General features: G+C 36.1%; 11 protein-coding genes across 14 annotated transcripts in view; 3 read left to right on the forward strand and 8 right to left on the reverse strand.

Moving 5' to 3' along the window:
• Positions 1 to 781: 781 nt before the first annotated feature.
• LOC147534942 (disease resistance protein RGA2-like) lies at positions 782 to 9,524 on the reverse strand. Its single transcript, XM_086650154.1, has 4 exons — positions 7,890 to 9,524; positions 7,684 to 7,781; positions 925 to 4,093; positions 782 to 829 (listed from the first exon to the last, which is right to left on the reverse strand). Exons 1-4 carry the CDS (start codon positions 9,432 to 9,434, stop codon positions 782 to 784), a joined length of 4,860 nt encoding a protein of 1,619 aa, XP_086506280.1. The 5' UTR covers positions 9,435 to 9,524.
• Positions 5,930 to 7,892, reverse strand: LOC147534943 (uncharacterized). Its single transcript, XM_086645774.1, has 2 exons — positions 6,195 to 7,892; positions 5,930 to 6,113 (listed from the first exon to the last, which is right to left on the reverse strand). Exons 1-2 carry the CDS (start codon positions 7,476 to 7,478, stop codon positions 6,069 to 6,071), a joined length of 1,329 nt encoding a protein of 442 aa, XP_086501900.1. The 5' UTR covers positions 7,479 to 7,892; the 3' UTR covers positions 5,930 to 6,068.
• Positions 9,525 to 10,982: 1,458 nt separating the features above from the next.
• LOC147534944 (putative disease resistance protein At3g14460) lies at positions 10,983 to 14,155 on the reverse strand. The gene has a single exon (XM_086650156.1). It carries the CDS (start codon positions 12,825 to 12,827, stop codon positions 10,983 to 10,985), a length of 1,845 nt encoding a protein of 614 aa, XP_086506282.1. The 5' UTR covers positions 12,828 to 14,155.
• Positions 12,905 to 13,485, reverse strand: LOC147534945 (putative disease resistance protein RGA1). The gene is made up of 2 exons (XM_086650157.1): positions 13,075 to 13,485; positions 12,905 to 12,967 (listed from the first exon to the last, which is right to left on the reverse strand). Exons 1-2 carry the CDS (start codon positions 13,483 to 13,485, stop codon positions 12,905 to 12,907), a joined length of 474 nt encoding a protein of 157 aa, XP_086506283.1.
• On the reverse strand, positions 13,496 to 14,206 carry LOC147534946 (disease resistance protein RGA2-like). The gene has a single exon (XM_086650158.1). It carries the CDS (start codon positions 14,204 to 14,206, stop codon positions 13,496 to 13,498), a length of 711 nt encoding a protein of 236 aa, XP_086506284.1.
• Positions 14,207 to 15,701: 1,495 nt separating this feature from the next.
• LOC147534947 (uncharacterized) lies at positions 15,702 to 26,298 on the reverse strand. Its single transcript, XM_086650159.1, has 5 exons — positions 22,958 to 26,298; positions 22,818 to 22,871; positions 19,904 to 19,914; positions 15,952 to 19,348; positions 15,702 to 15,870 (listed from the first exon to the last, which is right to left on the reverse strand). The coding sequence occupies exons 1-5, from the start codon at positions 26,255 to 26,257 to the stop codon at positions 15,766 to 15,768; spliced, it is 6,867 nt and encodes a 2,288-aa protein (XP_086506285.1). The 5' UTR covers positions 26,258 to 26,298; the 3' UTR covers positions 15,702 to 15,765.
• A 3,937-nt stretch (positions 26,299 to 30,235) lies between these two features.
• Positions 30,236 to 37,095, forward strand: LOC147534948 (YbaK/aminoacyl-tRNA synthetase-associated domain-containing protein). Of its 3 annotated transcripts, none has more exons than XM_086645775.1 (13): positions 30,236 to 30,393; positions 30,803 to 30,885; positions 31,001 to 31,060; positions 31,138 to 31,191; positions 31,662 to 31,722; positions 31,887 to 31,963; positions 32,318 to 32,367; positions 34,929 to 35,011; positions 35,240 to 35,310; positions 35,397 to 35,553; positions 36,358 to 36,500; positions 36,582 to 36,680; positions 36,771 to 37,095. In XM_086645775.1, exons 2-13 carry the CDS (start codon positions 30,847 to 30,849, stop codon positions 36,849 to 36,851), a joined length of 975 nt encoding a protein of 324 aa, XP_086501901.1. In that variant the 5' UTR covers positions 30,236 to 30,393; positions 30,803 to 30,846; the 3' UTR covers positions 36,852 to 37,095. The 3 variants fall into 3 exon arrangements, with proteins under 3 accessions (XP_086501901.1, XP_086501903.1, XP_086501902.1); XM_086645777.1 differs by having other exon boundaries at positions 30,242 to 30,393; positions 30,809 to 30,885; XM_086645776.1 differs by having other exon boundaries at positions 30,271 to 30,392; positions 30,778 to 30,885.
• Positions 37,096 to 43,498: 6,403 nt separating this feature from the next.
• On the reverse strand, positions 43,499 to 46,076 carry LOC147534949 (uncharacterized). The gene is made up of 3 exons (XM_086646164.1): positions 44,754 to 46,076; positions 44,123 to 44,351; positions 43,499 to 43,828 (listed from the first exon to the last, which is right to left on the reverse strand). Exons 1-3 carry the CDS (start codon positions 45,674 to 45,676, stop codon positions 43,661 to 43,663), a joined length of 1,320 nt encoding a protein of 439 aa, XP_086502290.1. The 5' UTR covers positions 45,677 to 46,076; the 3' UTR covers positions 43,499 to 43,660.
• A 6,412-nt stretch (positions 46,077 to 52,488) lies between these two features.
• Positions 52,489 to 59,107, forward strand: LOC147534950 (plant/protein, putative (DUF3411)). Its single transcript, XM_086649034.1, has 8 exons — positions 52,489 to 53,237; positions 55,639 to 55,803; positions 55,936 to 56,028; positions 56,101 to 56,216; positions 57,492 to 57,590; positions 57,681 to 57,986; positions 58,095 to 58,259; positions 58,521 to 59,107. The coding sequence occupies exons 1-8, from the start codon at positions 52,842 to 52,844 to the stop codon at positions 58,795 to 58,797; spliced, it is 1,617 nt and encodes a 538-aa protein (XP_086505160.1). The 5' UTR covers positions 52,489 to 52,841; the 3' UTR covers positions 58,798 to 59,107.
• Positions 59,108 to 59,890: 783 nt separating this feature from the next.
• On the forward strand, positions 59,891 to 64,207 carry LOC147534951 (eukaryotic translation initiation factor 3 subunit I-like). Of its 2 annotated transcripts, none has more exons than XM_086649035.1 (9): positions 59,891 to 60,237; positions 60,710 to 60,899; positions 61,557 to 61,772; positions 62,300 to 62,427; positions 62,989 to 63,108; positions 63,198 to 63,287; positions 63,395 to 63,481; positions 63,594 to 63,673; positions 63,940 to 64,207. In XM_086649035.1, the coding sequence occupies exons 2-9, from the start codon at positions 60,716 to 60,718 to the stop codon at positions 64,013 to 64,015; spliced, it is 981 nt and encodes a 326-aa protein (XP_086505161.1). In that variant the 5' UTR covers positions 59,891 to 60,237; positions 60,710 to 60,715; the 3' UTR covers positions 64,016 to 64,207. The 2 variants fall into 2 exon arrangements, with proteins under 2 accessions (XP_086505161.1, XP_086505162.1); XM_086649036.1 differs by having other exon boundaries at positions 60,130 to 60,232; positions 60,706 to 60,899.
• A 3,499-nt stretch (positions 64,208 to 67,706) lies between these two features.
• The window catches only part of LOC147534952 (light-harvesting complex-like protein OHP2, chloroplastic), a 2,046-nt gene continuing 1,202 nt past the window's right edge, over positions 67,707 to 68,550 (reverse strand). The window contains exon 2 of the mRNA XM_086648346.1: positions 67,707 to 68,012. Coding sequence (XP_086504472.1) covers positions 67,898 to 68,012 — 115 coding nt within the window. The 3' untranslated portion in view covers positions 67,707 to 67,897. The remainder of the gene's footprint in view (positions 68,013 to 68,550) is intronic.

Here is a 68,550-nt window from a genome sequence, read left to right on the forward strand (position 1 = left end):
TTATTCTTAGGGTTATTTTTCTAATAGCCCACAACTTTGTGACTGGTTTCCTGCCTAGCCCCCAACTTTATCAAAAATACTCAGATGATCCCTTTTTCCGTTATAACACCATTAACTAGTCATCACCTCTCTCTCATCCAACTCATCGCCTCTCTCTGCCACCTCATCTTCTCGCCACTTCATCATCTTCACCGGTGAAGGTCGCCGGCCGACCAATTTTCCGGCCGGCGACCTTCAAACATAAATTTTTTTTTTCCTCTCTCCTCAACCTCTCTTTATAAATTTTTATGTTTGAAGGTCGCCGGTCGGAAAATTAGCCGAAGGGCGACCTTCACCGGTGAAAATGATGAAGTGGCGAGAATATGAGGTGGCAGAGAGAGACGGTGAGTTGGATGAGAGAGAGGTGATGACTAGTTAACAGTGTTATAACGGAATTTGAAAAAGGGGTCATTTGAGTATTTTTGATAAAGTAGGAGGCTAGGCAGGAAACCGGTCACAAAGTTGGGGGCTATTTGGAAATAACCCTTATTTTTAACTTTTTTTTTTTTCGTCATCTAATTTTATTTACTTTTTCGGTTTATTTTTCGTCTGAAATTGAGGTAATCCTAATGGTCCTCTCTAGGATTTTTGGTTTATTTTCTTTGAAGTTGCTGGTGACAATTAAAGAAAAAGAACACAAAATTTTTATAAGTAATTGTAGTGAAATTAGTTAGCATGAACTTTGAGAAATATAAATACAAAAGAAAATTAGGGAGGCTCAATCCTGCATTTTACTAGCGAGTTAGAAAGGTCCACCTCTCGCATGATCTCGATATTGCAACTCTGAAGGCTGCAAAGTATAAGTAAACAATTAGAATGAGAACTATATATATATATATATATATGACTAGCAAGAATAAGAATTAGGAGCGGTAAGGTACTTACATCACAACTAATGACAACGTTCGTGATGTGAGATATGACGTTCCAATCCTCCCCTTGATCCTTTCTACAACGTTCTTGCAAAGAGATTAGCCACTCAGTAGAGATATCCAATTCTTTAAGATTCGTCATATGTCCGATGTACTCAGGTATGCACGTCAACAAATCGTACCATTTGATTTTCAAAATTTTAAGTTGATTTAATTGTGAGATACCTTTGGGAAGTGATAGATCCTTGCATTTATATGACAAGCAGATCAAGGTTGTAAGCTTGGGTAAGATTGGTAACTGAGATATTGATGGACAATCGCGAAGTTGCAAACTTGTAAGATTAATTAATACGGGTAACTCTGATATTGACGGACATTCAGAAATCTTCAAGGATGTGAGTTTGGGTAACATTGATAATTTCGATATCAATGGACATTCAAATATATGCAACTCTAGGAGGTGTTGGTGATAAGTTGATGACTTCAACCTTTTGCAATTATGAAGATATAATTTTTCGAGACATGGCATTATAACACACTCTTCTCTTCCTCTCCCTCCCTCCGTTTGAATTTCTTCTTCTTCCACTGCACTTAGGTCCAATTCCTCCAATTTTTCCAAGTATGCCATCTTTAGAAATTTCAACTTGGGAAATTTCTTTACCATCTGGTTAACTTTACATCCACCCATCCTAAAATGGGTCAAGTTGTATATGCTCCATGAGGAGAGGTTTTCAAGAGATGGTAGAAGTCCCAATGCCGATAATTCTGTATTGATATTGCAACCCATTAACTCTAATTTACGTAACGAGAGTAACACTGAACTGCTTCTCATCCAACTCGGAAACTTCAAATTACCAGGATGGTAATTTCTTATCACCAACTCTGTCAAGTTGGAATGTGGTTGAAGTTTCTCGAGTATTTTTTCCACCTTCAGGTTTTGTTTGTATCCTTTTTGAGCATAAAAGTCTAAAGTCAGACAACTAAGATATTTTTTTTCAATCAAAGTACCCTCTGGAACTTCATCTATAGTTTTGAACTTATCAAATCCTCTGATTTCTAGCTTCCCTTGCAATAAGTTGAGGTTTTTAAGTTCCCCCAATCTAGATTCTCCGCTTGCAGAACCAATAACAAACTTAGAAAGAGATCGAAGAGACAATCTCCCAACTCCTTCTGGTATGCTTTTTAATCCAGAATTGGCAATCTCGAGATACCTCAAGTTAACCATTCTTCCTATCCCTCGTGGAAGTTGGTGGAGCCTATGACACTCATCAAGTTTCAAGGTCTGTAAATTGTATAAACTAGAGACCGAATCAGGTAAATATTTCAATTTCCAATTGTTAGATAAGTCAAGATATCGTAGGTGTACTAATTTCTTAATCGTATCTGGGATATTCTTAATATTTCCATTTTCTAAACTTAGTACCCTGAGATACCTTAGATGATTGGAAAAACGAGGAAAAGGTAGTTCAAAGAACTTAATATTGAGAGTTCGTAACTTGTCAACCCTATATACGAAGGACATATCATTGAACTTTGGCAGAGGATTGGTTAAAGTTACATGGTGAGCCTTGGGATCAATGTTTAAGGATAGGTTGTTATTACTGACTTCATCGATACAAAATTTATTATTCAACAAGAAATGTGCAAGATCATGAAGAATATCATGCATCTCGCAATACTCTATGCTCTCACCATACTTACGATATTTATGGAACAACGAACGCATTGCTAAAGCATTAAAATAGCCCTCTCCAACGACTTCTAAATCTTCTGATCCACCACATGAGTTCAAAAGTCCATACGCCATCCACAACTTAATTAGTGTGTCCTTTTCTATCTCATAACCTTTTCGGAGAGTGCTGCAGTACTGAAAACAACTTTGTAATGGCGATGACAAGTCATTATAACTCAATAATAGGGCCGGCATTAGATATTCATTTTCAGCGTCGACTAATTCCCAAACATTGCTATCCGACACACTTACCCATTCTCTTTTCGTCTTTTTAAAACGTAACAGGCTTCCCAAAGTCTTAGCAGCAAGCGGTAAGCCCTTGCACCTTTTTCCAAATAAAATGCTAAGTTCTCTCAACTGCTCACACTCTTCTTCTTCCCTCCCTTGAAAAGCTATGCGACTCAACAATGAACAACAATCATCGTCAGATAAAAGTCCCAACTTATATTGGTGAGTCGTACCCATTATAAGTGCCACTCTTTCACTCCGAGTGGTGACTAAAATTCGACTTCCTGGTGCCCCATGCTTGAGTGAAAGTTTTAGAGGATTCCACTTGTTTTCATCCTCATTCCACACATCATCGAGCACAAGGAGAAATCGTTTTCCTTCAAGAGACTTACATAATTTGTTCTGCAGTTCGCTACTCCATACTGAAGAATCTATGCAAATATTTTCATTACCCTCTTTGATAATCGATTTGGCAGTACTCGTAATATCAAAAGGATTTGAGACAGAAACCCACATAGTCTTTTCAAAAGACTCTTTCACTTTGTCATGGTTGAAAACCGTTTGGGCAAGGGTTGTCTTGCCGAGTCCCCCCATCCCAACTATAGAGATGATCTCAGGGTGATTATTAGTACTACTATCGAGGCCTAATACTTTATTCAAGATGATGTTTTTATCTTGATCACGGCCACATATCTCTGAATCATCAATTAAAGAAGCATTGGTCCTTAGTTGGTTACAAGTACTCTCATTAAAATTACCCGAATTTGGAATAAACTGAAATTTGAGTCTCTCGGCGGCAATAAAATCTAATCTCTTTCTTATCTGTACGATCCTAGAAGCAATATCATGCTTAAAAGGAACGTAAACAAAAGGAGTTGAGAGTGAGTAAGTTACCTTCCTTGCGAATCCGGCCCCCTCTAGTTTATGTGATCTTATTTGAGTTTTAGTAATCCATTCGTCTAGAATGTCTTCAATGTCGTAAGCTACTTCTTTGAAACCCTCTAGCCAAACCTTCACAAACTCATCTCGGGTTTGTCTTCGCTCAGCATCATTGATTACAGCCTTGATAACCCGGAACGAAATAGTGAGCTTATGAATCTCTTCTCTAACTCCTTTCACCAGCCTCACTTGTTGGTTGGCCTCTTTTATAGTAATGCTGCTCAATTGACTGATCAGGGAAGCAACTAGTTCTTCAGCCATGTTCAACAAGACTGCAAATTCCCTTCACAGACAGACAGACTTAACGGGTTGAACAGAGTATTGAACTCTAAACAGTTAAATAATGTGTTTTTGTGTCACGAATATTTATTCGTCAACGAACTTGGGACCACTAAACGCGTAGATCTTGTGGTTGTGAGAATTCTTCATTTATGAGTTGTAGGGAAAGACTTACGTCACCACAAACAGAGGGCAGACTATCTTACTGGCAATAGAAGTCTTTAAATTGACTTCCATCTTTTAGTCTTCTTTGGAATCGGATCAGATTTTGGATCGGTTAAAGTCGTCAAACTAAGAAACAAAGCACGCCATTGCGTTCGTCTCGTCGAGCTCTTAAGTTTAGACTCAAGAATCACTCAAATCCGATTCCGGATGAATGAGATATTCAAGTCTGAAGTTTGGACGGAAAATGGTTAAGTTAGGGACCAAAAGGCAATACGGAAAAGTTTGTCTGGAGGCCATTCTCACAAAGGGAACACGTCCAGATCTGACGTTTGGCGTTCTCTCCGCGCTAAAGGCCAGATCCAATGGATGGCGTTAGGTCCGTGTCGGGCACGGAGTGGGATAACCCGAAACTTCATCCAACGGCTGATCTTCTTAGATTTCGGGCTACTTTCGGGATAAGTCCATCAGATCTAACGGAGGGCGTTTCTTCCGCGCTTTTGAGCGACATCTGAGGGTCCAAATCTCAACCGACACGAACTGTAGGGAATGAAGTGATGCGTCACTTTATTTCTCAACAGATGCGTCCCTAAAACCCAACAGAAGTGTCCCTTATGAATGCATCTATTCGAAACCTATTTATAGGACCCAAATCAACTCCAAATTTCAATCCGTTTTTTCCAGAGTGTCAAGCATTGTTAGAAGATCATATTAGAGTGTCTAAGAGAAAGATTTACCAGAGTTTTCAAGGAGTTTCATAAGCAAGAAGTTTGGTCCATTTGCATAAGTCAGAGGTTAGTATACTTTCAAGTTCGACTGCTTTCTGATTCGAAGTACCATTGAATCGAAAGGTTAATCGTTGTATCATGGGAGACAAACGCCGGTAACTGTTTGGTACTATACAGGGCGTCAATTGTCTTAAGGAAAGAGGAATACCTCGCCTCGATTAAAAAAAATTATTCTTCTTTTAATCCTCCGATTTTCTTTTTCTTTTTAGTCTATCTGATTTCTTAATCAAAGACATTCTGATTTTCCAAATCAGAAGTGTGTTGATTTTTAAAGTAATAAATCACTAAACACAGAAGGATACAATTCCTCTTTCCGATCTTAAATCGATAGTGAGATTCGACTACGAATCATCTGTTCTGGATAACAGACATTATCGGTTAGAAATACGAAAGATATTGAGTTGTTTTATTCCTTAGTTTTTCTCCATTAATTTGGAAACAAAGTGTGTTTGATTGATTTACAATTAAAATCAAAGTAGTAACCAGTTTCACCAGTGATCCGGTTAGAGACTCGTTGAGTCAACTCGTTGAATCGGTACACCGAAACCAACACTCTAAACCGTTAAATAATGTGTTTTTGTGCCACGAATATTTATTCGTCAACGAACTTGGGACCACTAAACGCGTAGATCTTGTGGTTGTGAGAATTCTTCATTTATGAGTTGTAGGGAAAGACTTACGTCACCACAAACAGAGGGCAGACTATCTTACTGGCAATAGAAGTCTTTAAATTGACTTCCATCTTTTAGTCATCTTTGAAAATTACTTCAATGCTTATAGAATTTTATTCTCATATCCAATTGACCATGATAAAAAGGCCTCTTTTAACAATAATAATGGAAGGCATCTATAAACCTGAGTGTAAGTAATTGTAGTGAACTAGCATAAACTTTAAGAAATAGGAATATAAAGTGAAATTAAAACACATTAGATTTGTACACTTCAAATCATTTTTGTACTTTCACACTACAATTTTATACAAAAATAAATTTCGTGAGGCTCAGTGCCTGCATTTTAGGGGCGAGTTGGCTAATGTAAGCCCCTCTTAACATCTCTGCGTATCTTCTTGGTAAACTGCAAAGGATAAGTAAAAAATATGTATAAGAACTATATATGACTGCCAAGAATAAGAATTACGAAAAGTAAGGTACTTACCGGGCAACTAATGACGACGTTAGGGATGTGAGATATGACGTTCCAATCCTCCCCTTGATCCTTTCTACAACGTTCTTGCAAGACTTCTAGCGACTCGGTGTAAATATGTAATTCTTTAAGATTCGTGAGATGTCGGATGTACTCAGGGATGGATGTCAACAAATCGTACCATTCAATTTTCAAAATTTGAAGTTGTTTTAGTTGTGAGATACCTTTTGGAAGTAATAGGTCGTTGCATTTATATGAGAAGCACATCAAGGTTGAAAGCTTGGGTAAGATTGGTAACTGAGATATTGATGGACAATCGTGAAGTCGCAATGTTGTAAGATTAAGTAATACGGGTAAATGAGATATTATACCTCCACGAACCTTCAAGAATGTGAGGTTGGGCAAGATTGGTAACTCAGATATTGATTGACAGTTGGATATGGTCAAGAATGTCAAATAGGGTAAGATTGGTAACTCAGATATTAATGGACATCCAGATATAGCCAACTCTATGAGATGTTGGTGATAAGGGGATGACTTCAACTTCTTGCAATTATAAAGATGTAATTCATCAAGACATGGCATTATAACACACTCTCCTCTTCCTCTTCCTCCCTTGGTTGGAACTTCTTCATCATCTTTCCCTACTGCACCTAGGTCCAATTCCTCCAATTTATCCATATCGTGGATGTTTAGAAATTTCAACTTGGGAAAAAATTTCATGATCCCTTGGTTAACTTTAGATCCACTCATACTTATATGGGTCAAGTTGGCTATGCCGCAAACGAAGAGTTCTTCAAGAGACGGTAGAAATCCTAATGCCGATATTTCTGTACAGTTATCGCAGTACTTTAACTGTAATACACGTAACGAGAGTAACGCTGAATTGCTTCGCATCCAACTTGGAAACGTCAAATTACCACATGTGTAATATTTTACCTCCATCTCTGCCAAGTTGGAATGTGGTTGAAGTTTCTCAAATAATTCTTCTACCTTCAAGTCTTGTTTGTACATCTTTTGAGGGTAGAAGTTTAAAGTCAGACAAGTAAGATTTCTTTTTTCAATCAAAATACCGTCTGGAACTTCATCTATATTTTTCAAATTATCAAATCCATGGATTTCTAGCTTTCCTTGTAATAAGTTGAGGTTCTTAAGTTCTCCAATTCCAGATTCTCCACTTGCACAACCAATAATAAACTTACGAAGAGTTCGGAGTAGAGATAACCTCCCAACTCCTTCTGGTATGCTTTTTAATCCAAAAGTGCGTTCAATCTCGAGATGCCTCAAGCTAACCATTCTTCCTATCCCTCTTGGAAGTTGGTGGAGACTACAATCATTAAGTTTCAAGGTCTGTAAATTGTATAAACTACAGATGGAATCGGGTAAATACTTCAAATTACTATTGTGAGATAAGTCAAGATATCGTAGGTGTACTAGTTCCTTAATCGTATCCGGGATACTCTCAAAAATTCCATTTTGCAAACTTAGAACCCTAAGATACCTTAGATGATTGAGTGAATGAGGAAAAGGTAATTTGAACCTCTCAATGTTGAGTGTTCGTAACTTGTGAACCTTATATACGAAGGATATATCATCCAACTGTGGACAAGGATCAATTAAAGTTACATGGTGAGCCTTCGGATCAATATTTAAGGATAGGTTGCTATTGTTTACTTCATCATTACAGAATTAATTATTCAAGAGGAAATGTGCAAGATCATGAAGAATATCATGCATCTTGCAATACTCTGTGCTCTCACCAAAGAAATCATCCTTAATAAAGTTATGGAACAACGAACGCATTGCTAAAGCATTAAAGTAACCCTCCCCAACGGATTCTAAATCTTCTGTTCCACCACATGAGTTCAAAAGACCATACGCCATCCACAACTTAATTAATTTATCCTTTTTTATAACGTAACCTTTTCGGAGAGTGCTGCAGTACTGAAAACAACTTTTTAATGGCGATGACAATTCATTATAACTCAATAATAGAGCGGGCATTAGGTATTCATTTTCAGCGTCGACTAATTCCCAAACATTGCTATCCGACACACTTACCCATTCTCTTTTCGTCTTTTTAAAACGTAACAGGCTTCCTAAAGTCTTAGCAGCAAGCGGTAAGCCCTTGCACCTTTTTCCAAATAGAACGCTAAGTTCTCGCAACTGGTCACACTCTTCTTCTTCCCTCTCTTGAAAAGCTATGCGACTCAACAATAAACAACAATCATCGTCTGATAAAAGTCCCAACCTATATCGGTGAGTCGTACCCATTATACGTGCCACTCTTTCACTTCGGGTGGTGACTAAAATTCGACTTCCAGGTGCCCCATGCTTGAGTGAAAGTTTTAGAGGATTCCACTTGTTTTCATCCTCATTCCACACATCATCAAGCACGAGGAGAAATCGTTTTCCTGCAAGAGACTCGCATAATATCTTCTGCAAATTGTTATCCCATACTGCAGAATCTGTCGGAATATTTTTACCTGCCTCTTTGATAATGGATTTGGCAGTACTTGTAATATCAAAAGGATTGGAAACAGAAACCCACATAGTCTTTTCAAAAAAATCTTTCACTTTGTCATGGTTGAAAACTGTTTGGGCAAGGGTTGTCTTGCCAAGTCCCCCCATCCCAACTATAGAGACGATCTCAGGGTTATTATTAGTACTACTATCGAGGCCTAATAGTTTGTTCAAGACGTTATTTTTATCTTGATCACGACCACAAATCTCTGAATCATCAATTAAAGAAGCATTGGTTCTTAATAAATGGCTACAAGTACTACTAGTACTCTCATTAAAATTACCCGGATTTGAAACAAACTGAAGTTTGAGTCTCTCCGCGGCAATAAAATCTAATCTCTTTCTTACCTCTACGATCCTAGAAGCGATTTCATGCTTAAAAGGAACGCAAACGAAAGGAGTTGAGAGTAAGGAAGTTACCTTCCTTATGAATCCGACCCTCTCCAGCTTCTTTTGTGATCTTACTTGAGCTCTAGTAATCCATTCGTCTAGAACGGCTTCTATGTCGTAAGCTACTTCTTTGAAACCCTCTAACCAAACCTTCACAAACTCATCTTGGGTTTGTTTTCGTTCAGCATCATTGATGACAGCCTTGATAGCCCGAAACGATGTTGTGAGCTTATCGATCTCTTCTCTAACGTCTCTCACCAGCCTCACTTGTTGGATGGCCTCATTAAGAGCAATGGTGCTCAATTGGTTGATCAGAGTGGTAACAAGTTCTTCAGCCATATTGTTTAACAAGATTGCAAATTTCCTTCACTGACTTGACCAGTGGTAGAACTGAGTAGATTATAAGTAGGAGTATTTGTTTCTGGAAATGGGAATCTTTAAGTTGGCTTCTTCCATCATGTAAAATTACTTTAAGCTATAATTGTTGGTGGGGTAATAAGCCTAATAATAATTCATGGAAAAGACAGAAAGTAAGAGGATTGATGCTTTTAACAATAATGGAAGGCGCCTATTAAATTTTCCTTTGCTAGATCACTTTAGGCGATTTGAGGCGTGGTTCATGTGGATGAATTCTTTAGAAAAGGAATTACAAATCCAACTCTCCCCATAAGATTCCAAAATCCACTGTTCTCTCTTTTATTTTGACCGACATAATAAGGCTTTGAATTTGCCAACAACGGGTAGTCCAGTTGCTAGATTAGATCATTTTAGTAGGCTATTTGAGGCGTGGTTCGCGTGGATGAATTCTGTAGGAAAGGAATTACAAATCCATTGTTTTCTCTTCCATTTTTTTGGTATGCAGATATATTAGTAAAAAAATAAATTATTGAACTCCCCTTAAATTCTGATATCTCCTTTTTTTTTTACTTCTTTTCAGTTTGTTAGTTCTCATCAAACACTAAAACTTGGAAGTACTATCTCTACAGAGATGAATCAATATATTATAGTAACAAAACCGTTTGGCTAATACTATTTTGTAAGTTGTAAGTCTGTACATCTTAACCAAAAGAACCCAAATATGAGTAATTGTAGTGAAACTAGTCGGCTAAAACTTTAAGAAAACATAATCTTGTGCAAATAAAACAGACTAGATATCTTTCTAGCTTCCCCCAAGCCTGGCAATAAATTTTTCTGCCTTCTCCCAAGCCTGCGTAAGTATAATAAAAGAATAAGAAGAACTATAACTATGGCTAACTAGAATAATAAACATAAAAAAGGTAAGGTTTTTACCGGACATCTAATGATGACGTTCGGGATGTGAGAAATGAAGTCCCAGTCTTCCCCTTGATCTTTTCTACAACGTTCTTGCAAAACGTTTGGCGGCTCACTATAGATATGCAATTCTTTAAGATTCGTGAGATGTCGGATGTACTCAGGTATGCACGTCAACAAATCGTGTTGAGATACGTATGTAAACACGTGATATAAGAGACGAATCGAGATGAGAAGATCCGACAATCCAGACTATTCCAAGATATTTGAAGATATGTGAAGATCAAGAATATTCAGTTTCATATATTTAGAATATTTCTTGTAATATATCTAATACTATTATTAGATATATTTTATATTGTTTCTTAGTTTAGTTAGGATAAACTAGGAACCCTGATCCTAATTTCTCTATAAATAAGAAAGGGTTCTGAGGATTAAATCATTCGATTACTAATCAATCATTGTAACGAATCACCACAATTGTGGTTAATAAAGTATGTAGTCATTCTGGCTTTCTCTGAGGATGTAGGTCGTGAATGTTCGACTGAACCTCGTTAAATATGGTGTTCTTTATTTATGTTCATCTATCTCCAATCATCACATTACTGTGAATTTCTACAAATCGTACCATTCGATTTTCAAAATTTGAAGTTGTTGTAGTTGTGAAATCCATTTTGGAATTGATAGATCTTTGTATTTATGTGACGAGCACCACAAAGTTGTAAGCTTGGGTAAGAGTGATACATGAGATATTGATGGACAATCGCGAAGTTTCAAAATTTTCAGATTAAGTAATACGGGTAAGTGAGATAGTATACCTCCATGAATCTCCAAGGATGCAAGATTCGGTAAGATTGGTAACTCTGATATTGCTTGACATCTTAATATTTTCAAGAATGTGAGGTTGGGTAAGATTGGCAACTCAGATATTAATGGACAGTCAGAAATCTCCAAAGATGTGAGGTTGAGCAAGATTGGTAAATCTAATAGCGATTGACATATTTTAATGATCAAGGATGTGAGGTTGGGTAAGATTGGCAACTCAGATATTAATGGACAGTTAGAAATCTCCAAAGATGTGAGGTTGGGCATGATTGATAACTCAGATATTAATGGACATCCAGATATAGTCAACTCTAGGAGGTGTTGGGGATAAGTGGATGACTTCAACCTCTTGCAATCATCTATATATAATTTTTCAAGACATGGCATTATTATTATTATAACACACTCTCCTATTTCTCTTCCTCCCTTGGTTTGAATTTCTTCTTCTTCTTCTTCTTCTTCTTCTTCTTCAACTTTCGCTACTGCACGTAGATCCAATTCCTCCAATTTATTCATAACATTGATGTTTAGAAGTTTCAACTTGGGAAATAACTTCACTATGTGGTTAACTTTACATCCAACCACACTAAAATTGGTCAAGTTGGGTACATTCCGTAAAAAGAGTTCTTCAAGAGATGGTAGAAGGATCAATGCCCATAACTCATCACCGTTATTGCAATCTATTAAATATAATTTCCGTAGCGAGAGTAACACTGAACTGCTTCGCATCCAACTCGCTAACTTCAAATTACCAGGATGGTAATTTCTTATCACCAACTCTACCAAGTTGGAATGTGGTTGCAGTTTCTCAAGTATTTCTTCCACCTTCAGGTTTTCTTTGTATCCTTTTTCAGAATTGAAGTCTAAAATCAGACAACTAAGATTTTTTTTTTCAATCAAAGTACCCTCTGGAACTTCATCTATAGTTTTCAACTTATCAAATCCATAGATTTCTAGCTTCCCTTGCAATAAGTTGAGGCTTTTAAGTTCCACCAATCTAGATTCTCCAATTTCAGAACCAATAATAAACTTATGAAGAGTTCGGAGTTGAGATAATCCCCCAACTCCTTTTGGTATGCTTTTTAATTTTCTAGTGTTTTCGATCTCCAGATGCCTCAATTTAACCATTCTCCATATCCCTCTTGGAAGTTGGTGGAGATTAGCACACCAATTAAGTTTCAAGGTCTGTAAATTGTATAAACTACATACGGAATCGGGTAGATTCAATAAAACAAGATTGGAAGATAAGTCAAGATATCGTAGGTGTACTAATTTCTTAATCGTATCTGGGATATTCTTAAAATTTCCACTTGTCAAAGTTAGTACCCTAAGATACCTTACATGATTGGATAAGCGAGGAAAAGGTAATTCAAAACACTCAATATCGAGCGTTCGTAACTTGTCAACCTTATATACGAAGGATATATCAGTCGACTTTGAACAATGACCGATTAAAGTTACATGGTGAGCCTTCGGGTCAATGTTTAAGGATAGGTTGTTATTATTTACTTCGGCAGTACAAAATTTATTATTCAAGAGGAAATTTGCAAGATCATGAAGAATATCATGCATCTTGCAGTACTCTATGTTCTCACCTTCGACACTCTTAGAGAAGCTATTGAACATCAAACGCATTGTGATAACCCTCCCCAACGAATTCTAAATCTTCCGATCCGCCACATGAGTTCAAAAGTCCATATGCCATCCACAACTTAATTAATGTGTCCTTTTCTATCATACAACCCTTTTGGAGAGTGCTGCAGTACTGAAAACAACTTTTTAATGGCGATGACAAGTCATTATAACTCAATAATAGAGCAGGTCTTAGATATTCATTTTCAGTGTCGACTAATTCCCAAACACTGCTACTCGACACACTTACCCATTCTCTTTTCGTTTTTTTTAAACGTAAGAGGCTTCCTAAAGTATTAGCAGCAAGAGGTAAACCCTTGCACCTTTTCCCAAATAGAATGCTAAGTTCTCTCAACTGGTCACACTCTTCTTCTTCCCTCCCTTGAAAGGCTATGCGACTCAACAATGAACAACAATCATCATCCGATAAAATTCCCAACTTATACTGGTAAGTCGTACCCATTATAAGTGCCACTCTTTCACTCCGGGTGGTGACTAAAATTCGACTTCCAGGTGCCCCTTGCTTGAGTGATAGTTTTAAAGGATTCCACTTGTTTTCATCCTCATTCCACACATCATCAAGCACAATGAGAAATCGTTTTCCTTCAAGAGACTCGTGTAATGTCTTCTGAAAATTGTTATCCCATACTGAAGAATCCATTGGAATATTTCTACCTGCAGCCTCTTTGATAATGGATTTGGCAGTACTGGTTGAAAACTGTTTGGGCAAGGGTTGTCTTGCCAAGTCCCCCCATCCCAACTATAGAGATGATCTCCGGGTGATTATTATTAGTAGTACTATAACTATCGACGCCTAGTAGTTTATTCAATAGGTTATTTTTATCTTGACCACGCCCACATATCTCTGAATCATCAATTAAAGAAGCATTGGCCCTTAATAATAAATGGCTACAAGTAGTACTCTCATTAAAATTAATTGGATTTGGAATTAACTGAAGTTTGACTCTCTCGGCCCCAATAAAATCTAATCTCTTTCTTATCTCTACGATCTTAGAAGCGATTTCATGCTTAAAAGGAATGCAAACCAAAGGAGTTGAGAGTAAGGAAGTTACCTTCCTTATGAACCCGACCCTCTCTAGCTTCTTTTGTGATCTTACTTGAGCTTTAGTTATCCATTCGTCTAGAACGTCTTCGATGTCGTAAGCTACTTCTTTAGAACCCTCTAACCAAACCTTCACAAACTCATCTTGGGTTTGTCTTCGCTCGGCGTCATTGATTACAACTTTGATAGCCCGAAACGATGTAGTTAGCTTATCAATCTCTTCCCTAACGTCTCTCACCAGCCTCACTTGTTGGATGGCCTCATTTAGAGCAATGGTGCTTAATTGGTTGATCAGTGAGGTAACAAGTTCTTCAGCCATATTGTTTAACAAGATGACAAATTCTCTTCTCAGATGTCCAACTGGAGTGAACTCTAAACCCCTTAAATTTTTATGGAGTAGTAACAATTTTCACCACCACTTGCAGATTATACCTTATACCGAGTATTTGTTAATAAACTTTGGAAGGCTAAACATGTGACCTGGGAAGCTCATATTAAATTTGTTAATAAACAATGTCAAACGGGATCCCAAATTCAAGATCTATCAATTGATTGGGTAAAACAACAATGGAAAGCTCCTACTAAATTTCCTTTAGTTATTTTCTTTTTGGCCCCTACTTTTTGACCAGCTTCCTCTAGAGCAATCTATTTTTCGTAAATTCAATTTTGACTCCCTTTTGTTAACATCGTTAGTTAACTTTAATTGTTAACTTTTTTGTTTTCATAATTACTCTTGGTATTATAGAGGTCATTTGAACAAAACACTTACAAAATTGTGTCATTTCACCCATTTTCCATTTTATAACAACGGTAATTATGAAAACAAAAAAGTTAGCCATTAAAGTTAACTAAAGGTGGTAACAAAAAGATAGCAAATGTGAATTTGCGAAAAATATGGGGCCATAAAAGAAGCTGGTCAAAAAGTAGGGGGCCAAAAAAGAAATGACTCAATTTGAAGAACCCGAGAGTCCGAGACATAAGATACAGTGACAATCCAGGATTCACATCCAGAAAATCAAAGAGATGAAGAAAGGGTTAGACAACGTCAAATTCACGCATACCAAAAGAATATCAAATGTCCCAGCAGATAAACTAGTCAAATGGGTGCGCAAGAAAAATAGATCTAAGTCCTGGAATAATGTTCTTTGTTTCTTAGTTAATCTATATTGTAATAATACTCTTATGTATTAATGAAAGTTTTAGTTCAACAAAGAAAAAAGTTCAATTAACCACCATGGAAGAAGGTAAAGTTGGTAATTGGAGACGAAGAAATAAGATGTTTTGTTTGAACTTGTGATTCATTAAAATCAAATACACCAAGATCCTTACACAATAATATTAGATGGTTTTTAGTGATAATTAACAACAAAATCGTTAATTTAGGGGTGCCTACTACGTCTCTAAGGTACTAAAGTTGCAGCTGCCAATAAGTAATTACAAATTCATGGTGAAATTTAGTTTATGTTTTCTAATCTATCAACACACATAAACTTTCACACTTATCAAGGAGATATTTGCGTATAATTTTGTACAATTATCAGTTGATGATGAGTGTATTTCCATTTTTTTTTTTATGAGCATTTCCATATTTTAATTAGTGATACATTCTTCATCTCACATTAGATAATCAATAGTCAGAATTTTGTGAAGAATTACCGACAAAATAAAGATCATCTTTGTAGGGGTTATTTCTTCTAAAGTTGTTTATAAAGAAACACCAAAGTTTCATGGCATTCGTCACATCTCATACGGACACAAATGTTTCGCTGCATTCATCAAAAATTAAAAAAATAGGTAAGCTAGAAGAATACATCTTGCGAAAATAAAACACACTAGATTTTGTACATTGACTTAAAATAATTTTTGTACTTAAAATAATTATACAAAAATAGGAGAGCTGAAAGAAAGCTCAGAGTCTGCATTTTCGTAGCAAGTTGGATAAAATAATCCCCTCGCCATATCTCTATGTAGCTTCTCCACGCGCTGCAAAGTATAAATAAACAACATGAACAATAACTCTATATGACTAACAAAAATAAGAATTAGGAAAGGCAAGGTACTTACAGGACAACTAATGACGACGTTCGGGATTCGAGATATGACATTCCAATCCTCTCCTTCATCCTTTCTACAACGTTCTTGCAAAGCGTCTGGCAACTCAGTAGAGATATGCAATTCTTCAAGATTCGTGAGATGTCGGATGTACTCAGGGATGCACGTCAACAAGTCGTACCATTCGATTTTCAAAATTTGAAGTTGTTTTAGTTGTGAGATACCTTTTGGAAGTAATAGATCGTTGCATTTATATGAGAAGCACATCAAGGTTGAAAGCTTGGGTAAGATTGGTAACTGAGATATTGATGGACAATCCTGAAGTTGCAAATTTGTAAGATTAAGTAATTCTGGTAAATGAGATATTACACCTTCAACAATCTCCAGGGACGTAAGATTTTGTAAGATTGGTAACTCTGATATCGATTGACATTTGAATATTTTCAAGAATATCAGATTGGGTAAGATTGGTAACTCAGTTATTAATTGACATTCAGAAATCGTTAAGGATGTGAGGTTGGGTAAGATTGGTAACTCTGATATTAATGGACAGTCGGAAATCCTCAAGTATGTGAGATTGCACAAAATTGGTAACTCCGATATCAATGAACATCGAAATATATCCAACTCTTGGAGATGTTGGGGATAAGTGGATGACTTCAACCACCAGCAATCACTAAGATATAATTTTTTGAGACATGGCATGATAACACACTCTCTTGTTCCTCTTCCTCCCTTGGTTTGAACTTTTTCTTCTTCTTCTTCTTCTTCTTCATTTTTCGCTACTGCACCTAGGTCCAATTCCTCCAATTTACCCATATCCTTCATGCTTAGAAGTTTCAACTGGGGAAAAAACATCACCATCTGGTTAACTTTACATCCACCCATACTAAAATGGGTCAAGCTGGTTATGTTCCATAAGGTAAGTTCTTCAAGAGATGGTAGAAGTCCCAATGCAGATACTTCTGTACAGTTATCACAATACAGTAAATATAATTTACGTAACGAGAGTAACACTGAATTGCTTCGCATCCAACTCGGAAACTTCAAATTACCACATCTGTAATTTTCTATCCCCAGCTCCGTCAAGTTGGAATGTGGTTGAAGTTTCTCAAGTAATTCTTCTACCTTCAAGTGTTGTTTGTACATTTTTTGAGCCTCGAAGTTTAAAGTCAGATGACTAAGATTTTTTTTTTCAATCAAAGTACCCTCTGGAACTTCATCTATAGTTTTCACATTATCAAATCCATGGATTTCTAGCTTTCCTTGCAATAAGTTGAGGTTCTTAAGTTCTCCAATTCTAGATTCTCCACTTGCACAACCAATCATGAACTTGGGAAGAGTTCGGAGTTGAGATAATCTTCCAACTCCTTCTGGTATGCTTTTTAATCTAAAAGTGCATGCAAGCTCGAGATGCCTCAAGTTAATCATTCTTCCTATCCCTCTTGGAAGTTGGTGGATGTCCGAACAAAGATTAAGTTTCAAGGTTTGTAAATTGTATAAACTAGAGACGGAATCGGGTAAATACTTCAATTTGCCATTGTAAGATAAGTCAAGATAGCGTAGGTGCACTAATTCCTTAATCGTATCTGGGATACTCTCAAAAATTCCTTGTTGCAAACTTAGTACCCTAAGATACCTTAGATGATTGAGTGAATGAGGAAAAGGTAATTCAAACCTCTCAATGTTGAGTGTTCGTAACTTGTGAACCTTATAAACGAAGGATATATCATCGAACTTTGGACAAGCATCGATTAAAGTTAAATGGTGAGCCTTCGGATCAATGTCTAAGAATAGGTTGTTATTATTTACTTCACCGGTACAAAATTTATTATTCAAGAGGAAATGTGAAAGATCATGAAGAATATCGTGCATCTTGCAATACTCTATGATCTCACCATCAGCCATTTCCTTAGGAAAGTTATGGAACAACGAGCGCATTGCTAAAGCATGAAAATAACCCTCCCCAACAGATTCTAAATCTTCTGTTCCTCCACATGAGTTCAGAAGACCATACGCCATCCACAACTTAATTAATGTGTCCTTTTGTATATCACAACCTCTCTGGAGAGTGCTGTAGTACTGAAAACAACTTTTTAATGGCGCTGACAAGTCATTATAACTCAATAGTAGAGCAGGTCTTAGATATTCATTTTCGGCGTCGACTAATTCCCAAACACTGCTATCCGACACACTTGCCCATTCTCGTTTTGTTTTCTTAAAACGTAAGAGACTTCCTAAAGTCTTAGCAGCAAGAGGTAAACCCTTGCACCTTTTTCCAAATCGAATGCTTAGTTCTCTCAACTGGTCACACTCTTCTTCTTCCCTCCCTTGGAAGGCTATGCGACTCAACAATGAACAACAATCATCGTCCGATAAAATTCCCAACTTATATTGGTGTGTTGTACCCATTATACGTGCCACTCTTTCATTTCGGGTGGTAACTAAAATTCGACTTCCAGGTGCCCCGTGCTTGAGCGAAAGTTTTAAAGGATTCCACTTGTTTTCATCCTCATTCCACACATCATCAAGCACAATGAGAAATCGTTTTCCTTCAAGAGATTCGCGTAATGTCTTTTGCAAATTGTTATCCCATACTGGAGAATCTATCGAAATATTTCTATCAACCTCTTTGATAATCGATTTGGCAGTACTGGTAATATCAAAAGGATTGGAGACAGAAACCCACATAGTCTTTTCAAAAAAATCTTTCACTTTGTCATGGTTGAAAACTGTTTGGGCAAGGGTTGTCTTGCCAAGTCCCCCCATCCCAACTATAGAGATGATCTCAGGGTGATTATTAGTAGTACTATCGATGCCTAATAGTTTGTTCAAGACGTTATTTTTATCTTGATCACGACCATATATCTCTGAATCATCAATTAAAGAAGCATTGATCCTAAGTTGACTAAAAGTAGTACCAGTATTCTCATAAAAATTACTCGGATATGGAATTAACTGAAGTTTGACTCTCTCGGCCCCAATAAAATCTAATCTCTTTCTTATCTCTACGATCTTAGAAGCGATGCCATGCTTAAAAGGAACGCAAACGAAAGGAGTTGAGAGTAAGGAAGTTACCTTCCTTATGAATCCGGCTCTCTCTAGCTTCTTTTGTGATCTTACTTGAGCTTTAGTAATCCATTCGTCTAGAACGTCTTCTATGTCGTAAGCTACTTCTTTGAAACCCTCTAACCAAACCTTCACAAACTCATCTTGGGTTTGTCTTCGCTCAGCGTCATTGATTACAGCTTTGATAGCCCGAAACGACGTAGTTAGCTTATCAATCTCTTCCCTAACGTCTCTCACCAGCAGCACTTGTTGGATGGCCTCATTTAGAGCAATGGTGCTTAATTGGTTGATCAGTGAGGTAACAAGTTCTTCAGCCATGTTCAACAAGATCACAAATTCTCTTCACAGACTTCACTGTTGGTCGAACTGAGTTGTTTTATGGTACCAATATTTTATTAGTAACAATTTATTAATACAATGACACATTTTCACCACTTGCAGATTATATTAGTTAATGAACATTGGAAGGCTAAACATGTGACCTGGTCGGAAATTACCTTAATCCAAGAGCTAAACATGTGATTGGGTAAAACAACAATGGAAAGCTCCTATTTTTTTGAGATTAATCTTAAGCTAAACATGAGCTTAAGATTAATCTTGGTCATCCTGTTGTCATGACTGGTTGAAGCTCAGGTATGAAAATGCTACAATTATTTCATAATTGGCAAAGACTTGTCTAAATGAAATTTGGTTTTTTAGCAGGCAAAGTATGTCGGGCACTTACGAGGTGGACTAATTAAAATCTGTTCTTAAAGGTAAGATTTCTTGATGGCGCCCCGAAATAGTTTCATGTCATTCTGTAATTTTATTTCTCGATTTCGTTTCCCTTGAAAACCACCTAAACTCTCTTCTAAAATGCACAAGGTTGTACAGCTTTTGGGCACATTGATAGAACCTGCACCTTACCTGCAAGAGCTCTTATTTTCACACATTGAAAGCAGCCCTAGTAGAAAGACACAAAATCCTCCATAAAACCTTGACGGAAGAGCATTAGAGAAGGATATATTTTGTCAATTCCTCCTGCAATTTACATAAGTAGCATTTGTTTATCGACGTGTTGCTTATCTTCATAAGATAATCAATAGTGGGGATTATTTTCTTAGGAAGTATTTTATTAGAAAACACCAATGTTTCATTGCATTCATCAATCATCTTCATATTTTTCACTCTCTTTATATTGTCTTCTTCTTAGTTTTCATGATCAATCAAATTTTTTCACACACATATTGGAATTTTGACTTTTTCCTTCTTCATTCTATTCTTTTTCTTCTTTACGGGTTATTTGTATTTTCGGTTAAAACTGCGATACCCTTATGGTTCTTCCTAGGATTTCGTAAGCTAGTTCAACTAATGAATAAGCCTCCGTTAGAGTGTTTAGTAATTTTCCCTTTAAGGGTCTTTTATCTTTACTATATATTTGTTATCTTGTAAACCTAGTTCAACTAATGAATAAGCCTCCGTTAGAGTGTTTCTCTCTTCTCTTTGAATATTGTTATTGATTTTTACAAGAGAGTGCTTTCTTGACTTTATAAATTGTTGAGATTATGTCCAACTTCATCCAATGTGAAACCTACGGCAAAATGACCCCGTAACTTCGGGAGGATGGGTGCTCTCATATCTTTTGATTAGGAAAGCGGCACATACCAGGGGGTAGCGACGGTTTATTAAAAACACAGGACACCTGCGCATTGCATCGTATATTAAGACAAATGCGCTCGGCGGAGAGAAAACACTTAGACCAGTTTTATAGAAAGCTTGTACTTGTTAAAGAAAGGTTAATGCAGTCTGCTGGTCATGTATGTATTCAATCTAGTTAGCATGAACTTTAAGAAATAGGAATACAATAGAAAATTAGCAAGGCCCAATCCTGCATTTTACCGGGTCCTTCTTGGAATTTTTTTTTTTTTTTTTTGCTGAATAGTATAAGCAAACAATTGGAATAAGAACTATATATATTACTACCAAGACTAAGAATTTGGAAAGGTAGGGTATTTACACTTCCACTAATGACGACGTTCCGGATGTGAGATATGACATTCCAATCCTCCCCTTGATCCTTTATACAACGGTTTTTCAAAACTTTTCGCGATGCGGTACAGATATGCAGTTCTTTAAGATTCGTTAGATGTTTGATGTACTCAAGTATGCACGTCAACAAATTGTACCATTTGATTTTCAAAACTTGAAGTTGTTTTAGTTGTGAGATACCTTTGGGAAGTGATAGATCATTGCTTTTATATGACAAGCAGATCAAGGTTGTAAGCTTGGGTAGGATTGGTAACTGAGATATTGATGGACAATGGCCAAGGCATAAATTTGTAAGATTGGTAACTCTGATATTGATTGACATTTTAATATTTTCAAGAATGTCAGATTGGGTAAGATTGGTAACTTGGATACTAATAGACATTCAGAAATCTCTAAGGATGTGAGGTAGTAACCATAAGTGTAAAGATAGTGTATAAGGAGTGTAAATCGAGTGTGAGTTTAATGGGTTAAGTATAGGTGTGTTGTAATATATTTGGTGTGGCCTGTCACACTTGATTATAAGTCCCTAACAACCCAACTAACTCCTAACCAACTCTAACAAGATCTAACTGATCTCTAACAAACTCCTCTATATAAGTGTAATCTCTAATCATTAATAAACAAGGTTTTCATTTTCTCACTATGAGGTTGGGAAAGACTGGTAACTCGGATATTAATCGACAGTGAAAAAATCTCCAAGGATGTGAGATTGCACAAAATCAGTAACTTGGATATCAATGGACAAAACAATATCTGTAATTCTAGGAGACATGGCATTATAACACACTCCCCTTTTCATCTTTCTCCCTTGGTTTGAATTTCTTCTTCTTCTTAAAGGTAAAAAATTCTAGGAGACATTGCGAAGTATGTTGGGCATTTAGGAGGTGGATAAAGTAAAAAAATTGTTCTTAAAGGTAAGATTTCTCGATGGCGCCCGAAATAGTTTACATCATTTTGTATGAATTATATCTCAACCAAAGAAATAAAATATCTACTTTTAGATGTTTCTAAGCTATTGGAATGTACAAATGATACATGATAGTTATTGGAAAATTTGTTGACGAACAATAACTTTCGTCACAGTAAGGTGCCATTTCCTGGTTACATCAGAAGATCGTTTTCTATTTAATATTCTGGTTTTGCTGACGGCGAGATGTATAATATTCTCTTTTTGTTATTTTAGTTGCAATACAAGTAGCTTTAAAAGTACTCTATTGTTAGTAGTTGCCTTGTTTGTTGGTTGTTTATATATCAAGGTGCCTTTTGCATTGATCAATGACTTTGTATTTACTTTGATCTTTGTCGTTTTAGTATTAGTGACCCTAGTATCATTATCAGTCCGAGTCGAAAGACAGCAGAAGACTTTCATAAAACCTTAACCGAAGATCATTGGATAATCAATAGCCAGAATTTTGTGAAGAGTTAGTTACCTGACAAAATAAAGAAGATCGTCTTTGTAGGAGTTATTTCTTCCGAAGTTGTTTATATAGAAACACCAATGTCTCATCGCAATATTCGTCAATCATATACGAACACAAATTTTTCGTTGCATTCATCAAGAATTTGGGGGCAATTAAACAAAAGGAACCCAAATATAAGTAATTGTAGTGAAACTAGTCGTCAAAAACTTTAAGAAATAGGAAAGCTAAAATAAAACATCTTGTGAAAATAAAACACACTAGATTTTGTACAGGGACTTGAAATAATTTTTCTACTTTGTTAAATGACTAAATTATACTGTACAAAAAAAAATGGCGAGGGTTAGAGCCTGCATTTTAGACCCCAGTTGCATTAAATGAGCCCCTCGCAAGATTTCTATGTAGCTTCTCCACAGGCTGCGCAAGTATAATAAAAGAATATGAATAAGAACTATAACTACGGCTAACTAGAATAAGAATAAAAAAAAAGGTAAGGTTTTTACCGGACAACTAATGATGACGTTCGGGATGTGAGATATAAAGTCCCAATCCTCCCCCTGATCCTTTCTACAACGTTCTTGCAAAACGTTTGGCGGCTCAGCATAGATATGCAATTCTATAAGATTCGTGAAATGTCGAATGTACTGAGGTATGCACGTCAACAAATCGTACCATTTAATTTTCAAAATTTGAAGTTGTCGTAGTTGTGAAATCCATTTTGGAAATGATAGATCTTTGTATTTATATGACGAGCACGACAAGGTTGTAAGCTTGGGTAAGAGTGATACATGAGATATTGATGGACAATCGCGAAGTTCCAAATTTGTCAGATTAAGTAATACGGGTAAGTGAGATATTACACCTCCTTCAATCTCCAAAGATGCAAGATTTGGTAAGATTGGTAACTCTAGTAGTGATTGACATCTTATTATGATCAAGAATATCAGATTGGGTAAGACTGGTAACTCTGATATTAATGGGCAGAGGATAATCTTCAGGGATGTGAGATTGCACAAAATTGGTAACCTGGATATCAATGGACAACTAAATATTTCCAACTCTATGAGGTGTTGGTGATAAGGGGATGACTTCAACTTCTTGCAATTATAAAGATGTAATTCTTCAAGACATGGCATTATAACACACTCTCCTATTCCTCTTCCTCCATTGGTTTGAATTTCTTCTTCACCTTCTCCACCTAGGTCCAATTCATCCAATTTATTCATAACTTTGATGTCTAGAAGTTTTAACTTGGGAAAAAACTTCACCATGTGGTTAACAACTTTACATCCACCCACACTAAAATTGGTCAAGTTGGCTACTTGCCGTAAGCAGAGTTGTTCAAGAGATGGTAGAAGTCCCAATGCCCATAATTCTGTACAGTTATTGCAATCCGTCAACTCAAATCTACGTAACGAGAGTAACACTGAACTGCTCTGCATCCAATTCGGAAACTTCAAATTACCACATGTGTAATTTTGTATCACCAGCTCTGCCAAGTTGGAATGTGGTTGAAGTTTCTCAAGTATTTCTTCCACCTTCAGGTCTTCTTTGTATCCTTTTTCAGAATTGAAGTTTAAAGTCAGTCGACTAAGATTTTTTTTTTCAATCAAAGTACCCTTTGGAACTTCATCTATAGTTTTCAAATTATAAAATCCATGGATTTCTAGATTCCCTTGCAATAAGTTGAGGTTTTTAAGTTCCATCAATCCAAATTCTCCAATTTCAGAACCAATAATAAACTTAGGAAGAGTTCGGAGTAGAGATAATCTCCCAACTCCTTCCGGTATGCTTTTTAATTTGTTAGTGTTTTCAATCTCGAGATGCCTCAATTTAACCATTCTCCCTATCCCTCTTGGGAGTTGGTGGAGATTACCACAACCTTTAAGTTTCAAAGTCTGTAAATTGTATAAACTAGAGATGGAATTGGATAAATTCTTCAAAACATAACTGTTAGATAAATCAAGGTATCGAAGGTGTACTAATTCCTTAATCGTATCCGGGATATTCTCAAAATTTCCATTTTGCAAACTTAGTACCCTTAGATACCTTAGATGATTGAGTGAATGAGGAAAAGGTAATTGAAAATACTCAATTTTGAGTGTTCGTAACTTGTCAACCTTATATACGAATGATATATCATCGAACTTTGAACAAATACCGACTAAAGTTACATGGTGAGCCTTGGGGTCAATGTTTAAGGATAGGTTGTTATTATTTACTTCGGCAGTACAACATTTATTATTGAAGAGGAAATCTGCAAGATGGTGAAGAATATCATGCATCTTGCAATACTCTGTGCTCTCACCAAAGAAATCCTCCTTAATAAAGTTATGGAACAACGAACGCATTGCTAAAGCATTAAAGTAACCCTCCCCAACGGATTCTAAATCTTCTGTTCCACCACATGAGTTCAAAAGACCATACGCCATCCACAACTTAATTAATGTGTCTTTTTGAATCTCACAACCTTTTTGGAGAGTGCTGTAGTACTGAAAACAACTTTTTAATGGTGATGACAAGTCATTATAACTCAATAATAGAGCAGGTCTTAGATATTCATTTTCAGCATCGACTAATTCCCAAACATTGCTATCTGACACACTTACCCATTCCCTTTTTGTTTTTTTAAAACGTAAGAGGCTTCCTAAAGTCTTAGCAGCAAGAGGTAAGCCCTTGCACCTTTTTCCAAATAGAATGCTAAGTTCTCTCAACTGGTCACACTCTTCTTCTTCCCTCTCTTGAAAAGCTATGCGACTCAACAATGAACAACAATCATCGTCCGATAAAGTTCTCAACTTATACTGGTGAGTCGTACCCATTATAACTGCCACTCTTTCACTCCGGGTGGTGACTAAAATTCGACTTCCAGGTGCCCCTTGCTTGAGTGATAGATTTAAAGGATTCCACTTGTTTTCATCCTCATTCCACACATCATCAAGCACGAGGAGAAATCGTTTTCCTTCAAGAGACTCGCATAATGTCTTCTGCAAATTGTTATCCCATACTGAAGAATCCATTGGAATATTTCTACCTGAAGCCTCTTTGATAATGGATTTGGCAGTACTGGTAATATCGAAAGGATTGGAGACCGAAACCCACATAATTTTTTCAAAAAAGTTTTTCACTTTGTCATGGTTAAAAACTGTTTGGGCAAGGGTTGTCTTGCCAAGTCCCCCCATCCCAACTATAGAGATGATCCCAGGGTGATTACTAGTAGTACTATCGTGGCTTAATAGTTTGTTCAAGATATACTTTTTATCTTGATCACGTCCACATATCTCTGAATCGTCTATTAAAGAGGCATTGGTCCTTAGTAATTGGCTACAAGTACTACTAGTACTCTCATTAAAATTACATGGATTTGGAATTAACTGAAGTTTGACGCTCTCGGCCCCAATAAAATCTAGTCGCTTTCTTATCTCTACGATCTTAGAAGCGATTTCATGCTTAAAAGGAACGCAAACGAAAGGAGTTGAGAGTAAGGAAGTTACCTTCTTTATGAATCCGACCCTCTCTAGCTTCTTTTGTAACCTTACTTGAGATTTAGTTATCCATTCGTCTAGAACGTCTTCTATGTCATAAGCTACTTCTTTGAAACCCTCTAACCAAACCTTCACAAACTCATCTTGGGTTTGTCTTCGCTCAGCGTCATTGATTACAGCTTTGATAGCCCGAAACGAAGTAGTTAGCTTATCAATCTCTTCCCTAACGTCTCTCACCAGCCTCACTTGTTGAATGGCCTCATTTAGAGCAATCGTGCTTAATTGATTGATCAGTGAGGTAATAAGTTCTTCAGACATGTTAAACAAGATTGCAAATTCTCTTCACAGACTTCACCTTTTGGTGAAACGGAATGAACGCTAATAAACCCTTAAATAATGTGCCTGAGTTGTTTTTGGGTACGAATATTTTACTTAGTTAAGTACTAATAGTAACAATTTATTAGTAAAACGACACATTTTCACTACTTGCATAGTATTATATTTGTTGATGAACTTTGGAACGCTAAACATGTGACCTGGTCGGAAATTACCTTAATCCAGGATCTATCAATTGATTGGGCTTTTTGGACCCAAAATACAAACCCAATTTGTAGTCCACTGCTAACGCAAAAAAAGAACAAAGGTCAAAAAATAATAATTAATTCTATTTTGGTCCCTAATTTGTAACGAACTCATCGTTTTGTCTTTATGAGTGTTCTCCAGTTCGATTGGGCCTCCGTGAACAAAAATTTTCAATTTTTTCGAAAACACCCTTAGAGATCATAATAGAGTTAAACATAAAAAAATCATATAACAAAAATTTTCACCTCACCTATCTCCTTGGTTTCATCCCTTCTCACCTTCAATTCATCTCGGCTTCTCACCACCTTAACAGTTAACTCTTTCTCCTCTTTACTTCACTGTCTCTCTCCTTCAATTTTTGTGTTTATGTGGAAAATGATAAATCTAAAGAGGTAAGTTCAATTAACCACCATTGAAAGAGGGTAAACTCAATTTCTAATGAGTGTCTTTGTTGTGGGTGGGGGTAGGGGCTAAGGCCAAATCAATGTGTGGTAAGCTCAAAATCAATGTGGGGTAAACTTTCACTATTGGTAGATTAGAGTTGTAATGAACTTTGGACCACTGAACATGTGCTCTTATGCGCAATGAGAATTTTTTATTACCTTAATCTAAGAGCTAGTAATTCACACGCTCAAAATCAATGTGTGGTAGGTGTTTTTTTTTTATTATGATAAGCGGGAGAAGCCCGACCGAATATAAAGAAATAAAATATCAAAAAACAGCTAAGAAATCAAATTACATCATATCATTAGTCCCACCCTTTCCTCATTCTCACTGTTCCTCTAGAATCCGCATTAACAATATTGACTAATTCCACCAGAAGTTGACTAATATTCAAGTGAGTTACCCCCGGTCCGAGCTTCATCTTCGACAGGAAATCAGCAGCCTGATTGGCTTCTCTATAGACATGAAAAATCCAAAAACTCCGAAATCTCTGAACTCTCTTTCACAGAGGCCTCGCCCTCCATGGTAATTGTTGATGTGGTTTTGCAAGAAGTAACTTGATATTCATCGAATCAAGACCAAGTTCAACTTCCTACAATCCGGCACTAAGTGCTAACTCCAATCCCAACTCAACACCTTGTAGCTCGTGTATGAAGATAGTCTGTCCATTAACCTGACTTGTGGCTGCTCTCACAACAGTCCCCTCCGAGTCTCTAATAATGGCTCCATACTCCACCTCCACCTCGTTGAGTGCACCATCCGTGTTAGTCATATATCTCCCAGTCGTTGGCCCAGTTCATTTACATGAAATATAAACCGGCTTGTGGAGAGAGATAGTAAGACTCCAGCGATCGATGGTTCTTCGATTTTCCTCTGTGTCTTCAAACCGTTTGGTAACGGTATTCAGCTTGATCCTCACTTCATCACAAATAGTGTGTATAATCAGCATCGGTGACGTCACATTACTTCTAAATACCCTATTATTCCTCTCCTTCCAAATATGATAGACATAGGAATTTAGAAGCATACGACCCACTCGAGCAGCAACATAATGCCCACCAAAGTGATTAATACACCACTGTAGCTCCCCTTCCCAATCAGCAGCACATACTCTCTGAAATCCCATCTTGAGTAATAGCGATTCTCATATAATCTTTGTGACCTAACAACCAAAGAATAAGTGGAAATCCGTTTCTTCATCTCCCGCACAGAATATACATGCAGTGTCTATAATCATACCCCAACTAGCCAGTAACGATCTGGTTTTGAGGCGTCTTCGACAGGCAAGCCACGTGGTAGGTGTTTTGTGGCATGAATATTTTATTGGTTATAATATAAACAATTTATTAATCAAATGACATATTTTCACCATTGGTAGATTATAGTTGTAATGAACTTTGGACCACTAAACATGTGCTCTTATGGGCAATGAGAATTTTTTATTACCTTAATCTAAGAGCTAGTAATTCACAATAAAGACTAAAGCAAGAAGATGGTTAAAGAATATTAGAGTCAAAGTTGTTGATCTTATGAGCACGCGAGAGAGACAATGTGCGAGACGGACAAAGAGAGAGAGCAGCAGCAAAGAGGGAAGAGACGGGGAGAAGAAAGATAAATGGAGGTGGTGGTAATGGGAGGAGCAGAAGAAGAAGAAGAAGAAAAGAGGAGAAAACAGTTGTGGTTGCGAGTTGATAGTTTGAGACGAAGATATAAGATGTTTTTTTTAACTTGTGATTCATTAAAATCAAGTACACCAAGATCCTTACACTATAATATTAGATGGCTTTTAGTGATAATTAACAACAAAGTCGTTAAATTAGGAGTGCCTACTACATCTCTAAGGTACTAAAGTTGCCGTTGCCAATAAGTGAGGAGCTTCATTGGAATTTCGGTTGTCGTAAATGAGGATAACTTGTTTTCTTCTCAATCTAACACGTAATGCTTCTATATCGTGTCAGATTCTCCATGGAAGCTCATATGTGTCGTCTGATAAGAGAGACACCAAAACCCTAGAGTCCCTTTCCATCTCAAAGTCTTTTTAGTTAAGTTTATTTGCCATGTCGAACCCTAGCCAAAATTTCGTTTTGGCTCCCGATTTGTGACCAACTCGTCGTTTTGGCCCCAACAAGTGTCCGGCAGTTTATTTTGGCCCCAAGGACCAAATTTTTGACGAAGTTATCTTCGGGGGCCAAAATAGAATTATTTCTGAAAAAAAGGTAAAAACAAAAAAAAGCCACATCACACCTTTCTTTGTCATCCACTTCACCTTATCTCTCCTCCATCACACCACCTCCTCTCCACCTCACCCTTCTTCTCCGCGCGAAAGGTTGCCTGAATAAAAAATTCCGGTCGGCCACCTTTAACAAAAAAAAAAATATATTCTCTCTCTTCTTCCTCCTTTTTCTCTCTCTTCTTCTTCTTCTTCTTTCTCTCTCTTCCTCTTCTTCTTCTTTCCCTCTCTTCCTCTTCTTCTTTACTCTCTCTCTCTCTTTACCAAGTTCGGCGAAGGGGAGGATCCCCTTCGCGGGACGTCTGGTTTCCGACCGGCCACCTTTAACAAAAAAAAAATATATTCTCTCTCTTCTTCCTCCTTTTTCCCTCTCTTCTTCTTCTCTCTCTCTCTTCTTCTTTTTCTTCTTTCTCTCTCTTCATCTTCTTCTTCTTTCTCTCTCTTCCTCTTCTTCTTCTTCCCTCTCTTCCTCTTCTTCTTTACTCTCTTTCTCTCTCTCTCTTTATCAAGTCCGGCGAAAGAGAGGATCCCTTTCGTCGAACGTCTGGATATGGGACTCTAGATCTAGAGGAATCTGGAAAGGGAACTCCAGATTTGTCTGCATCTGGAGTTCTAGATCCAGACAAAGGTCTGGAAGCCAGACGTCCGGCGAAGGGGACCGTCTCCTTCGCCGGACTTGGTAAAGAGAGGGAGAGAGTAAAGAAGAAGAGGAAGAAAGAGAAAGAAGAAGAGGAAGAGAGAGAAAGGAGATTTTTTTTTGTTAAAGGTGGTCGGCCGGAATTTTTTATTCCGGCCGGCAACCTTTCGCCGGAGAAGAAGGGTGAGGTGGACAGAGGTGACGTGGTAATTGTTAGTTGAGGTGGACAAAGAAAAAGAAAAAAAAAATTACAGAAATGCCATTGGGGTAGAATTGGGAGGTTTGAAAAAAATTGGGGTCAATTAGGAAACTATTGGGGGCAAAACGGCGAGATGGTCACAAATGGGGGGCCAAAACGGAATTAACCCTTCTTTTTTTACATCCCTATCCTCACTCCACGATCGGGTGTAACCGGAGTGTTATAAAAAGTTCCAACGCCGAATATGTGGGAAGGGTTCGCAATTTCATCTCTCAAGAGTCAAGACTCCGCCTCCGACTATTTTCTTCTTCCTCCCAAACGATAGACTTCTCAGCTCATTCAATCCAAACTCCTTAATAGAGGTTTTCTTCTTAATCTCATTCTTATCTTTTACTATATACTGGATTTAGTCAAAAGAAAACCCTTACTTGATTTTTCTTTGAGTTATTCGTTTACCATATTAGGTTCAACAATTTAAAGTTTATCAATCCATGTAATGAGAGTTCGATTTTTCTATGGTATTTGAAAACAAAACAATAAATTTGAAGAACTACTAGGTTAACCATATGGAAACTAGGTTAGATGAGCATAAAGATACCAACTTTGAACAGTTAGTAGGTAATGGGAATTGGGTTTTGAATTTGAACTACTAATATTGATTGATTAATTGTTTCCCAAATTTAGTAACGGAAACTTAAGCAGTTTTTTATGGTCTTGCACATATTGTTTCTGCTGAAATATTTGTTGATTGATCACCTAAATCAAAAATAGAAACAGGTAGGCCAAGGAAGGTCTAGTGAGCGCGAGAGAACTCGATGGGGTATACAAAGGATCAGCTGCTTGAGCGATTACAGGTCTTATTCTTATGCTCGGCTTAATGTGTGTGCCATTTTAGTTGATTAAAGCGAAGTGGTATGTTCTTAGAGATGGGTTGGGTTTGAATTAATCTTTGAATCTTGTTGTCAATAGGAACTTCAGATTAATTTTGGTCGGTATGATCATCCTGTTGTGATGACTGTTGAAGCTCAGGTATGAAAATGTGAAATTTCTTTCATAATTTTGTTGGAAAGAACTTATGCCAAAGAAATTTGGTTCTTTTTGAGCAGGCGAAGTATGTTGGCCATTTAGGAGGTGGACTAAGTAAAAATCTGTTCTTAAAGGTAAGATTCTTACTCGATGGAACCCGAAATAGTTTCATGTCATTCTGTAATTCTAAGTCTGAATTGATATCAGAATAAAATTGGGTTTGAGTATAAATTTCGGTCCGGTTAAAAACAAAAATATTTGGTTAGCGTAAGAGTAATTATAAATTCATGGAAATATGGTGCAAGTGATGGAAATGTTGGACATTCTTGTTAGAAAGTTAACAGATTCCAAGAACGATATAAATCATGTAAATAAGTTCCCACGGTAATCGTGTTGTGTAGAAATGAAAACTAATAGCATTTTGTTAAACCAGGGAAAAACCGCGGTTGTAAAAGGAAATGTGTGAAGTTATTTGTTCTATTTACTAACAATATAAACATGTTGTTTCATGTATGAATTGTCTTAAATAATCAACAGTTCATTTATTTAATACTATAGTCTTAGAATACAATGAATTGATTCGTCGAACTGCTTGCGGTTGTAGGACAAAAAGCAGAGATTTTATATTGTTTCTGCTTTGGCTGGTACCACCGTGGACTTGAAAGGTATGTTATCTTTGACTCAATTTTCTTATTTTGTTGGTAAATAAGGCAATATCAATTAAGTTATTGAAAATTTGAAACCTTAGTTGTTTCGTTAACTTAACCTCAAGTTACTATTTTTATACGATTTTCATGAGAGTGTTTGTTGTTGCCCATATCTTGAGCAGTTTTGTCTCAACGGCTTGGTTTGGGGAAAGGTGGTTTGCGGATGGCCCCTGAAGATGCTTTGCAAGAGTTGTTACAGGTATGTTCATACTCTTATAGAAACTCTTATAAGTGTTTATCTTTATAATTAATCAAAGAAATAAAATATCTACTTTTAGATGTTTTTAAGTTATTGGAATATACAAATGGTGTGGGAGAGTTCTTGGTATTTTGTTGACGAACAATAACTTTCGTCACTGTACGGTGCCATTTCCTGGTTGCGTCAGAAGATCGTTTTCTATTCAGCATTCTGGTTTTGCTGATCGCGAGATGTATAATTTTCTCTTTTGTTATTCTAGTTGCAGTCCAACTCGCTTTGAAAGTACTCTCCTGTTAGTAGTTGCAGTGGCGTACATCATCTAACCTTTTTAATCTTGCTTTCTTGTTTATCAAGGTGCCTTTGGGATCTGTTACACCGTTTGCATTAATCAATGACTCTGCACGGTATGTGTTGACCCTGACCATTATCAGTCTTTTTAAGGATATTATTGTATTTTCTCTGTCGTTTTAGTATGACCTTAGTATCATGAACCCTTTTCAATGAGTCATTTCTTATATGTCGGTGGTGCCTCTGATAGTCTGATATACGATCTGATTTATTTGTTTTGGTCATTGTCATGACAGTTCGTAAATATATCAGTAACCATTTAGATTTGACAACATAAATCGTATTTCTACCTAATTGTATGAGTCGTAGCTATATCTTTAAATTAAATCATTAAGTTCTCAATACACTCCACCTGGCTCGCTTCATTTCTAGACCTTTATAATTTTATCAAATAACTCTCACTAGTTTGAGTTAGCTTTGGACTGCTAGGTAGAACTGTTTTTCCCTCTCTGTTTCGAGCTGCTATGCCATTTGAGGCAAATAAAAGAGCATGTGGAGATGGTCAATTCTGACCACTTCTTTATTCACTTAAATCACTTCCATATTGAACCCACATTTCCCACCCATCAACTTCCACTTGTAGGATAGCGGCGTCTCAGACGTTGAACGTTTGCTCACAACATTCTTAATAAATAGGAATCTATGTTTGACGTCCACGAGTTCAAAGTACCGAGACAAGGTTACATCAACTGCGAGACCCTCTACTGTATCTAAATTCTCTTTCTAACTCTAGAAAGTAAACACTGTACAGTAATAGCAGAGAGAGAGAGAGAGAGAGAGAGAGATTAGGTAGTTTAGAGCTTGCTTACTATTTTCGTCCCCGGAATCTGATTGCCTCGATGTGAGACCACGTACTATGAGAATACGATAGCACATGAAGAAGATTTAAAGCAACTTAACTGTAAGAACTAGAACATAAGAAACTATACTAGAAAACACGTAAAAAAACGCATAAAGATTGGAGCAAAAATGCAACCAAAGGGTGCTATTAGATTAATTTCACCAGAAACTTGATCTATTATGTATGCACGTAACTAGGAGGTGTTTAACAAGAAATTTGATCTATATCTGCTTGTTGTTGATGGATACCGAGCCTTGTTACAATGTATGTTGCTATCTACTCATCATGGTAGTCATGTATTGAACGATTTTGCTTCCCTTGAAAAACCACCTAAGCTCTCTTTATAGTACCTTTCGTAAAAGGTTTATGATGTAGATTGTTGCGGAAGCGGAATAACAATAGAATCCATTACTAGAATTAAGAAGAGAGAGAGAAATAGCTAGAATTAAGAAGAGAGAGAGAAGAAACAACTAGAATTAAGAAGAGAGAGAAGAATCAACTAAAATAACTGTAAAGAAGAAAGAAGATGCAATCAAGGGATTTGTTTATAACTCAATTCAATGTCTTACAAGATAAACTGAACTTCTCTTATATAGAGAATATGCTTTCCTAATTAGACTCAAAGTGGGAAACAAGATAACTACTAATATTACTTTCCTTGATTGCTAATATTCCTAAACATAGAAACCCTAAATAATAAAATAGGAAACTTATAATAATATAACTTCTAGGCCGTTGGGCCTATAGTTGGGCTAGCCGTGAGGCCCATAGGAGGATGGCCGCCATCAGTTTATGTATGAATAGGTTTACTAAATTCTTGGAGGAATCCCACTTGTAACTCTTATTCTTATTTGAAATTATATTGATCAGTATTTGTCATGGTAACAATCGTGTCAAATGGTATTCATTGAAGTTAATAACCTTGTCACTCGGGTATGTTCCTACAACAATGACGAGCTCTTTGAGAAGATGGAAAGTTGATAAGTCAGCATTAGCAACGATGAAAGGGTTTATCTCCTTTGCTATGCCATTTGCAATTTTGTCGACCATGTGGCTGGACCGGAGTGAGAGATGCTTCCGTCATAACCAAAAAATTTGATTTCCCATTTAATTATATCCATTAATCGTCTACTCTTCCTTCGGGAAGCTCCCAACGTCCCCTCTAAAAATTGAAGTTGGCATGAGTATCTTAGAGATTGGGAGACTATTATGTCCAGCACAAGGTTACCTGGTATGCGGATCGCTCCGGTACGTGGTACGGGTACCGGTACGCGGAATGCTACCATATGAGTATCGGGTACGCTAAGGGTATACTTCTCCGGTACGCCATTTTCGATTTCAGTTCGTTTTGGACTATTTTTTAGACAATAAATACTCTCTATGATGCATTTATAATAGATACACCTACTCTTAGACATCATTTGTCCATAAAACTTACAATCTAACAAGCTAATTAATTTTTTTTTGTAGTTTATAACTACCCAACTAGTCGAATTTATAGTTTTTTACAAAGATTTTAGGTTAATTAAGACTAAAAATTCCGGTACACTAATTGTGGGGTACTGGATCGCAAACCCACCCAAAAAGGGTACGAAAATCGGGTACGCGGTATGTAGGGTGGAGGAGAGTATCTGGTAACGTTGGTCCAGCATGTAATCAGCCTTTTTGTTTTTTCTAGCGGTCTTTTGATCGGTGTTTTCTTCTTTGTGCCTTCTCAGCGCCGTGATTAATATATTAATGTTTTCAAAAAGAATGATTTTTTCGTGTTTCATGCAGAAATGTTTCACTGTTGTTGGATCAAGGATTCAAAAGTCAGGAACACTGCTACTTTCACCCACTTTCAAATGACACCACCATTAGTAAGTGATGAGATTCTACAATTTGTGTGTAATTGATACTCCATATGGTTATATTACATATAACATTATAAATATTCTATGCAATTTGTCTTATAAATGTACGATTAACTATGAAATTAGTAGAGGAAGAATCTAAGGCTATCTTACACACAATGTGAAAAGGATTTTATTTCTATCTTGACCTTCATTGGTTTGTTGTTTGCTTATTGTTATCTTAATTTCTCTCAGCCATTTCTGCCCGTGACTTTGACAAGTTTCTGATTTCAATTGGAAAATCCCCTTCATATGTTGACCTGGAGGTAATTTTCTGTCATAATTCGTCTTGATAAGTTTTCTCCCCTTCTTGTCTTCTAAATATGATAAAAAGATGCTTTGTTTTTAGTAGGCTAACCCATCAGTAGGAAAGGATCAACCCCCTGATCTTGCCGGTCTTGTCCCATCTGGCACAATGGTCCTGCCAGATCAGCAAGAGAAAACCACATCAATCAAACATACTTCAGGAATCGATGTTCCTTCAGAGAACAAGTCAAAAGAGGTCGCAGGTAAAAGCACTGCGTTTGTATTCCCAGTCCCACCTTTTTTTTTAAATATTGAAATAACAGAATGAGATAGAATTGATTAGGTCATTTAATGCAGGAAAGTGAGAACAGATTTGGTTTGCGGCCAAAGTAGTTAGGCTTGACTTCTCCCGACTTGGCTTGAGGTCTTGAGCTGGCCGAGTTACTGTCGAGTTAATCAGAAGAACTCGACCATGATATCTGTATATATAGAAGAATATGGGAACTTGGTCAAAGAACTCTGCCAAATCAATTGTGACTCAGAAATTGCCCAGGATTAGGTTGGGCTCAGGAGTTAGGATCTTGCTATGGGTCGACTAGACCAATATCAGCCTGATCTAATTCGAATGCCCAACTACACATTTAACCACATAAAGTGGGCAGATGATGTAAAATTAAGACATAATTTGAATTATGAGATTTGCTTAGAAGTTCAAATAGTGATCTTATGTTTCTGATGAAATTGAACTAGGAGAATCAGATTAACTTCATTTGTTCTGGTTGCCCACTCTGTCTCCGACCCCCACTTTATATGGGCCGAGGTTGGTCTAGTCGACCCAAAGAAAGACCCCGACTCCGAGCCCTACTTTAGTAAACATAGGAACCCATGCAAGCTGTCTGATGTGATAACGATGTCTCATCGACCAAGTCCATGGGTCCATATTGGTTAAGAATCTCTCTTTACAGATAATTACATCAAGCTGTGTCCATACATAAGTACATCTTAGTTCTCTTGGCTTATTGTCGATATCTATTTCTCAACCACTATCTTCTCTTTCTTTGGTATAGGAAAAGTCACAAAGCCATCTAATAGCATACAGAGTGTCAAGGAGAAACCAAAAGCTGCTGCAAACCCCCCAAGTAACGGCGCCGATATTAGGAAATTTATTGATGACATCATAAGTAAAACATCGGCATTGGTGGTTTCAGAGGTTAGTCGTGTTTGATTTTCTGTAACTACAAAACTTTTAAAGTATGTGCAGATAATATCCATTGACAAGTGAATGAAACAGATCACGAAGGAATCTAGTCAACATCAAGGGGATGAGCTTGCGGCCGTGGTTTGCGCTGGTGTAAGAAAACATTTGAGCTTGGACTTGGAAAGCCTAGCGGTGAGTCTCTATCTTATACGGTCTTCTTAGAGGATAAATGCATGTCTTAAACGAGTCAATCGACTAGTCTGACTTATACCTTGCTTGCAGATGACTTTCAAGAACACAGCAGTCACACAAGGATTTCATATGGGTGTTAAAGCTAAGAAGAGTCGTAGATGTCCATCCTAGTTCGTTAAAGAATCGAAGATTTGTTCGAAAATTTCCAGATACTTGAAACTTATTACATTAGCTTCAGTTTCTTTATCTAAATGGAACATTTCGTCACTAGTTACTCTTTGTTTTTGTTGAAAGCTCACTAGTTACTTCTCTAAATATATTTGAGCTATGTTATGTTCGTACACATCTTATAATACAAGTTAAGGAAGATTATGGTATTTTATATAATAATATATTACGTCTTTGGCAACGAAAACTAAAATTTAGATCTAGTTGTTTGTCGTTGGTTAAGACGAAGTTTGGTGCCTCTTGTATGGAATTAGACACCTTTCTCCAGTGTCGCGTTTTTAAGATTACAAGGCCCTGAAGTGCCAAACTGAATAGTATCTCTAGCAACTACGAAGAAGATTGGTCTACACGATTTTATAGCACGTTGTTAAGACAATTTTCTCTGATGATGTGGTTTTAGGAGTGTGTTATAAGTCAACTCCATATCCATTGGAGACGAAGTACGGTGTCAATCATGAACGATTACGCACCCTTTCCGAGCTATGCTATTTAGATCGATGGGGTTCTAAAGTGTCAAAGCGCATGTTATCGCTCGCAACCTAGAAAGCTAGTATGTCAAACTATAGCACCATTTAGTTTTACCATCTCATAAATAAAGAATGGGGTTCCACAGAAATTGATGGCATTATACCAAATTCTTGGACAGAATCATGGTTTGAGAAAAACAATAGAAAAAAAAAAGTAGCATTGATTGATGGTTTCCCTTTTTATGATAGATTATAGAAACCAAACTTGAAAGAGTTAACTTTCAAAACAAGGAAACTTCAAAAGGAGATCTTTTGCTTTTCCAAACACTTCCTCTTCTGACTTCAGCCAACTTAAATTCTATTAATGCATATTTGATTTGAAAAGTAGTTCAGATACCCCCTTCCTGTATTTGTTTTCAAATTTTGGATCACATACTCTCACTTTCTTTTTCCTTTTCTTGTTTTTTTTTACTTCATGTCGGCTCCTTATTGGCTGAATCATAATCAGGGGCAGATCTTATAGTCCCACATCGCATATAAGGGCAACCAGAGTGTAGGCTATAGCTGCAAGTTCAAACTTAGTAAGGGTAAAGGGTTGAGGTACTTTACGTGGATCGCAGAGCCTTTGCCAAGTACGTAAAGCTTTGTGCCCGTGGGGTCTGGATTTGGGTGTCCAAACTCCAAAGTGGGGCGATAAATATTAAGGTTTAATCGTTTCGGTTGTTACAATTATGTTAGGGAAGGTGGTCTCTCATTTCAACTAATTTTTTGTTAATTTGAGGACCTCCTTTGATGGGGATCCTCAATAGAAGAGAGGAAAAAGTAATAGGATTTTGGTTTGGAGAACAATGTCATCGTTAGACAGTTTGAGGGCTAAAATAGGGAGTTCATTATATCTGAGGGTCAAAACAAGAATTAACCCTTATAATTTAGTTTTCTATAATAAAATGAGAAAATTAAATCAATTTATTAATTAGATATTTGTTTAAAATGCAATGGAGACCTAGGTCATGTCAAAGTGGCACATTATCTCTTACTATAAAATTTATAATTTAATTATAAGTTTTATATAATTTCAATCATTAACTTAAAATTGTATCAATTACAAAGTCAATATTTGGTACAAATTTACTAGACCAAAGGAACATATTTCAATTATATGTATGTATTATAAGGTGATGGATTATTGGTTCTTGGTTGATCCTTTATTTTTGCAATTTTGCCCATCTTATCCGGTTTTAAATAAAGAATGTTTGAGGAATTAAATATTTAAATTAAAATTATGACGAATAATATAAAGAAATTCTTCTCCACCTACCCCCACAAAGTTGATCATGGTTTAATCCTTCACCCATGGCTCGGAAATTGTCTTAATTGGGTTGTATAATTATTCAATTTTGATAAAAATGTGAAATTCTTGTTTTAGTAATAATTGAGAACCCTAAAACACATTGAATATCCATCACATAAGCACCCATAGTATACAAGAAATTGAACCTCATATGTCATCCAACAATCTAAAGTAATTATTCAATTCAATTCAATTCAATTCAATTCAATTCAATGAATCTAAAATAACCAAACTTGTTTATAAATTAGTGGAGTTGAGATCTATAGGAGTTGCTAGATGACAATGACCCTGGGACAAAACCCTAAATTGAAAATACTTTAAACACATCTCACTTTTTGTTGTGTAATTGAAGATGGGATTTGGATAAGAGTGAGTTTAGATCTATCCTTTAGTTGGGGCATGGGATTCTTGGACCCATTATACCATATCCTTCTATATGAGGATGTTTTATTTATTTATTTAATTATTATATATAAGGGGATCTTACTAATAGATCAATTTTATTTTTAATAAAGTGGGATTCAATATTGTAACTTGTTTCATCAGAATTGATTCAAGGTACAATAGACATTAGAATGTAATTGGTCAGCGCTTTGGAGAAAGCTAAATAGTTTCTGGGGTGTGAAGTTTTGGATGGAAACAAAAAAAAAATAGATTTATTTATTTCTCCCAAACAACCAAATCCTTTTCAGCTTCTTCTTCCTTTCTCCGACGACTCCGCCATCTTCGGCGACTCCACCATCTTTGACGACTCCACCATTTTCGACGACAATTTTTTGTTTTTTTTATTCTCTTCTCCATCTCCGGCGAAGGTGGAACAAACCAGATCTCGTCTGGTTGTTCAAACCAGACGAGCTCCGGCGAAAGGGCTCCTCCCCTTCGCCGGAGACATTGAGAAGAAAGAGAGAACAAGAGAAGAAATAGATAAGAGAGGGATAAGAGAGAGAAAGAGAAGAGAGAAGAGAGAGAGAAGATGATGAAGTCTCCGACAACATCCGACCGACGACTTTTTCCGGCGACATTAGAGGGGTGTTTGGTTTAACTTTTTTTGTTTTCCACCGTCTGCCTCGAAAACTTTATTGCTTTCCTCAAAACAGTGGCCATATAATTTTAGAAATTGCTACATAAGAAAAAACTAATAGTAAAAGTCTACCCTAAATTTAAACGAAATTAATCATTTTTATTTTCTCATAAACTCTTTCTCTTTTTTATGGGCTTCTTCACTTTATTGTTGGCAGTTGATTCTTAATTAAAACTGGATTAAGTCTATATTTGTAGTTTATTCTATTATTTTTCCTTTTTGAATAAACGAAAAAGTTAATCAAGAAATTGTGATGAAGACTTAATGTAGTTAAATAGATAAATTATATTTTATCTGTTTAAAGAACCAACACATTTGAATTTTGTTTCGTTAAAATCTTAAATATTATTTTTGTTCGGTTAAAAACTCAAATATAATGCAATAAATATAAATATTTTTTGCTAATTCTTTTGCAAGCAAATTACTAATACACTTGTGATAAAATTAAAAAATTGAGTGATCTTTTTCTAAAAATAATAAATTAATTAAGAATTTTAACAAAATCTTTTCAAAAACTAATATGAAAATAATAATAACGTTTTGTATAACAGAGACGGTTTCTTTTTTAAATTCTGACTGTCCCATCGTGATGGTATAATGATAACCAAGTCTGAATCATGACTCTAACTTGTGGCTTATCTACATATCGTATTCTCCATCTTACTTACATGTTATTTATGTGAACATGTGTGTCTTCATGTGTCACAAATATATATTAGTAGATTTCATATGTTGAATCAATAATAAATTCATGTTATAATCACCATCATTAGTCCATTTCTACATTTGAGCCTTTGAGGTCATCTTCTATCCTATCCATCTTTAGGAAAAAAAATCAAACCAAACCCATCTACTTCACATGTTAAAGTCAAAAAGAAGATAGAGGTAAGAATATAATACAAAGATTTCCCTATTCTCATGGCAATATTGCTAGAACTCTTTGTGGCTTTAATAACTCTATCCCCCTAAATCATTTCTTGGACCCTATAATTCTAAGATTCTACATACAATCCTAAAGATAAATTGAATTTGAATTTTGTTAATATAGGTCAATAAATCTTCTTGTTTTGAAAATTCTTCTTTTTTTTCAAGCAATTTAGGCCAATGGTTGCTCGTTATTTTTGGAAGATATTCTTTCACATAGAAAAAGAACAAAAGTGAAAAGAAATGTAAAAGTTACATATGCGAAGTCAAAAATTACAAAAAAATAATGTGACGACATCTTTCATCGCAACCGTCGTTACCATAAGGCAGTCGTAACCAAAAGCCGCTGAAGTGACTACTTTGGGTTTGAAATTTCGTCTAGTTTCTTGACTTTTAATTAAAACTAGTTTCACTAGAAACTATTGAAAATTTAGGGCACTTTTTTTTGCAATTGGTTAGCTTATTTGTAGAGTTGCACATTCTATAATAAGGTTTAGGCACTCATTAAGTTCAACAAGAAAAAAAAGGTTTAGGCACTCACTAAACTCATGTCTTCTTTTTTTCTGTTTTTTTTTTTGTAAAGGATATCTTCTTTTTCTTGTTGAAAGATAAACACTCTACCAATAGTTTTGTAAGTGAACAAATCTTCTTTTTTTTTTGCTGAAAACATATACATTAACTATAAGAGTCTATCACAAACATAAATCGTAAATAAAGTAATGCAACAAAATACAGAATTGAGACATTGCATAAAGTAACTTCGAGTGGTGGATCTTCCTTCATTCTGTAACTTATACGCCTGACAGCTGTTCAAGAAGATGACGTGAAAATTGGTCTTAAGATTCCTTCCGATTGAATGAAAGATGAAACTAGTACCTATCTTCCTGTAAGTGTATAAGTGAACAAATTGAAATATGATTCTTCCAACGAAAATAAAATAAAATCTGATCGGCTGGTATTAAGCTAACCAATCCAATGGCTTATTAAACATATGTCAGTCTACCAACAGTTTGTGGGTCCCATACATTTTCAGTGGACCCCAATGTACTTGTCATTCAGAAAAAGAGGTACCCAATACCACAAGGTTTTTGTTCCTCTAGTGTGTGAGATAAACTCCCTATATTTGTTGCTAATAGGATATGGCCCCTCATGATTTAGTAATAAACTTTTCAGTACCATAAGATTAGTAGTCACATAGGCTGATAGGCATTTTTTTTAGTTGAAAGAGGCAGATAGGCATGAATCATGGTAATTAGTACCTAAAATTATCTCTACCAACTAAATTCCAACTAACACAATTCCAAGAAAATTAAGACCTAGACAACAAAATTAGTGCGCATTCTACAAACTTAAATATTATAGTTTGGTCCTTTCTAAGGTGACCGATTTTATATTTAATTTTGATTATACATTTGTAATGTTTGATCAGACAAAGGAGGTGTTTGCTTTTTACGAAGTAAGATATGAAACCAATTCGAAGTTTGAATTGATATGAGTAGAATTTCTTGATGTTTGGTTTATATGACTCATTTGAATGTCATAGACTCAGAGTTTGGTTGATGTTACATTCATTTGATCCAAACAAGACATATTTAAACATCCAGAAAAGAAAAAGAAAGGAACACTACTGTCATCGAATTCTCATTTGATAAATGTAAAACGACTAGAAATATTTAATACTATCCCAAAATATTGAGGGACTTATGAAATTAGCAATGAAACTTTATGGATGAATATCTATAAAAACATATTAGTAATTTATTCTATTTTTAGAGGAGAAAGAGATGACAAACTTTACTAGATCTATTGGTTAAAATGACTTTTGTTTCTCTCTTTAATGGCTCAAGAAAGGGTGTCTTCTAAACATGATCATAAAACAATTCAAAAATTGCCTTTTTTGAATGCAGGTGGGGGTGGGGGAGTAGTTGGGAATTTAGAGCTAGCTAGGGATGAAAGTCATACATAGAAAGAGAGGGAGATTAGTACTCCATTAGTTTAAAATTCAAACACAAGATCATGATAGTTGGTAACTTAAACAAAAATCAAAGGTAAGATTAGAAGAAGAAAAAGCAGTCAAACAGTACCAAAATATAAATATTATAGAGAGAGAAACAGTGGTTGTTGGTTACACCAACAGCACAGATCCACCACCACCACCATGTTGCCATGCATATGGCTGAAAAAAGTTACTGTTATGCTCAATAGGGTTCCATGTGCTTTCACTAGTAAAAATTAGTATTAAAAACATTGACAACCCAACATTGTCCTTCCTATATTCAAATCATTAATCTGACTTATTTCTTTGTTTAATCCATATTTATATAATTAATTATCGACATCGGCGGTAAACTATCATTACTGAAATGCCTATGACCTAAGCTAGTTAGTCCATAATTTTACTCTTGCTTTTCAGAAATTCATTGACTGAATTTGAATCTTCTGAATCACAAAGTCTTAAAATGAACCAAATTCAACTTTTCAAAAGAGTCAAAACAAGAATTAATCGTTAGACATCTGACTCGATTGAATAGAGACCTAAGGTCATATTTCATATGATATAGAAAAACTAATACAATACTTGAAAAGATTGAATCAAACACCACGAATTGAACATAACCTAATAGTCTAACATCGAACTTGAATCAAATCATAATTCGAGTCAGATTTTAATGTATAGTTTTCTTGGATTAGCGAGAAAAGATTGAATAGAGTATCCTTGGACCCAAATGCAATACTTTTTTTTTTTGTTGAAAACCAAATGCAATACTTGAAAACTCAAGCTTCCATTGATATACTTAAGGCCTTATATACATGTTACATTGATCTCTCTCTCTCTCTCTCTCTCTCTCTCTCTCTCTCTCTCTCTCTCTCTCTCTCTCTTAACACATTAGTAGTGAATTTACAATTAAAAAGTGAACCTTATTATGCCCTACACAATACTTGTCTCACAAAATTTCCCATTCATCCTATTTTGAACAGCTTTAATGGCAGCAACTCTAGCTGCAGTGGCAGCTCTGTTAGCAGCCATGACCATCTTGTTTACTTGTTCGTCCACCCGAGTCAGGTGAATTGCATTTTCAGCCGCTTTTCTAGCCGCCTGAAAATTTTCACAAAAAAAAAAACAGATTCAATATTTTAGGATCTAAGCAAAAACTACTTCCAAGTTATTGATACTAAATTTCTAAAACATTCCAAGAGATAAGATTTCTAAATGATCATTTTTCAAATTACTAATGTCTTAAACTTGTTTCTCAAATTCTAAATCTTGGAGATTTCTTCCAAATACCCACAATACGATTCTTGAGTTGAACAAGACGGTTTCGTTTAAAAGGTCAATCTCATAACATTCTCCACACGACATTAAGAATTGAAGTGGACATAAGATTTATACCTGAACGGAACGAAGAACTGTCTCTGTTAATTGAGGTTGAGGACTCTTTAAAATTCCACAGTCCCACTCTCCACATTTTGTTTCACCATTTCGGAAAGTGTAAACGCCGAAACCCTGCCTTCTTCCTTCATGCCAGGAACCTTCATAACAGTGACCATTTGCAAAGTGATAAACACCAAATCCATGAATTTTGTCCCCGAAATACTCCCCCGAATACCTATCCCCATTCCTGTTTAAAAGTTCAATCCTTGAGTCAGTATATCACTTATCTCTAAGAATACACACAGTATAGCAAGATTTAGATGACAAAAGATCACTTAGTACTATCTTGGAGTAATATTAATCGAAATTAAGATAATTCATCGACCCAAAGTCAATAGAATAACCAAGTTTTAAATGATTGTTCATTACCTCTAAAGAAACCAAAAGAACACTCTAATAATAACCAAAAAAACAAGGGAAGAACAAATTATTCATCCTTAAAGCAATATCTATGAATTGTTATCTTCAAAACCCATAATTAGAACTTAAAATAGACTCTCTAATAGATTAAAATCAAAACAATTCAATCATCAATTTGAGAAATAAATCTTAAAGAAAGAATTTCAATAAAACAGTTTGATTAATATACCTGAAATGGTAACAACCAAGTCCATGTTTAACTCCACACTTGAATTCACCAATATAACAACTTGCATCTGAACAAGTTTGAACACCAATTCCATGACTTTGTCCATTAACCCATTCTCCTGAATAACTATCACCTGTATAAAATCTATAAACTCCATATCCATGTCTTAATCCTTGTCTATATTGTCCTTTATATCTACTTCCTCTTGCCCAACTTTCAATTCCATATCCATCATATCTTCCATCAATCCAATCTCCTTCATACCTTCCATTAATATAGTAATTATAAACCCCACTTCCATTAGACCTTCCTTTATGAAACTCCCCTTCATAAATATCCCCATTACTATAAACTTCAACACCTTCCCTTATAATTCCATTCTCTATCTCTTCTTCATTTAGTAGAGTTGAAGAAGAAGAAGAATAGGAAGTAGAAGAAAAAGTTCCTCTTTCTCCATTACCTATAAACCATTGAACAGATTCACCACTACTTTTTGAAGAAACCCCTAATTTTCTACTTCTATTTCTCTCATCCCACAACTGTTTCAAAAAAGATGAGCTCTTTATAACAAAACCCTTTCTTTTTCTAGCGATTAAAATTGCAGAAGCAATAAAACCCAAACCTAATAATAAGTTTCCTAAAGTGGGTAATTCATTTCTTCTGAGATAGAAGATGAATAAAAAGAAGAGAGATAAAGTTAGGGTTGCCATGACTAATAAAGGTATTAAGAACCGATTCAAACTATTACCACCGTTTCTACTTCTTGAACCAGAAGATTTATGTGGTTTCTCTTCTTCTGAAGCGATATCTTCTTCTTCATAAATCGAAGACATAGAATGAATAGAAGATCTAATAGTTGGTGATGATCTTAAAAGAGATGATTGAGTTCTTGTTAGCTTTGACTGACTCTTTGAACCCTCCATTTTAGATTCTAATTCTTACCCAGTTCTTGAATTTCGTTTCTTTGTAATGGGTTTCTTCTTATTTTTCTTCCCTATAACGAGAGATTCTTCTTATGATACTAGTGTTTCTTCTTGTTAAGTTCTGAGACATCGGTTGGGTGCGCAGGTTAAGCAGTGATGGATGTGCGCAAGTTAGCTCAGAACCTAAAGAAGAAAAATGAAAGAAATTATGGAAGAGAAGAGGCGCTGATATAGGAACAGGAAGCGATATTCCCAACGGACCGGTTCTTTTTAATTATAACCGTTAGATTAAATCTAACGGTTGAAATGATCTCGATTTGATAAGTAATTATCGACCGTCCGATTAACATTAACCATGTTTGACGGGAAGGTGTGGTTGTTCTTTTTTAGATCCACTTCTTTCTACTACCTTTCTCTATCAAAATTTATAGAACTCTTTGATATGATAAGGTAGAGATGGAAGTAGGGTAGCTAAAATAGTCCCACTTTTATTTATAGTTGATGGATTTGTTTTCCTAATCCATGATTTTGTCATGAGTTTGACTTTCTAGATAGTTTGACTGTAAGACAAAATAAATGTGATGGTTACATGGATAGAAAGTCAGGGTTGTTGTGGAGTTCGTAAGTACTTGGTTACCCAAACAATCCATCTTTGTTAACTAGGTGGGTGTCCCACTTCTCAGCTATGGGAGGGGCTAAAGGCCCCGTCCAAAATGTTGTAATCTCCCGGGTTACACATGGGACATCTCTCAATTTGTGTTTTGACCCGAGCCTACAACAGTTTGGCCGGGGACCTACTGCAGTCAATCCTGTTTGACTAATAACTCTTCGATTTTTTAGATCGGAAAGAACTGTTTATTACTAACAAATAAGTTATACTTACTCGAGATCAACTTAAAACTGATGATAGACATTTTCCAAATTCCGAAGATTTAACAAAGTCTATATTCCTTTGACCCCGAAGTGAATGCCCCATATCTTGCCATACAATGTACAAACTCCAAAAATAATTGTGTCCAAATGAAGGATAAATTACAAAATCAAAACTAGATCGTAAGATCTTTGGGTTTTCATAAAGATATATCACATTGGTTTGGTTTGACTTTGTAGACAACTTAAGATTGACATAACTTTCATTTTACACAATTTGTTAACCAACTCTTAAAACACAAGATGAATCCAACTACAAATTGTAGGTACCAACAAATTTTGTTGATCGAGTTATGACTACTAGACTAAACTCATAAGCCATACACCATCTTGGGTCTACCATAATATGTATTTGAGCAACATTCTTGAGATTTGTTAGTTTTTTCACACTTGATTATTCAATTATTTTTGTCAAACAAATAAAATATGAATGTTTACAGAATTTATTTTAAATTTTATAAAATAGAAAATCTAAAACAACAAAAAGTAAGCCAAGTACTTGCCAAAGAAGTAAGGTTTGATGACCAATTAATCTTATAACTTATAAAGAGTATATTAATTTTTCATCAAAAAAAAAGAGAGTATATTAATTGTGTAGTATACTAGTTCAATAACTACAAGTCCTCAGTGGGCCTCGTATCCATTTTTGAGACTTCCACATTTACACGTACGTCTGACTCATTTTCTTGCCGAGTTTAGTGCATTTTCCAATTATTTATAAGAATTACAATATTTCATAAAGTCTAAAAGCAGTGTAAGTCAAACAACGAAATGATTTACAAAGTCAACATATATGGACCATTACAATAGTATTTATGGCTACGCAGACAATTGAGAAGAACTTCAGACTTCGTCAATGGCGAACAATTAGAATGGCTTTATTGTAACTTTTGAATTCAACATACATGAAAGTAGTTCTAGGAATGACAATATTCATATTAAAGTAGTAGAAATTTACTAGCCTTTCACTTAAGTTTGTCTCCCAAATATGACCACCACAATTGGGGAGCGTATTAGATGGTTTACCTAGACTAGCTGGATTTAGCACGCGTGTCTCCGATCAAGTCAAAGATGTTGGTCTCTCCAAATAGAAAAGTTAATGTTTGCGCATGGGAAGCTTTCGGGGTAGTGAGCCCAACCTATAGAATTCACTAGGATAAGCAGTATTATTGAATTAAACCTAACAATATTAGAAGAAACCAAAAAGCAGATGAATCAACTAAAATGTCGAAGGTTGATCAATCGATATAACTAAGAAAAGTATGAAATTTTCAATTTAAAAGGCCTTCATTTTGATGTTTATCCTCAATGAGGGGAGTATCATTCTATCTTCTGTGAATGATATATTTAGTTCGTCCTCATGTGACAGTAGTATCTTTTATAGGGATGGAGAAGTAGAAGAAAGTGGGATTTCAAAGACAACAACACTTTATGGGGCATGTGAGGGGTTGTGAGGGAGAAGACAAGTAAAGGGGATCTTATCAATTTTATCCTTTTACGCCAAAATATAAGGCCGCGGCTTTGGGGAATAAAGAAAAATCTCAGGGGAATAAAGACTTAGTCGACGAAGTTTGACTTATGGGGCATACTTCATTTTTGGTCCAAAAGTTTAATAGATAGAGTTTTGATCCCTAATCATCATCGACATACTCAAGAAGATGAAGGGGAAATGGCTTCCTCCTGTCCACTCTTCCTCCATCCCTCTAAACATAAGCGTATCGAAAAAGAACAAAGGGGAAAGGCCTTCCCCTTTGTTTTTCTTCAACTGATCGAAGAGACTTACCAACCCCTTCTTCTTCTTCATCCACCTATTGAAACCCTAGAGATCTGTTGGATCTCTACGCGATTTTATATTTTCGTACGGTTATAGATTGTAAGTGGGGTTAGAAAGAAGAAGAGAGAAGATTTACTCTATGCTGGTATGTAAGGAAGAGAGATGAATACTTACAATATACTCTTTCTTCCTTCATCATCAACTGCTCTTATTTCCCTTGTTCTTTCTCTCTCCAGATCTCTGGGGTATTTTCTTACTATTATAGTTATAAATCGAAAGTAGGGTGGTTCTGAAACATTGTTAGTATTGTAACCCAAACCCTAGATCAGCCAGAACCCTAATATATTTACCCTGAAATTGAGAAAATGAAGCTTTTTAGCTGTTCTGAAACATTTTGGTTTAGGTAGACGGAGTTCTTAGAAAAACTGAAGGTAATTTTATGATTGTTTCATGGTTCTGAAACCTTCTTCCAATCGTGGCTCCAATCGTTGAGTATCATTTTTTTGTTCTCTTTTGAATCCCTAACTTTTATCGTAACGCCAAAACTTGTTAGTTCTTTCTTAAATAACTTAATATGGGAATCAAGGGAAGCAATATTTAATCTATCTGTTGTTCATGGATTGCAGATTTGATTAGTTTAGGTATATACACTTGGGTTGAGATGATATCTTAGGGCTTGATGTAGAAATTACTAGTATGGTTTCCTCCACATTTGGAAGGGTGGGAAGACAAGAGATTTAGTGTTATAGGTGTGCTGTTTTGATACAGATGGAGAGGAAGAGGAAGAGAAAGAGTGAAGAAAAGATAGAGAAGAAAATGGCGGCAAACGACTTTGAACTATGGAAGATGATGATTAGGGATCAAAACTCTATCTATTAAATTTTTGGAACAAAAAAAAAAGTATGCCCCATAAGTCACACTTCATTGACCAAATCTTTATTCCCTCGAGATTTTTTTTTTATTCCCCAAAGCCGCGGCCAAATATAACTAAAAAAAAGACCCAATCTCAAGATTCAATATCTGAGGGAAGTTGTGATGACCAACTAGAGTCCTCTCTCTAGAAAAATAACCGTTTTCTTGAGTAAATCTTCAAGTTGGCTTCTCCGGCGAAGGGAAGACCCTTCGCCGGATTCCTCTTTTTCTTTGTTCTAATAATAAATAGCTTTTTAGAAGGGAAGAAGAAACTTTTCATGGGCATTACTCTAATTTCTTCTTCTTCTTCTTCGCCATGGCTGGTGGTATTCTCAGCCCTCTTCTCAAACTAATTACTACTTCTCGAAACCTATCTTTCAAATTCAAACCCATTACTTATTTCATTGATCCTCCAAAACCCATAGGTGGATTTCTCTTATTACTCATTTTTCTTCATTCTCTCTTATAACAATCAATCAAAACTTTCTAATCCTCTTCTCTAAACTTTCAAAACTTTCTAATCCTTTTCTCTAAACTCTAAAGGGTTTTTAACAATGGCATCTGTGTTTTTATACCATGTTATTGGAGATCTAACCGTGGGTAAACCAGAGATGATTGAGTTTTAGAGAATGAAACGGTTGAATCTGCAATTTTGGCAATTGGGAAGTGTACAGAAGGTGGGATTCCTGTTTGGAAGAAGAAAACACAAATGGGTTTGATTGAGAATTCAGAAATGAGACAACAAAGATTTGTGGGTATTATTAATTCTCTTGATATTGTTTCATTTTGGCAAGAGAAGAATCAAGATATGGGGCAGTGGGTGGTAGCATTGACGGCGGTTCCCTGTGGTGGTGGTTCTCCGGTGATGGGGCCGGTTCTCCGACGATGAAGACGGTTTTCCGATGATGAAAACGGTTTTTCCAGTGACGGCGACGACTTTCCGATGAAGACTACGGTGGTTATTTTAGTATTTGTTTTTGTATTAGTATTACTTTTTGTCGACCTTTAGGGTCTTTTCATTCGCGACCTTTAGGGTCTTCTCATTCACGACCTTTAGGGTCTTCTCATTCTCGACCTTTAGGGTCATTTTATTGAGTCTGTGTCTAGTACCATTTCTTTCTCTTCATGAGGCACTTTGCATTTAAAGGTATGTAACTCTCATGAAGTTTTCATAAGAGAGAAATAAAAATGATGTATCATCCATGTAAACAATGTGATTTTGTCACTTATTAATGGAAATGGTTCCCTTGGCTTCAAAAAAAAAAATATCTGAGGGAAGTTATACAGGCACCACCGTTTTCACAAACCTCACCACCGAACCTTCTTGACTTGGTCCACTTAAGTAGACCAAATCAAGTGTTGACCCCACATTAGAGGGGGACTGCAGGAGGGGGAGGGAGAGAGAGTGATTGACAGGGACCTCGAGAGAGAGGTAGAGTGAGTGACGGGAACCTCGAGAGAGAGGTAGAGTGACCTATAGAAATATGGGTTGGGGGGAGAAATAGGCTAACATTAGAGGGGACGTTTGTCGTCGACCTTCACTTTGCATCTTTTCCTTTTCAGTGTTTTTTTGGTAAAATATTGGTATGAATTAGTAGTGTTTTTTTTTGTTGAACAATGAATTAGTAGTGTTGATAGTTCAACAAAAAAAAAAAAATAGTTAAGCCCAAATGTAGACTTATAGAAATGGGCTCAAGTTGTCCGGGTAGGCTTTTGTTGGACAGGAAGATTCTATTTACACTTACCGTTTTTCAAGAATCAAGGTCACACTCATGACCCGGACTCGTTTTACACATGCACAAATAAAACACACATTGTAGTCAAAATTGTTAATGCCAATAAGACGAGCAGAGAGAAATATTTTGATAGTCAATAAGACTAGTAATGATGTCGATTCAAGTAAACCGCAAACATGTTTCTGACTTTGATGTTGGACGACACCACTCATCCTTCCAATTGAAAATTGAGAGTAGCGTACCTCTTGGTTCTCCGTTGGTAGAATTAGCACCGATTCCATAAGAACTAAGTAAGGAATATGTCTTTGATTTTGTTGTTTTTTGTCTATACTCATATTTTTTTTATTTTTTGATGAAATGTCTATACTCATCTTGACGACAGAAAACCAAGAATAATATGAAAAAAAAAAGTATAAAGAAGGAAACACAAAGTGTAGATTAAATAATAAGAAAGTAAATTTGCTATGAACAACTTATTCGACTAATACGAAACGACGTCAAGACTCAAGAGCTGGAGAATTTCGTTCAGAGAACTATTCATTTCACAACTATACATCACTAGAGGTGACCGAGAGGTGTGCTTATGCAAACACAAAAAACTTATTGAGTTTTAAGTGGGTAGGTTTTCAATATTTTGGTGTTCCTGTAGTCTAAGAAATTACAGGACGCCTCTTTAACCTGCCCAACCATTACGAAACCTCCCAATCTTGTAGGGCGGATACATTCCAAGGTCCATCTTTTCTTTCTAATGAATGCATTATTTACTATCGATAAAGAAAATAAATACTGAAGAAATACAATTATATTCTTTTTAAAAAATTGACAACGATAGTCGTTACAAAGACATTTTTTTTTTTGTCGAAACAAAGAAAAAAACAGCAGAACTATGACAGAAAAGCATCGGACAAAAAACAACAATAGTCGTTATAAAGGCATTGATACATCAAAGATGTAATAAGCATGACAACGACTGGATTAAAACCTTAAAGAGAGGGGCCTAAGGCCAACTATGTTATGGGCCTAAGGTCTATCTAAGTTCTAACTACATTATTTTATATTTATATCTTTAATAAATTAAGTTCAATAAACCATGATTTTTTGAGTTTTAGGTCATTAATTCGTTGGCCTTTAGGCCATTAGTTACGTCGGGCTTTGGCCACTAATTTCGTTGGCCTTTAGGTCAGTAGTAATTCGACAATTATCGTGTTTATCACATCAAATCTATATATATCAATGAGACAAATTTATTACATTGTTTGTACTTTTAATGCCCCAAAGTCAATATTCCTGAATTTACACTTCTAGTAGATCGAACCAAAGACCTTTGCATTGCAGAGTAATGCACTAACCAACTGGGCTACCAGTAGTTGGAGAAAAATAACACCTCAACAGATGTCCTATTTTGTAAACTCCAATATACTAAAAAAACGTAGAAGTAACACAAAATAACAGTTGAGATTTAACCAAGAAAACGGGCGTTAGTAACAGGCGCTACAAACAGTGCTCCAAAGTCATTTTCAACTCCGGATGGGGTTAGTGTTGATCCTTGCCCTTGCTTCCATCCACCTTGGCCGCTCTCTCCCTCTCTCTCTCTCTCTCTCTCTCTTAAAAGGGGTGAGGGAAAACTCCCATTTCTTCTCTTTCTCTCTCTAAACTCTATCTCTCCTAACTACACAGAGAGCGCAGCAAACCCCAATCCCCCAACCAGAGAGACCTTTTCTTTATCATCAAAACCCTAAAAAGATAAGAATCTTTTTATTCAAAAAAAAAAGTAGGATTACCATTTTCGATTTAGAACAAGAAACCAAGAATTATGGCTCAATCTGTTCTTCAACTTTCTCAATTTCAAGCTATTAATACTTATCAAATTCCTAACAAAACCCTTTCATCTCCTCACTCAAACCCAAATCCCCTTTTATCTCAAATTTCAATTCATCATCATCATCGTCGACCTCTTTCATGTCATAGGAAGTTAAGGAAGGAATTCATTATCAAGTCTTCTTCAGCTTTAGCTGATGATTCCATTGCTTCATTGGAACGTTGTTTCAGTATATCTACTGATTCTGATACTTCTTCATCTTCATCTTCTTTTTCTTCATCTACTATGAGTGCTCCTGTTATGAAAGGTCAATATGGTGCATTCGGAGCTGTTACTCTAGAGAAGGGTAAGCTTGATATGACAAAGCCAGAAACCAAGTCTTCCCCTGAGGTTAGATCTTTTACTGGAATCTCATGTTTAATTTGAATATTCTAGGGTTTTAGTAACTTGGGAATAGGGTTATTTGCTATTTCTCAAGTTCAATTTGTAGCTTATTGTGTACTCAAATTGGTTAATTAGTGGAACTCTACCTGTTATTAGTAGTAGGGTAAACTCATTTTGTGTGAGGATATTGGAGGATTATATGTCTTACTACACTTTCATTTGAATTTTTTAGGGTTTTGATAACCTCAATCTGTCAAGTTGATTGTGTCTCTGACAGTTGATAGTCTTGTGAAAGAATTGGAGGTTTATCTCTATTCTCTCATTGCATATCTTGGGCTCTTGGCTTGGGATAACCTAAAAGTTAGATATCTTGCTCATTCATTTATTAGTTTAGTTCTTGGTTTTTCGGATTGTTAAAACATCTAGTTAACTTCTATGGTCCAGCGTCCGAAGTTGAACTGTTTGAGAGGTGTTACAATGTACGGTTATAACGGAGGGATGGACTGTATTCGTTTATCAAGTAACCTTTGAACATGAAACAAAGTTTGTGCTTCTACGATAGAAAGAGATATGAAGTTGGTTGTGGTACGATATAGAGTAATTGCCTACTGGAGAAGTTCAATTATCACCATCTTTATCGTGCCTACCCGAAATAGCTTACCTGTTGCCATTTGGCGTAGTCAAGTAGTCCTTTCAGATAGATTCTACTATTGCCACACAAGTTCTAATTTAAAGCTAAAAGAAAACTTGCAATTTCAGGTTTCATCCTTCTTGCATTCTTCAGAAGACGCATTCTATTTCTTTTTTATACCCTAAAGGGCTTAGAATAGTATGTTTCAGTTTCATTCATATGTTACTTTTACATGCATCCGTGATCAAGTAGTTAAGACCGTGGGATTAGATTACTAGTCCCAGTAAGGGAGTACTGATGTCCTGCCATGGAAGCTTTTAAAATCACAATTTATTTGTTTCCTGTGGAGAACTTTTGAGATCTTGAACTAAAGATGAGGGAGAATTTCATTTAGCCCCAACTCTTGATGATCTAATTTAAGTTTTTCTTCTTTAGTTACATAGTCATGGATGTTACAATTGTTTCTTTCGAAGTGGTAAAACACAACATCTGAATCTACCTATTTTGTAGTACTGGGTGCTAATGAAACCAGAGTTTTTGTTCATCCTACAATTTATATGTATTAAGATTGTTTTGATGGGTTAGTGTCACTATAGAGTCGCATTTCACTATTTCTTTGTCTTGAGTGCTGGTTCCTTCACTGATACCAAACACTTTTTACGAATTTACTACATTATAGCTTTTGTGCATATTAGAACTTGTAAGCAAGGAATGAAACTTCCCGAAATTTCACCGAAATTTCTCGAAACGTTACCTAAAATGAGATTAGGTGCACGAAATAACACTTACAACTATTTTCTGCATAGTTTCCATCGACATGATCGAAAATTCCACCGAAGTTGTTGGAAATGTCGAAATTTCCACCAACATGATGGAAATTTCGACCGACATAGGAGAAATCTAGCAAAAAAACCGGAAAAACTAATACTAGAAATATATCCCTTCCTTCGTCTTTTTCATCTTCATTTCTCTTAGGTCTCTCTTGATTTTTATATTATGTTTTCTATGGTTTTTAAATCTATTTGAATGATTTACTCCTTGACTTAACTGCCTAAATTGATTTTATCTTAGTAACACTCCTGATATAACTGTGTAATTGACGATACCTTCTCAAACTTATATAGTTTGTTAACTATTATCAGTAAGAATGTTATCGTTTGAGTGATAGCCAAAAAGTTGTTCAATTTACCCCCGGAAGTAACTGTGTAATTGTTAATACTCCTTTAAACTAATAGATAATGTTAAAAATCATTTTTATGCTTCATTATGGTTTAATAATATTGTTATACATAATTGCATCATTTTTCTATCATTTCTGTAGATTTGTAAGATTTCCACACTAATCGAAACATTTCTACGAAACGTTTCCACTTTTGGACCGACCGAAATTTCTACCGAAACCGAAATTTCATTCCTTGCTTGTAAGTAATAAAAGTAGCACACACTCTAGCTTAAAGAAAATGGACTGAACTTTGCTTTGCACAAGTATGCGACTGAGATGTCCTATTGTTCCTCATTTCTTAGCTTGTGACTATCAATTTGTTGCAAAGGGTTATGCTTGCAACTCGAAACTACTCTTTACCTTTCTTCTGAATGATATCTCGTTATTCATGGCTACAGTTAGCCAAGGGCCATATTTGTGACACGATCTCTTGACCTATGGTGTTCCGTTTTAGCACATGAAGTGGTCTTTTACACAGTTGGTTATTTTCTATTTTTGATTTTGAGTTATTCGAGTACATGGTGAAGTTGGATTTTACTCTTTGAATACCACAGACTGCAATTGGGGGAGGTGGTGGAGATATTGGAAAGAAGATTAATTTTGGTGGTGGTGACGGGGGCGATGATGGTGGTGACGATGACGACTACTTTGGTGACTTCGATGATGGGGATGAAGGAGATGAGGGTGGATTATTTAGGAGGCGACTTGTGCTTCAGGAGGTACTGATTCTTTTTAAATATATAAACTTCCCAAGTACCTTGTTATTATTACTAACAAAAAAGCTGGTAATTTGCTTAAACTAGTTAATCTCATTACTTTAATGCGCTATTGGTTTGTTTATTTGCTGCCAGCTGTTCGATCGTAAGTTTGTAGATGCTGTTTTGAATGAGTGGCAGAAAACAATTATGGATTTGCCGGCTGGGCTCCGACAAGCTTATGAAATGGTGAATTTTAGAACAATGTTTAATTGTAAATTAGGTGATCTACACGGAAATTTACTGTGATTCCCTCTTCAGGGTCTAGTGAGCTCAGCACAAATGGTAAAATACCTAGCAATTAATGCCAGACCAACAACTGCTAGATTTGTTTCTCGATCTCTTCCAGAAGGAATGTCAAGGGCTTTCGTTGGCAGGTAATTAATATCACTGAGGTCATTTATGGACCACTATACCTGGATTCGGGGCACACCACCTTATACATTAGTTAAAGCCACTCTAATTGCAGATTCACTTGTATAATTGTACACCTCACCTCAGTCAAGATAGTATATTCATCTGGCAAGTTATTGGTCTGTCACTAGTCTATTACTTCCCAAAATGACAAATCGAAAGTTATGTCTTCACAAAGATCCAGAACAAGCCTAGGGCTTTCTTTACTTCAACTCCAGGAATAGGAGGCAGAGGAGTGAGGGATTAGATAGGGCTTAAGTTTCAGTAACTTATTCTTTCGATTCCAGAAGGTGGTAGAACCTTAGAAACTAGAAACATGATCAAATGATTCAAATTATCATAAAAGTGAACGAAAGAACTACTGAAAATGCGACCTGATCATACTCCAATATTTCTCTTGTAACGTTTATGATCTGTGAAGCACATTGAATTATCCGGTATAGGAAATTTGTCATAAATTTTCACCTTTCTCAATGACCACCTTTTGATCATTTGGCTATTGTTTTATTTTTTTGCCGATAATATAGTATATTCTCAATTGATAAGAACATGATCACACTGCACAGTGTTCTTTAGACTTCGTTTGTGTTTATATGTGAAGCATGATAAGATTTTACCTGCTCAATTTACCAAATCTTTCACCGTTTCACGAGTTTGATTCTTTTGATCATGAAATTTGATAATCAATGATTAAAATGGGCAATGATGAGGAGGCTGTTATCTAATTTCGGTACAAGATGCTGTATATTATGAGTACGCATGGTTGTCAGGCATATTTATTTTCTTGTCATAGTTAGTTCGTCCTTTCAAGAGACTGTTCAAGTTTATAAGCTGTACATACAAATTACAAGCCGTACATACAAATTACAAAGTCTCACATTTTACTCTTCAAGAGACTAGAATATCCGAGTGAGCGATTTGATTATATGGCAAAAGATTCTAAAAGAGATGTCCACTTCACGAGTTATTTCTAAGTTGACGAGGATGGATGAGGTTGGTCCACATCTTTGTCCTCTCGGAAGAGCAATTACGTGAAATTATGTTTTCAGCAAGCTTCTCATCTTGCGATAAACAAGTTTTCTTTGTAAATGATTGTTTTTATCTACAATGCATGCTTATTGATAAGAAGCAATTTGGTGAAATAATGCGTAGTAGTATCTGATGTTTCAGACTCCTTTTGTTGTTGATTTTGTTCACTACAAACGTTCCTAAGTCGTGCTTTGATCCGTTTGGTGCAGGATGATTGCGGACCCAGCATTCATGTATAAATTTCTTCTTGAGCAGACTGCTACCATTGGTTGTTCTACTTGGTGGGAATTTAGAACTCGCAAGGAAAGGTATCATCCTTATTAAAAAGGAGAAGACGAAGTATTGCTTATCCAAGTGTGTTTCTTACTCCACCTGACTGTGTTTCTTTGATGTGCTAGGATAAAGCAAGAATGGGATCTTGCCCTTATTAATGTGTTGACAGCTTCAGTAAGCAATGCCGTGGTTGTGTGGTCACTAGCTCCTTGTCGTTCATATGGCAACACCTTCCGCTTTGACCTGCAAAATACCATACAGAAGCTTCCAAACAATGTTTTTGAAATGAGCTATCCACAACGAGCATTTGATATGCAGAAAAGGATACAGTCGTTCTTTTACAAAGCTGCTGAGTTGTGTATGGTAGGAATCACTACTGGAGCAGCACAGGGTGCTCTGTCAAAGCTTTCTGCCAGTAGGAAGGAGGAAAGGTAATTGTGCTTTCTATATATTAATTTTGGGTTTTCCTTTTTCGCTTCGTCAAAGTAATGTAGGATCGCTTTGTATAATTTCCTCTACCTTATATATTTGTATGGCAGGTTATCTGTCACGATGCCGAGTGTGAGCACGAATGCACTTGGTTACGGGGCTTTCTTGGGCCTCTACGCAAACTTAAGGTATCAGTTACTTTGTGGACTTGACAGAGCAATGTTCAACCATTTCGATGTTCTTGGAGTGGTGTTATGTTTTGGCACAGCTTTAAGGTACAATCTACTTCTTCACTAACCTCGATCTCTTCTCTAATCTTAATATCTTGTATATTGTTCTCTCAGATCTTTACTATGAAAATCTATCTCAAATTCATAGTTTCATCTTACCCCACCTTCCTTTCGACTTGTACTCAGAGCAAAATTCACAACCTTTGATAGTTTGATTGTATTGAATATACGATGCTACGCCAATCTTGTCGGAGATTAATGTATTTGTAGTATTGTATCTCAAATAACAGTTTCAAATTGATGCAGGGTTCTTGATGTTCAAGTAGGAGAGACATCAAAGCTAGCTTGGCTTGGAATAGAGGCAGATCCACTGGTTCAATCAGACAACCTATTGAAGGCATATAACAGACCAACCGAACCAGTAACTGGTTCTTCCTCAAACTGGTTCATATCGAAGAACGCTATTGTTTCTGGTCTTGGTCTCCTCGGTATCAAGCAGAATGACTCGGATCAGGAAGCTCCACCACCTCCCAACACTCGAAGAAAGAGGGTTGTGCGTAAAAAAGTTGCAGCTTCAACTTAAGCTCACGTCGAACGTCGATTGAACAATTTTGTAACAGGTCGATCAAAAACTATAAAATCGCCCAGCTTGATCATGGAATAAATGGAGTTGATGACGACGATTCAATGCTGAGTTGACATGGCATTCAATTTCCGTTCCTCCTGAACTCTTGAAGAGAGTAGTATAGAGAAAGATTACTTGATTTTGTTTTTCTCGCTTTGATTGATTTTCTAATAGTTCATTTAGTATGATGACAGAAATGTAATGTCAGGATAGATTGAGAAACTTATTAGCTTTTTAGTATGAATGGTGAAACTGAATTTATTGCTTCTGTTGGTCTCCATATATACACGTGTGATTTAGCATTCCTGGAAGCGCTTCCTCAACTCCTTAATTTTCCTCACTTCTCCAGCAGTCCTCCATGAGTCCATGCTGGCTTGGCGTTTACTGGTTGCAGCAAACTCCAAGCAAATTTAGAATTAGTGGCAACCTTGACCTTCAGGCTTCAGTAAAGACTTGTTTGCTGCAATCTCCAATCCATGCCTGATCGATCCCCTGTAGTTCATGATGCACTGTCGAGACAGGTTTAGCACCCTCAGTAGAAGCAAGAATAACCTGCATCACGAAGCACACAACCCAATCTAACAACAGACTAAGAAAGAGTCATCAAGGTTGATTAGCACAACCCCCTCCTGAGGAACCCAATCTAACAACAGACTAAGAAAGAGCCATCACAGTTGATTAGCACAACCCCCTCCTGAGGTGCCGCCTCCCAAGTCCCACCTGCATTTAATTACACCTCTTGCTGAGCAAAAATCATGCCAGAATTCCAATTTGCTGCATTCCTTATCCCCCCTAGTGGTGTCATCAACTTTCTTCTTGAATCAAGACACTTTGATTCAGACTTGTCACAACTTTTCTAACAATCTCTAGAGGTTATAACAAGCGCAACCGGTACTCAATAATAATATAATAGTGCACTGCTACCAAATGTGTACCGCGTACCATAGCGATTTAAGGTCGGGTAACATTGTTTGCCTAGATCGGCAGCTCATATTCTCTACTTGGTTTGCACTTTTTGTAGTATAAAGTTTTGCAGAAAGTGCAAGACTAAGAAAAATGTTGACATGTCTTTGTTACTAACATGAACTTTGGTCTATTTTCAACAAAAAAAAAAAAAAATGAACTTTGGTCTAATTTCCTAGTATTAAAGAAATATAAGTATGTGAAATTGGGTGTCTATAGACAAAGCTCCAAGAAAGAGGTGCTGATAGACTTGGAGTGCTAATAGACGTGGTGCCTATAGTTTCTCCAATCTCAACCCTAGAAGGTTAGGCGTTATTAGGGCGAAAAAAAGAAGAGTGCGAAGGAAAACAGAAAAGGAGTTTTCAGGGTTCACACAGTCCGTCGTTGTAGCCCTAGAAGTGAAGGACAATCATCTTCTTGTGATTTGCAAATCAGGTAAAAATCTTCATCAATTCAATTGAAGACATGAATTCACTCTAATCCTTTTAATAGATTTAAATTGAGTTGTTGTTGTAGATGTGATTTACTAATTCTAGGGTTTTGGAATATGAATGAATAGAACTTGTGTCGTTGAGAAAAAAAAAAACAGCCGAAAATTCTTCATTCTCTCTGTTTTGATCTTGTTCTGTGAAAAATATGATTCTGTTCAGAAACTTGATATTGTTCAATTGAAGTAGTGATGCAGAAAATGGAAGATAGGGTGTTTATTTTTAATAATTGGTTTGTGAACGGGCTTATGTTCTTACTACATATTATTGGCCTATTAGGGTTTAATATGTACATCTAGTAGTAACCTAAATTTTGGGTCTGTGGTTATTGTATTGGGTAATTTCACAATCATTGTATGGGACGTTATGGATTCTTTCTTGTGATAATTTTCTTAGTTTCTTTTGGATTGTCTTGTCAGCGAACAATGAGGCCAATTTTGATGAAAGGCCATGAAAGGCCTCTGACGTTTCTGAAATACAACAGAGAAGGAGATCTTCTGTTTTCTTGTGCAAAAGATCATACACCAACTGTGTGGTTTGCTGATAATGGTGAGAGATTGGGTACCTACAGAGGCCACAATGGAGCTGTTTGGTGTTGTGACGTCTCCAGTAAGTTTTTCTTTTTATTCACTCTTCTATCATTACGATGTCGATCTAAAATTTACAAAGAGGGCAGATGTACATATTATATTCTAAAGCGAATTTTGGCTGGAAAGGTCCAACTATCAGTTAGAGAAACACAATATAATCATTCAAGTTAAAAAAAAGTCGGTTGTGTTTGATTGACTCACCTTTTCTATTATGTTACATATATCTGTTCCATAAGTCTGTCTTCCAAGTGTTTCAATAATCAATTCACTAAAAGATGAAATAGGATATGCGTAGTAGTGGAAATTCAGGTAAGTGAAAAACAGAGTGGTTTGGACTGTTTCTTATGTATTGTTGCAAATGGGTAATGGAACTACTGACTAGATAGCAAATGAAAAAAGAAATAATTGGGTATACAGTTATTCTTGATAGACTTTTGGTTCTGGTGTATGGTTCAGACATAGGAATACTACTATATCATTTATCATGTATTTTGTAATGACCAACAATTGTGTCCCATAATCTCAGTTTATGATTGTATCGAATGCAAGAAAACATGTATATGAACTTACTTTATATATGTATATTTACTTTCTCACAAATGATTATATAGTTTGCATTATGCTTATATGGCATGCAAGTCTTACATATATGCTGATACATATCAAATTCATGCAGGAAACTCCGCACGCCTTATTACTGGAAGTGCTGATCAGACAGCAAAGTTGTGGGATGTTCAGAGTGGAAGTCAACTGTTTTCTTTCAACTTTGATTCTCCGGCAAGAGCTGTAGACTTTTCAGTCGGTGATAAGCTGGCTGTTATTACCACTGATCCTTTCATGGAACTACCTTCTTCCATTCATGTGAAACGCATTGCAAGGGACCCTGAAGAACGTGCGTATATCATATGTTTCTCCTTAGTTCTTATTAGGGTGGCCTTGTACTTCCGCTTTTTAGTCGGCTTTTTCTTTGTCAAATTTGTTAGTGGCTTCATATATATCTAAATATTGTCTTTTGCATATTTACTTTCTGCACCATGCTTATTGGCATTGGCAGTTGATTCAATTCCAAAAAATATGTTTCTATAGAAACGGGAACAAAATTTTCTCAAAGTTTCTAAACGGAGTTTGATTATCATATTGATATAAATTATCGCACAAAGATTGTTGATAATGAACATGTAGTGATTTAAACATGTGCTAGTCAAACATAGATTCTGAAATGTTCATAACGTTGCATGATGTTCTTTTTGAAGTTATAAACTCTTTTTCTAAAAGCATGGTAATTGCATTCCTCACTAATAAATCGTGTTACATGTCGGCCAATAGTTAAGTAGTTAACAAGTCATTGCATGCTTATTTGGCCCTCGGATTGCAATGCCTGTTTATATTATCTGATAGCTGATACATTTTAATTTACAGAAAGTGGTGAATCTATCCTTACAATTAAGGGACCTCAAGGGAGAATCAACAGAGCTGTCTGGGGGCCTTTAAACAGGACCATAATAAGTGCTGGCGAAGATGCAGTAGTCCGCATCTGGGATTCTGAGGTACACCAAACATGCAGATACGCCATTTATCAGTTCTAAGTTTTCAATTATCTTAAATATGTTTGTGATCCAAAAAGATATAAAAATTGCTTGAAAAGAGGTGCTTGTTCAGGAAGCCTGGATGCTTTCAAGAATCATTAGAAGTTCAGAAACTTGAACATTGAACCTATTATTAAGTTGTGGTCATTCTACTCTAAACCAATTGGCAATAAGCTGAAGGCCCTAACCGTATGTTTTTGTTTGCCACGAGACTTCTCTTGGCTCTTGTTTAACTATTCTCACACACCCCTTCACATGCAGTGTCCTTTAAGCCTTTCACATGCTAGTTTGTTAGGTCACATGGAACACTTGAAGCCCATCGCTGTATGTTTCATACCATATAACTATTAGGTTTCTGGGTTGGCAACAGGCCCTAGATCCTTTAGTGTTGGTCACGAGTCTTCCCTCTGTGCACGTGCGACCATTCTCACCTATTATCATCATCTTTGTTCTGTTGCATACATGAAGTTCCAAAAGATAGCTAAAAGTCTTAAAGTTTGTTATTTTTATTTAATCGTGTAGACCGGAAAGCTGCTGAATGAATCAAACAAGGAAACCGGTCACCAGAAGACCATCACATCATTGTCAAAATCTGAAGATGGGTCACACTTTCTTACCGGTTCCCTTGATAAATCTGCCAAGGTACTATGCTCTATTTATCGTGTGTACTATCTCTTTCTTTATTTCTATTTTGTTCTTTTTAACCGTAGTTGTTTTCATGATTTTGCTAGCTTTGGGATTCCAGGACATTGACAATTATCAAGACATATGTGACGGAACGTCCGGTCAATGCTGTTGCAATGTCTTCACTTCTTGATCATGTATGTGTTCATGTCCTCTTTGAGCTTAATCCTTACCCCTATACATTTTCACTTTTCATTTCCATTATTGAGTCAGCGACTGAAAAATGTTTTTGGTGTTTTAATAGGTAGTGATTGGAGGTGGTCAGGATGCAGTAAATGTCACTAGAACCGATCATCGGGCTGGGAAGTTTGAGGCCAAGTTCTTTCACAAGGTTAGTAACTATCTAAAATTTCATGGCCTTTTGTTTGTCTCGAAAAATTACTCTTGATGCTTGTCTCCACACTCAAAATGCTGACATTTCACGGGTTCTTACACTTCAATAGATTCTTCAAGAAGAAATAGGAGGTGTGAAAGGACACTTCGGGCCAATAAATGCATTGGCGTTCAACCCTGACGGAAGAAGGTCCACTCTCTTCTCTTATCTGTTAACAGTAGTTTAAAACTTGACAGAAAAATAAAAAGTTATCTAACTTCAGAATCAATCTAATGGAAACAACCTTAAAATTTGGTTGAAATATTCAGAATTTGTGAAATGAAATTGATCTTTCTTCTGTAAGCGTCAATCCATTTTTGAAGTTCTCGTTTACTTCTGATTGCTTTGTTATCTATGATACAAGGATGTGTGCATAGTGCTAAAGAAGTTTCCACCTTGTTATCTTTGTTTTACAGTTTCTCCAGTGGAGGTGAAGACGGTTATGTTAGGTTACATCACTTCGATCAAGACTATTTCAATATCAAAATGTAGATCATCCATCCATCCAACTGAAGATCTTTTTGTCTGTCTGGATTTTTCTTACTGTTAGTATTTTGTTATGTATTATCAAGACAACAGAGTGATCTATCAAAACAATAGTTGCATCGACTTCGGTAATGCCAAAGTTCTTTGAAACTATACAGGAATTTTGTTCTTTTCTAATGATAAGGGAATTTGGATAAACTGTTGTGAAGTACACCAGTCTTCACTCAACAACCTGAATCCAAGAATACATTTTCTTCAAGAAATTGAATATTAGGTACCTTGTACTCTTGTGGCATCAATAGTTTAATCCTGACTTGTTAAGTTTGAGCAAGAATTAGACGGAAAGATGGTTGCGTGAAAATGCAATGTGTTTTGTTATTTAAGATTATTGTTGTCTCTAATTCTAAGGTTTATGATCAATGTGTAAATTGATTTCATAATTCCAACCTTTTACTGTAACGAGTTGATTGATTCATAGTTTGCTCCAACATCCCAAACAACCTCACTTTTTTATTCGTAAGGTACTGCAAAATTAAATTAGTTGAACGGATTTGATAGAATAGACTCAATAGAGGAGCCTTCATAAAAAAAAAAGACTCAATAGAGGAGAGCTACAAAACGGAATATAAAAGATACTCGCTAAATAATATATGAGTAGCGTCCATTAAGTGACATAGTTGTATTTTAGCATGAGGAGTTGTTAGGGAAGGCTAAATATGTGATACACTTGACTAGACCTTACTGGAATTGCTTAGAATTGTTTAGAAAACACTCAAACTTGTTTACAGTACCACTTTGTGCAAAAATCAGTTGTATAATTTCAATTGATCTAAACGATTTGTTTATACAACAACGTTGTAATGTCCTGCGTCTTAGCCGTTATAAATAATATCTCCATTTTAGACACCTAAACCCAAGTCCATATAGATCAATAGATGGGGTTTTAATTCTGGTGAAAGCTCAACGAGTCCACCTAAAAGGCCTAGACACTTACTAAGTTTGAGGAAATATCCATATTCTAGGTTCCAAATTCTCTTCCGAACGATGTAGAACTATTTCAAACGCCTGCTCAGCCACTAGCCGTCCTCAACGACAAGTCGTCCTCGAGTGTGATATCATCTGTGACGCCATAAACCTTAACAACTGGTGATATCATCCCCGCTGTAAACATCAAAATCGAAGTTCAACAGAGGTTTTGTTCTTGGCAAAGACTAAACAAGTTCACTCCAAAAGCCTCGTCTCTTACTAAGCTTGATCGATTACCTGTAGCTAGGTTTCACTCTCTCCCGAGCTATGTGGGACTATTACAAGACTTACTCGTCTACACATATTCTAATACTAGAATTAGGGATGACGATACATGTACTTTACATTATCTGTAAATCCTAAAAAGAAATAGAACATACATGTCTGTGAAAAAAGCTGAGAACTTCGGGTTAATTAAAAGTGATACGAAGAGAAAACGAGCGACAATTTGCATGTAGAAGTCTACCTTAGGTAGTACGAAGCGGTTAAAGATCACAAGATATTGTAAATTGTTCAAATAAGAAGAGACAATGGATATCATCATTCATGATGTCCCAACAAAAATAAATAGTGGATATAACTACAACATATTACATCAATGACTGGAATGTGAAAAAATGCAGAAAAATCAATCCAAATCTAGTATTCCAAAATTAGAGAGAAGGATCTTCAACTGATCAACAAAATCAGATCCTGCCGCATACTCCGTTAGTAATCCAACAACGAAACCAAACATTGGCCATCTGCATTAAGTTTCATACGGAAAAACATATTGAAACGTAAAACTCTCATGAATTTTTTTTTTTTCCGGTTGATCAAAGAAGCTACATTAACAAGATATATGAAGCAATCATACGAGCATATCGAAAATGAAACAAAACCCTCAGACCCGTTTTCATATTTACGAGGAATTGTATTAGAGCAATCGAATATGGATCCCTCGTCCTCAAAATAGAACTAGAAAAAACTAACGGGAAGTATGATTGAGCCATAATGTTTACTTTACCCAAACTTCGGTATGGACCGAAACACCGAAAACTATTCATCAAGACACTATTTACTACACATATTTGATTAGTTTTAGGGTAAACGATTACATATCTCACTTGAATTCAAGTGCTCTGCAAATACATGACAAAAAAAATACTAGAAAACTAGAAATTTGCCTAGAGACTGCTCAGAGTTTTTGTTCTCTAGCATATCTAATATCAAAAGTTTGGATATCCATGATTTTCTAATTAAGAACAATATGAATTGTGTGGATTACAAACAAACCAAAATTAGGAGGTAAAATTAATAAGTTGAAATCTATAATACAACCTTATTAACATTATTTTTGAAGTTCTGTCCAACTTCTCATATAACCTCCTTGAATAACTAATTAATATATAGAAGGTGTAAGTCTTCAGGGACATTTGATTTTATTTTCAATCAATCATTTTAGTTGCTTACATAACCTCCTTGAACAGAGAAAGATAACAGAAAATTCTGTTATGAAAAAAAGAAAAGAGAGATGAAGAAAAGATTAGTTACTAACTAACTTTTCTTGTTTACAGTTATGGAGCCCCTCTATCATTTCTGTTCAAGCTGAAGTTGAGTTGGGCTGAAGTTGTAGCTGGGCTTGACCTCCTTGACTAACATGCTCAATGTATTGGCTTCCTTACCCTTTATATATGTAACCATAAGAGACAGCAGAACAATATTTAGGTAGAGGGTGAGTTATTCCAATTTCATACTATAATGGGTTAATTGATTTATAGTTTGCTCCAGCATCTCAAACAAACTCATTCATATACTCGTACAGTAATGCAAAATTAAATTAGTTGAAGTTAACCCGAAAAGATAGGAGAGCTTTAAAATGAAGATAGAACTACAATGCCACATAGTATATGAATAGTGTCCATTAAGTGAGAAAGTTGTATTTTTAGCATGAGGAGTTGTTAGAGAAGGCTAAAAATGTGATATACTTGACTAGACCTTACTTGAATAGCTTAAAATTGTTTAGAAACACTGGAACTTGTTTACGGTACTACTTTGTGCAAAAATCAGTTGTATAATTTCAATTGACCATCTAAACGATTTGTTTATACAACAACGTTGTAATGCCCCAGAGTCTTAGCCCTTATAAATATTATATCCATTTTAGACACCGCAACCTAATTCCATATATATGGGGTTTTATTTCTAGTGAAAGCTCAACGAGTCTACCTAAAAGGCCTCGACACTTACAAAGCTTGAGGGAATATCTATTAGTCTAGGTTCTAGACTCTCTCCTGAGCGACTTAGAACTATTTCAATCACCCGTTCGGCCACTAGCCATCCTCAGCTTCGAGTCGTCCTCGAGTGTGATACCATCTGTGATCCCATAAGCCTTAAGAACTATTGATATCATCCCCGCTGTAAACATCAAAACACAAGTCCACCCCAAAAGCCTTGTCACTTAACTAAGCTTGATCAAGACTTGTAGCTAGGTTTCACTCTCTCCCGAGCTATGTGGGACTATTACAAGACTTACTCGTCTACACATATTCCAATACTAGAATTAGGGATGACGATACATACACTTTACATTGTCTGTAAATCCTAAAAAGAAATAAAACATACATGTCCGTGCAAAAAGCTAAGAACTTCTGGTTAATTAATAGTCATACGAAGAGAAAACGAGCGACAATTTGCATATAAGAGTCCACCTTAGGTATTACGAAGTGGTTAAAGATCACAGGATATTGTAAATTATTCCAATAAGAAGAAACAATGGATATCATCATTCATGATGTCCCAACAAAATTAAAATTAAAAAAAACAGTGGATATAACTACAACATATTACATCAATGACAGGAATGTGAAAAATGCAGAAAAATCAATCCAAATCTAGTATCCCAAAATTAGAGAGAAGGATCTTCAACTGATCAACAAAATCAGATCCTGTCGCGTACTCCGTTAGTAATCCAACAGCGAAACCAAACATTGCCCATCTGCATTAAGTTTCATACGAAAAACATATTGAAACGTAAAACTCTAATGAAATTTTCTTTTTTTTCGGTTGATCAAAGAAGCTACATTAACAAGATATATGAAGCAATCATACAAGCATATCGAAAATGAAACAAAACCCTCAAACCCGTTTTCATATTTACAATTAGTAGAACATAACTAGGAGGAATTGTATTAGAGCAATCCAACATGGATCCTTTGTCCTCAAAATTGAACTAGAAAAAACTAATGGGGAGTATGGGCCATAATGTTTTCTTTACCAAAGCAACTATGTCAGATGGTTCTAACTTGTGTATGGACCGAAACACCGAAAACTATTCATTAAGACACTATTAACTACACATATTTGATTAGTTTTAGGGTAAACCATTACACATCTCACTTGAATTCAAGTGCTCTGCAAATACATAACGAAAAATACTACAAAACAAGAAATTCCGGGCAGGCTATAGGCATAAATCCAGTGTGACTTCCCATGATTGGGGCGGAAGTGGATACAAATGATTTTCTTTACCACTA

This window comes from Eschscholzia californica, unplaced genomic scaffold, assembly GCF_041429995.1.
Source record: "Eschscholzia californica isolate CP2 unplaced genomic scaffold, dmEscCali1.0.p SCAF_6, whole genome shotgun sequence".
Classification (NCBI taxonomy): Eukaryota; Viridiplantae; Streptophyta; class Magnoliopsida; order Ranunculales; family Papaveraceae; genus Eschscholzia; species Eschscholzia californica.

Coding starts and splice junctions, on each gene's coding strand:
- LOC147534944 (XM_086650156.1), bottom strand. CDS start 12,827: ATGCGTTTGATGTTCAATAGCTTCTCTAAGAGTGTCGAAGGTGAGAAC.
- LOC147534947 (XM_086650159.1), bottom strand. CDS start 26,257: ATGTCTGAAGAACTTATTACCTCACTGATCAATCAATTAAGCACGATT. Junction 22,872..22,957: donor ACGTCATCATTAGTTGTCCG/GTAAAAACCTTA, acceptor ATACTTGCGCAG/CCTGTGGAGAAGCTACATAG. Junction 15,871..15,951: donor ACGTCGTCATTAGTTGTCCT/GTAAGTACCTTG, acceptor TATACTTTGCAG/CGCGTGGAGAAGCTACATAG.
- LOC147534942 (XM_086650154.1), bottom strand. CDS start 9,434: ATGGCTGAAGAACTTGTTACCACTCTGATCAACCAATTGAGCACCATT. Junction 4,094..7,683: donor CATTCACTCAATCATCTAAG/GTATCTTAGGGT, acceptor CTGTCTGTGAAG/GGAATTTGCAGTCTTGTTGA. Junction 830..924: donor ACGTTGTCATTAGTTGTGAT/GTAAGTACCTTA, acceptor TATACTTTGCAG/CCTTCAGAGTTGCAATATCG.
- LOC147534943 (XM_086645774.1), bottom strand. CDS start 7,478: ATGGTTAGCTTGAGGCATCTCGAGATTGAACGCACTTTTGGATTAAAA. Junction 6,114..6,194: donor ACGTCGTCATTAGTTGCCCG/GTAAGTACCTTA, acceptor TATCCTTTGCAG/TTTACCAAGAAGATACGCAG.
- LOC147534948 (XM_086645775.1), top strand. CDS start 30,847: ATGGGGTATACAAAGGATCAGCTGCTTGAGCGATTACAG. Junction 31,192..31,661: donor GTAAAAATCTGTTCTTAAAG/GTAAGATTCTTA, acceptor TTGCGGTTGTAG/GACAAAAAGCAGAGATTTTA. Junction 31,964..32,317: donor CTTTGCAAGAGTTGTTACAG/GTATGTTCATAC, acceptor TTGTTTATCAAG/GTGCCTTTGGGATCTGTTAC.
- LOC147534946 (XM_086650158.1), bottom strand. CDS start 14,206: ATGGCTGAAGAACTTGTTACCTCACTGATCAACCAATTAAGCACCATT.
- LOC147534945 (XM_086650157.1), bottom strand. CDS start 13,485: ATGGATTCTTCAGTATGGGATAACAATTTTCAGAAGACATTACACGAG. Junction 12,968..13,074: donor AAAAAACGAAAAGAGAATGG/GTAAGTGTGTCG, acceptor GCCATTAAAAAG/TTGTTTTCAGTACTGCAGCA.
- LOC147534949 (XM_086646164.1), bottom strand. CDS start 45,676: ATGGAGGGTTCAAAGAGTCAGTCAAAGCTAACAAGAACTCAATCATCT. Junction 44,352..44,753: donor CTTGGTTGTTACCATTTCAG/GTATATTAATCA, acceptor ACTTTTAAACAG/GAATGGGGATAGGTATTCGG. Junction 43,829..44,122: donor CAGTTCTTCGTTCCGTTCAG/GTATAAATCTTA, acceptor GAAAATTTTCAG/GCGGCTAGAAAAGCGGCTGA.
- LOC147534951 (XM_086649035.1), top strand. CDS start 60,716: ATGAGGCCAATTTTGATGAAAGGCCATGAAAGGCCTCTGACGTTTCTG. Junction 60,900..61,556: donor TTGGTGTTGTGACGTCTCCA/GTAAGTTTTTCT, acceptor AAATTCATGCAG/GAAACTCCGCACGCCTTATT. Junction 61,773..62,299: donor TGCAAGGGACCCTGAAGAAC/GTGCGTATATCA, acceptor TTTAATTTACAG/AAAGTGGTGAATCTATCCTT.
- LOC147534950 (XM_086649034.1), top strand. CDS start 52,842: ATGGCTCAATCTGTTCTTCAACTTTCTCAATTTCAAGCTATTAATACT. Junction 56,029..56,100: donor TCCGACAAGCTTATGAAATG/GTGAATTTTAGA, acceptor TTCCCTCTTCAG/GGTCTAGTGAGCTCAGCACA. Junction 57,987..58,094: donor GCCAGTAGGAAGGAGGAAAG/GTAATTGTGCTT, acceptor TTTGTATGGCAG/GTTATCTGTCACGATGCCGA.